The sequence below is a fragment of the Thalia democratica genome, chromosome 1 (assembly GCF_965202585.1).
Source record: "Thalia democratica chromosome 1, ktThaDemo2.hap1.1, whole genome shotgun sequence".
Lineage (NCBI taxonomy): Eukaryota > Metazoa > Chordata > Thaliacea > Salpida > Salpidae > Thalia > Thalia democratica.
This window is the reverse complement of record NC_139165.1, coordinates 43,564,152-43,636,240: the sequence shown is the minus strand read 5'-3', so window position 1 is coordinate 43,636,240 and position 72,089 is coordinate 43,564,152. Positions and strand designations below refer to the sequence as shown.

The following is a 72,089-nucleotide window of genomic DNA, read 5'->3' as shown; positions in this document are numbered from 1 at the left end:
GCCAGCTGTTTACTACCGTAGCGTAATAGGTTGACTTGACGGACATTTTCATCACAACCTCGAAAAAAAAGTAAATTGAAGCGCCTACTGTTGCAGTATCTGTGTGTGAAATGCTCGCTAGGCATTTTGCTAAAAGAACTGTTCTTGTCTTCTAGGGTACTGTTCATAAGATCACGACACTCATCAACTTCACGGAACGAAGATTTCATTTGTAATACGCTCTTCAGTGCCTTATCTGAAAACAGAGGGAGGCGAACTTTCAGGAAAAGATCTTTAGCGTATTTACTTCTCTCGTTTTTGTTAAAACTAATCCAAGATTCCGCCGCGTTGAACACCTCAATCTCGGATGTAACATGCAAGCCTGAACTTTTAAATATTTCTGCAACATATTTAAAGTCTGGTTCTAAAAAGGATTTAGTTTCTACCACTAGAACAAAAATCGCTCTATGTAATTAAATACGGATCTAGCCAAGCTACGGATGCCCAAAATATCAGAAACCATCAGGTATGTTGCAGCATTTTGGTAGTTTAATAACTTTTGAAGGCAGTTTTCTACTTCAATCAGTCTACTTTTGTCTTTTTTGAGAAAATTTTGGTTAGTTTTAAGAACCTCTATTTTTTTGTTTCTATTAGTTTTACTGATGAAGTTGGTTATATTTCTTTTACATAGCTTAACATAACATTTCTTTATATCGATCAAAAGTTTTAAAGAACTTTCATCATTTCTTTTATTTTTTCAATATTTTTTGAAAACCATTTTTCAAAATTAGTTGATTTTGCTCCACTACAAAATTATTCATTGTATATAATTTTTTAAACAAAGCTGAAATAAAAACAATCTTTTATTTATAAATAATTATCATTAATTTTTATTAACAAAATCTAAATAATATTTTTCAAACAGTTATTTTTTGAAATGAGGACGAAATAATTTCGTCGTGGACAAGACTAGACTGTATCCGTGGTAGACGACTCAAAAACCGAAAAGTTTTTGTACAAATTTTTTGATCGCTTCTTTTGCCGTTTAATAATAACAAATTAACAACAATAAACTAATAAATTAGAACTAATGCTATAGTACTATTTTCTAAAAAATTAAACTATAAATGTTAGTAGATTTTGCATTTTTGTATCTTTTATGTTTGTGAAATATTTTCTAGTACATGAGACAAATTAATTTATTATCCTTAAATGTTTTAGTATCCAAATGATCTTTATCACATTACCATCAACAACAGCAACCGACACAAACTACGGCCGATTTTGTCCTTATTAAACTAATCAGGCAGGCATAGTCGCGAGAAACCGTTGTTGAGATTTAATCAAGCGGGCTTAAGTTGCAGGGAAAGAAATAAAAACTTTCTGTCAGGTTTCTTTTTTATTTAGACTAGTAATTCTAGTTTCAAACTTTCTATCGAGTAGCTGCTATGTTCAGAATGTGTACTTCAGCGAAAGATAATTGTAAAAATAAGTTATTGGAGTGCAAAAATATATATTACAAACTTAATTGTATAAAATTTTGGATTGAACTAGGTATACTCAGGCTTGCCAAATGTTTTTAGCAAATTTTCTCGAGGTTTTCAAAATTTATTCAAGGTTTTTAAAATTAAACGTATTAGTATCTGTTTTTAGTTTAAATTTTAGTTTCACGTAAAAAATTGACTTTAATAGTATGACGAAATTGATAAGATATCTTAAAGCTTATTCAGTTGTGTTTTTACAGGGTTGCCGAATATTTTTAGCAAATTTTCTACAAATTTTCTTCCGGGTTTTTACAATTACACTTTTAGGATCTATTTTTAGTTTAAGATTAAGTTTAAGGTATAAAACTGTTTAAACGACACATATAGTATAACAACAATGAAAAATATCTTAAAGCGACTTATAATTTGTTTAAAAAAAATGTTGTGATAAAAACAAAGTTTTTATTTATACGATAGATTTTTTGTGTCAAATTGAATTTTTACTACTTATCATGTAAAAATTGTTTAAAATTCCAAGTTTTTTCCAGGTATTTTGGAAATCCTGTTTTTAATAAAGAAATTTTGAGGATGACAAAAAAAATCTATTGTATGGATAAATTTTTTTTGTCAAATTGAAATATTTTAACTTAATATGTAAAATTTTTTATAAATTCCAGTTTTCTATTTTAAATTTATCAGTTTCAGGTTTTTTAGCCTAAATTGTCAAATTCTAAGTTTTTCAAGGATTCCAGGTTTTTTGGCAACCCTGTACTTTTTTCTCACTGCTTACCTCTTTGCAAATTATCTCTAAGTGTCACAAGTTTGAAGTACAGTAACCTCTTGCATCTTTACGCACTCGTGACGTTACGCACTCTCGTTTACTTAAGCGTTTTAGAATTCTAAAAAATTTTAATATATTTTAATATTGCACAAATTAGGTTTATTGTATACTTTTTATTTTAAATATGTTTTTAAATGCTAACACACCTCTCTATATCTCTAGATTTTGTAAACTTATGTTCCTTGACTAATTGATAAACATCTAGTTATACCTCAGTAAATTTCATTCCTATTATAAAATCCATTAATATATCTTCAATACAATGCAAGAAAAGTTTATCCTCATGTGAGCAAAGGTCAAATAAAAAAAGGTGTAGTAACATTAAACATTTTTATTAAACATTTTTTTTATACATATTTTGTATATTTTTGTTCAAACGAAGAAATCCGTTACAGCACTAAATGCATATTTTTGTAAAAGCCTATATAAACAAATTTTAATGTAGACACCACACCATTTCTTAATTGTAAATAAACGTTTAATTATAAATTGAATTTGCTAAGCAGAATAGAATTTAATGTTAATTATCAAATAAGTCACATATATATTAAAATAAAGTTAAAATCTACATAGCATTTAAATTAGTAAAATTTTTCTACAAAATTTATTATTTTATATAATTTAAAATTCTTTTTTTTAATAAATGAATAGTTTTATCTTTTGTTTACCATATTTTTAAACAAAATAAACAAATAGTTAAAAGTGGGAAAGTCCCCAGCCTGCTTTTAATTAGAAGCAATATCAAAAAACAGCCATTATAGTTAGTATATTTTGTACCTCTCGTACCTTTACGCATTTTTTCTGTGGACACAATGTGCGTAAATAAGCGAGAGGTTACTGTACTGGCAAAGGAGTTTTAGTAAAAATTCTAACTAAATTATAATTAATTCTGCAAAACGGAAAATGGTATTAAAATTTAAACATTTGTAATTAACTTCGTTAAAACTAAAAAAAATATATATATTGATGTATACTAAAAAAATTAACGATGATCGTACATAAAATACTTAAACAAATCTTACAAAAATAAGCGAAATTAAAAAACAACACATGCTATGAAATAGTAACCATAACCAATAAACAAGCGTAAGAAACTTTTTAAATTTTTTTAAATAGTATAAAGTTTACATACAACAACTTCTTGTTCAAATAGGGTATTTTGTCAACACGCTTTTCAGAAAACTTTGTAATTTTTGTCTGACTTTATAAAGGTTTCTTTTATTTATTGAATTTTACTTTTTGAAAGCTTTAGAACTTAATGATTTTGTAAGTAAATTTATAGAAAAATTTTAAAATTTTAGTGTGATTTTAAAGGATTTTTCGCTATTTTTCATCATCATAATGACAAAAGCTTTGAAAATTAAGGAACTTTGTAAATAAGAACTGAAAAATTCTGACATTTTGCTATTTTGACCTAAAACAAAATGACTTTTTGCTATTCTAGTCCAGAAAATTTAACTTAGCCTGACCCTTGGCAATCCTGGTGTAGCACCCAACATTAAAAAAAAATTAAGAAAAATGAAAATGAACCTAGATCCTTTTAAAAACTTACTCAACACAATTTTTTACGCTGTGAGGTGTCACTCTTAGTTCTCCTAAACACATACACATCTGACTCTACTGAATGGCATAAGCTTTTATTTTTGAAATAATCATTAAAAATTTATTAGTTAGTTAGGACCATCCAGGAATGTAGCTTGGTACGTTTCTGCAAATCTGCAGAAACGTATACTTATGTGCTTAATTCAGCTTGAAAAGACTCTGCTTTCTTGCTTTTAGTATTGATCTATACTTAGTTATGCAGTTGTGATAGGATAGAATTTTGACATACATGCACTCTTTAGTATTTTTAGTGTCGTAAAAATTAAACGAATTAAATACATCCAAATTGTAACATTTAGCGCGTTAAAGCTTTCATTTGACAAAAATCTGCATTGCAAAATTGATTCTAATGGAAGCTGTAGCTTTAAAAATTAAATCATACAATTTTATGTAAAAAAAATTTGCATAACTTGTTGTTACTGTTGACTACGTTAAATGTTTTTGAGTTACATTGTGATTTTCTTATAAATATTTTTAATAAATGTTTTCTGGGTTTACACAAGTGGCAACACATAAAGAGTCATAGGGGCTGTGGAGCAAAATAGATTGCCTTGTATACAGTTATCACTCGTACTTCAACTTTCCATTTTTGATATATTAGCATAACTGCATATTTTTAGAATAAATTCAATAACATTAGAGGTAGTTTAAGTTGCTGTGTTCCCGCTAGGACGTTATCACGCGTCATTTCAGATGTTTTAATTTTTGTAGATTCGTAACTTTTTTGAGCTAGCTACGTCCTTGATACCAGCTAATAAGTAATTCAATATTACTTAACATTTCTAATATGGTTTTAAATACAAATCATCGAGATTTCCATTTTTCACAGCAAGAACCCGGAGTGACCGAAAACTTGTCTGAGTTGGGATAAGTTCAGTTTTAACCCGCGCACTATTCCCACCCGGTCAGTTCAAAGTGAAAAAGTAAAACAAAAGGAAAAAAAAAACAATTAAAAATCTAATAATAATGATAAATACCAACCAAGGGTAACAGTGATAGCACAAAATAATACTAAAAAAATAGTTTTGGATGGGATTTAATAAGGTGGGAATTGATTTGGGTGGGAGTTGTGCGCGGTTGGGAGTTAGAAGCATACAGTCTGAGTAACATCAAAATAGCCTGTGTTTTTTAAAATTTGTAATAAGACCAAATAAAAAAAAATGACAAAAACTAAAAAAAAAGTACTCTGAGTTTAACTTGAATACCTGAGAATTTTATAACAACAATAAAACAATAATTATAGTCATGATAATAATATTAATAATAATAAAATTTTTATTTAGTACAGGGTTTCCAAAATATATGTTCATAAAGTGACATGGTTACAAGGTTGCCAAATGTTGTTTTGCAAACTTTCTCCAGATTTTTAAAATTACACATTTTAGGGTCTATTTTTAGTTTAAAATTAAGTTTAAGGTAAAAACGGTGTTAAATAGTATAATAAAATTGGAAAGAGATCCTTAAGCTTCTTTAAACGTGTTTTTTAATTAAAAAAAAGTATGATGATGACAAAGAAATTATATCTATACGATAGACTTTTTGTGTCAAACCGTAATTTTTCTTCTTAACATGATTTTTTTTATTTTTAAGTTTTTTAGTGATTTTTGTGCAAAATTGCAAGGTTTTTAGGGATTTTTCTTAAAAATTTCTTTTTTTTTTATTTTCTCAAATTCCAGGTTTTTCCAGGTTTTTTTAGCCTAAATTGTCAAACTCCAGGCTTTTTGGCAACATTGTTGTTGTCAGTAGTTGGTGAAGTATAAAAATAAAACTGAAAAAATCTAACAACTAAATCTAATATTTTAATGAAAGTTTTTAAATAAAACACTTTGGGATCTACTATAGTAAAAATTTTTCTAAATGCTATATAATCAAAATTAATAAAAATTTGCTTCATATAAGTATATTTTCTACATACAACTAAGTTTAGCATTTACAATTAAAATTTAAATCAAATTTTAACAAATTTTAAAAATTCAACATTCAATGTTTCACAACTTTTCAAAAAACACGATCAAATCAAATATTTTTTTAGATAAAAAGATTCCGATTAAACAATGTTTTAGCAAATTAGTTTTTTTTTTGTTCATTTTCTTCTTTTTTAGGGGTGCACAGGAAACCAATGGAAACACGATTTTCTGTCAAAGAAATAAGATAAATATAATTAGATAAATTTCTGTCATAGCTTAAATTTCATGCTCAGTAATTTGTGACGATTTTTTATACAAAACCTGCCAAGTATGAAAGCACAGCTTGAAGATCACTTTATAAAACTTTGTTTTATAGTAGCTTAAGTCAAGCTGTGCTAGCCTAAATTCTAAGCTTTTGAGAAAACATACCAGTATGATTAATTTTGAAATGGAGCCTTAAAAGAGGAAATTAAAAAAAGTTTAGATAAATATAAAGTGAAACATTTCAAACAAAATCTTATGCACAAAATATTATCCCAACAAAATATGTTTAAAATTATGTACAGATTACTTATAAAAATGAGGTAATATAGGTTTACTAACACAGCTTTTATATTTTAAAGTTATTTTACTTTTTAACTTTATTTACATTGAGCAAAACTTTTATAAACTTTTCTTTCTTATGTATCACTTGCATTATTTGTTTTAGTCCTGGAAAAGACATTAAAAAGTATCCGTAATGTGCGACTCGATAACCGAAAGGTTATTTGTGCACAAGGTTCTAGAACTAAATATTTTGAGCGTCTTCTTTTTGTCGTTCAATAAACTAAATCTAACTAAAAAACTTTAAGATCATAAAAATTTTAAAAGTTTAACTAACAAAAAAAAACTTTTGTAAGTTTAAATTGTGCAAAATCAAACTTAAATAATACTACTAGTTTGTGCAAATTAGACTATTATTAATAAACCTTTAAATCTAAAAACAGTTTGACTTATTTTTTATGTACTACATTCACTGTGGTTTACTAACTAAAACTGAAACTTTATCGTGGCTTTATTAGATTAGCCAAGCTTGGATTTAATACTTTTTTTTTCACTTATAAATACAACATATAAGTATTAATCGTGACATGTACAATCTATGCGCAGTGTGCTTTATAAATTAAACTTAACGATTTAAGAAAGAAAACAATGTAAAATTCGTTTTGTAACAGCTTTTAAAAAATATTTTTTATTGTTCTCAATTTTGTAGTAAGGAGCTTATTTTTTTTATATCACAAAAACTAGGACTAATTATCTACATTTAAAACTAAAAGCACCTGAAAACTAAAAAATTCTATTATTTTTATCAATTATAGATGTACATGACTTTAGATTGTATCCTTGTGTAAACACGACAACCCAAAGATTTTTTCGTACACCAGGTCCTAGGACTAAATATTTGAGCGCTTTTTTTTCGTTCAATAAACAATATAGCTTTTAAATTTATAAAAATATTTTTTGAAATTTTCAGTGATTTTGAAAGTTGCATGGGCAGTTGTGATTATAATGTATTTTTTTTTGTTAAAAACATAGAAAAGTAAGCATATATCGGATTTCGTTTTTACTTCAATCATTTTTTTTTAATAGTTTTTAACGAGTTTCGACTTTCGACGTTTCTTTTCTGTTATATAACCATTAAAATATCTAAACAACCATAAAACAGCTTATAAAAACAAAAAATTAAACGGTTAATCTGGTATGCACAAAAGTTTTTCTTCAAAAACCTACTGTGTGCAAAGTGAAAAGTTTTAATCATCTTTCAACTAAACTTTACCAATAAAAAAAAATATGAACGCGTTACAAGTAACAAATATCCTGCTTTAACAAAGATTATCATTTTTCTTTTTTTGAAGGTTGTTTGTTACTACAAAAACCTTAATTTAATTATATCTAAACTTAAAACTTCAACTTGTTTTAGTTGTTTACAAACTTCTTTTAAAAAATAAATATAAGATTAATTTTACAAACTAAAGCAGTCGAGTAGTATGATAAAAAAACTATTGTAGACATAAAATTTATTAATAATATATTAAATTTTGAAGGTTTTAACAGGGTAGCTGAATTAAAAAAAATTTATTAGTAATTCTAAAAAGATACTAATGAACTTATTAAATTTTATATATAATACAATATTGAATTCAGTATGAGTTAATTAAAAAAGTAAACAAATGTCTTTGCTTCCTCCAGTGGTAAGTTTCAAACTAATCTAAAATGCTTGGCACCAAATTGAAGACTGATCCCATTTTAATTCACTTTATTAATCATTTCTACTGGTGTTTATTGGGGAAAGTCAAAGCTAGTTTTTTTTTAAATAAAATTTTCAGATTCAGCAGACTTTAAATCTACCATGTCCAATCTTTTCAATAGTCCACTAAGGACAATAATTGTGTTTAACATCTGTTTCAGTAATTCATTTTTAAAAACTAAACAGCTCATCAATTACTAGTGTTAAATTTTATTGATTAAAACTGAATAGTTTACAAATCAATAAAACACTTAAGCAAATACTTTAAATTTTTACCTACCTACAAGCACATACACCAAAAACCTATAGACACAATTTAATAATACATGGTGCTCTTACAGTATTATGATTATACTTAATTATTTTATTTATAGTGCGTAATGTATTCTCCCCTTTTATTTAATTTTGAGTTATTTGTTGCATTTTTGTGGTTGCTCTTATAGAAAGGGCATCAAGAAAAATGTGAGTGTAAGTGGTAAATTGCTTTCATTAAGGGCATAGGAGGGATTAAACACTTTTATCACTTTTTTTACATTGATCTTATTTTATATAGTTCTTACTAAGCTACAGGATGTTTTTTAAAGATTTAAAAAATTCTAATAACTTTTGAGATATAGCTGGTCAAAGTCGGAAGCAACAATAGGTTTCTTATGGGAGGCCAAACTAAAACAGCAAAAATGGACTATTTCACTAAAAATTTATCTTCTACGTTTTTTGAGATAACTTCTTTAAAATTTCAGGAAGTGTTTCTTGATGTATTTAGAAAATTTGGTCAGAAAAAAAAAAAAAAACTAGAAGTTATATATAAAAAATAAACAAAAAAAACAGTTTTTTTTTGTTATTTTGTTATAAAAATTTTGTTTAATCATGCAACCATATGTATTTTGCTACTTTCAAAAATTAATTTAACTTTTGATGAGATATATAGGGTTCATATGCATCAGTCTAAATTAATTTTTAATAACATTGTCAAAACAAAAGTTTTTGTCTGTTTAAACGCTCTTAATTTTTTGAATCTTTAAAAGTAAATTAAACTTTGTGTTTTTTGAGTATATTATTAAATTGTGGAATTCTTTCTAAATAAAATATTGGTTATTGTACTACAAAGTAATTTAAGTAAAATTAAGAGCCTAGAGAGAAGATAAAACACTTTTATTATTGTTTTTAATTAGTCTTATTTTGACATAATTAATAGCCAAGTAATTATTGTTACAACCTTTTACTTTTTACCCCTTGTTTAAATTTTAAATAGTTTTTAACAAACAAGAGATCTAAATGAGAGAGTTCAATGGTTTCTTGATCGGAGTTGCTAACTAAAAAGGCAAAAGTAGACTATTTCTTAAAAATTTATCTCCTCCATCAGTTTTTGAGCAATTGTTTTAAACTTTTCTCAGAGTAATCTTTGATAAATTTTGAGCAACTTGTATGAAACAGTTCTTTAATTTTTTAAATTGTTGTAAAATAATAAACATTTCTTTAGAAAAAATTTGTGCTTTACAAGTTGTTCGTAAAATTTAAAAGAACAATTCCTAAAATTTTAAAGAAAACTGCTTAAAAATTAAAGAGATAAAGTTGTAGTGGTTTTTTTCAAAACTTAGAGAAAACAAAACAAGCCTTGAATAATTTTTTAATTCTATTTAGTTGTATTGATTTTTTTTACAAAAGTGGTTGCATCTCAAAATTAAATAATATTTTTCTCCTATAAACAGCACCTTACAGTTTATGTGGGTACTGGTTAAAATTGCACGAAGACTAAATTGCACAAGGTTACTAAATTGCACAAAGATACTTTTGCACAAAAACACTTTTGCACAAAGGGAATAAATTGCAAGAGACACAATTGCACAAAGACAATTTTGCACCAAGAGTCAATTTTGCATGAGTTACAATCTTGCACTGAGGGTCATTTTTGCACAAGAGTAAAAAAAAAACACAAAAAGAACTAACAAACAGAAAAAAAAAACTAAAAGATAAATTTATTAAAAAACAAAAAGAAAAAGAAGTTACTGACTGAGGGTAAGGGTTAGGGGTAACAGTAATATTAAAAAAAAAATTGCTAATAAAAATTGTATAGAAAAAAATAATTAATAAAAAAAAAAGTTACTGACCCAGGGTAAGGGGTAGGGGTAAGAGTGATAGAAAAAATAAAGAAAAGTTACCGACCAAGGTTATGGGTTAGGGGTAACAGTAATAAAAAAAAAAGTAAACTAAAATTAATAGAAAAATAATAAAAACAAAATAAAAAAAAATTCAAACTTGCAAAGATATTTCCATGCAAAATTTTCTGCTTATGCAAAAGTGTCTTTGTGCACTTGTGCAATTTTGTCCCCTTGTGCAGTTTTGTACACTCATTCAAATTTGACAGCTACCCAGTTTATGTTTGCTGTAATCATTCAAATATTCAATATTAATTTTTGTAAAAAAATTGTACCCTCCTTAAGGAAATTTTAGCAAAGTATAAGAATTTGTCAGTACAAATATTTGAAAATTTCAAATTCAAATTTCTCAAAGTTAAAATTGATTCTATTTGAACGAAAGTTATCAGGCTTAGCATTGTAACTTTGTAAAATCTTTGTGCTTGATGCTTTAAAAAAAAATAGTTTCAAAGCATAAATAACAGCAGTTGATTCTTTCAAGCACAGCCTACAAACAAGGTTATTACCATTGGCTATAGGCTGTGCTCTTTTTATCACCTTATGTGTGCAGTAAACATCATCAAAATATTCCTGACCTTTAGCGCTAGAACAAAGACTTATGATGATATCATTAGCAGACTAGCTAAAAAGCTTAAGCTATTCTTACAAAATTAGTATAGCTAAAAATATTTAACTTAAGGTGAAACAGATACATAAGAAGATTAGCTTGTTAAGGTATTGAAAAATGAACCATTTTATTTATAAAAGTGTTAAAAACTGAGTACTACAGTATAAAAAACAAAAATATTTATTTATAATTCTTCCTATAACAGATTAAGTGCAATAGTTTGTTTTGTGAGCTACAGCCGTTTCAAAAGATAGTACTCGTTCTCTTCATGGCAAACTAGTGGCAAACACTTTTATTTAATTCTTTATATAAACTTTTTTAAAACTTTAATGCAGAGGTCAGCAAACTACTGTCTGTGGGTTGCTCTTAGATTTTGTTTTAGCAAGTTTTTTATAATTTTGTATTCAAAATTATTCTAAGATCTTTTTGTATTTTATAAAATCTATCTAGTACCTAAAAAAGCTGTTAAAATTAGGCTCAGGCTTGTTTTTGGACACTCAGGTTAGATATTTTCTCTAAACACCATCATTCTGTTTAAATAAATGCAAATGCTACTTCTTTTAAAATGGTTTACTTATAACTAATTCATATGTTTAAAGCTATGTTGTTCAACTTAAAAGTAAACATTTAATTAGAGTCAAGTAGTCCTTCATGCTTGTTATTTCTTTAAAGTTTTAATTACTAAATGTAAATTTCAAAACTTAAAACATATTTTGCTTTTAGTTAGATACATAACAAGTATATAGCAATCTCTAAAGTTTTGTGACAGTTTAATACCTTATTCTCTACTATTCTTCACAAACTCACAGTAGAACAAAACATAAAATTATGAATTGGTTTTAACTGAAAAAAAACAAACAAAGTGATTAATAAGCGCAATAAATAATAAGTGTAAAGTAATCAATTAAACTAAAATACTACTAAAGAAACAAAATGGTTAATTTAAGTTAATAAAGACATATTGTATCAACTTCTTTTAGTTTCCACATTTCTTGTTTGTTGAAAATATAGAGATAGCCTATAACTTAATGAGATCAAAAGCACTGTTACAATGATTAATTAATTATTACAATGATTAATTAACCAAAATCTAGATATGTTACATTTCCTACCACAACCTCTATTATTTATTAAATGTTCTGCTATTGAAAATATTTTGCTGTGTTTTTGGTTGCTGTTGTCTTAATTACAGTTCTTCTACAATTTTCAACACACAAACAGTTAAATGTTCTTTGATCCTGGTTTTTAGATGCCTTGAAGTTTGTCCGATATAGCTTTTTTCACAGAAGCAATTGAATTTGTATACTAACTAACTTTTGTTTAAATCTGGTATTGATCTTTCAACTGCACTTTTAATACTGGTTTTGAGACAAATATAATTTTTTGGATTAACTTGATTGTAAGTTGTTGAATTTTTTACTCTATTCTCAAACACATGTGATGTTTCTCCAATATATAGTAGTTTCAAAACTGCTGTGAACTTATCTGGTTCGTTTATCTTAGGTTTGTGTAGGTTGTTGTCATGCGATTTTATAACCTTCTTAATCAATTTGTTTATATTACAATATACAAATTCTTAATAATTAATCTTTATTATTAGAATGTCTTTTGTTCTCTCCACCTCAGAATAAAAGAGTTCTTTAGAACAGATCTAGTAGGCTTTATGGTTTAGTGTTTTTATTAAGTTTACTTTAAACTTCTTATTGCAAAAAAATTGATAGTGTAAATGCTGCCCTGTGAAAGTTGTTTTTCAGAAGACATTTTAGATTTATTTTAATACTTATTAGTTGCGCTTATTGTTTACTTTGTTTATTTTAACATTTTTTGTTTTTTTGTGAAAAACTATTCTTAATTTTATGTTCTGTTCTACTGTAAGTTTATGAATAAAAGTATAAAATTACGTAAACTGTCACAAAAACTTGCTATATACTTGTTATGTATGTTAATTTTATGTTATTAAATTTATCTTATAGTTTTCAAACTTATTTATTTTATTCATACATTAGTTCATCATATAATTTATGCCAATAATGTCATAAAAGTTATAAACATCATAACAAATTTTGAATATAAGTTTAATTATAAAGTTTTAATATATTATAAAGGTCTGATAATTAAATTATAAATCTACTATGTCGGACGTACAAAAACCATTATCAGAAACTGATAGAAACATAGAACAAAATAATCCAACTAAACCAAAAGTATTGATGTTGGAATGTGAAAAAAGTGCTGATTATTTTAGGTTAGTTCTTAATTTTATATGAATTGAAAAATAGTTAATAAGGTAATTAATGTAAGAGCTTAAAACCATTTCCTATATTCAAGGTTGCCAAAAAACCTAGAAAAACCTGTTTTGACAATTTAGGCTAAAAAAAATCTTGAAAAACATAATATTAAGTAGTAAAATTTTAATTTGACACAAAAAATTTATCGTAAAGATAAAATTTCTTTATCATCATCAAACATTTTTAAAAAAAATATATTTAAAAAACCTTTAAGGTATCTTTTCAATGTCATTATACTATTTAACACAGTTTTTTACCTTAAACTTAATTTTAAGCAAAACCTATACCCTAAACCCTGTGATTTTAAAAACCTGGAAGAAAATTTGAAAACCTGGATAAAATTTGCCAAAAACAATTGTCAACACTGTATATCATGACAGCAAATTTTTTGAATAAAATGTTGAGTTTAGACTGCTTTCATTTTTTTTGGAAACATAAGCATATTTCCATGAGTTTTAACTGATGATAGTCAAATTATTAATATAATTTGATTTCACATCTGATAAATAATATTAAGTGTCTTATTTGTTTAACATTATACACAAAACACTTAACTACAGTTTAAAATAGTTTATAAGAATTAACTTTATAATTGTTAAATTTTTCACAAAAATTTAATAAACGAACTTATATTAGAAATTATTTGATAGAATTTTGTTCTCAAAAAAAAAAACAACTATCTTTGAATTTGCTTACAATTGTTTTGCTGCTTAATGCATCAATTATTAATGCAAGATAAATACAAGTTTATTGAAACAAATTCTACAACATTATGACCTATTAAACTAAGTTAATTTGGTTAGTCAATTAAAAAAGTAGCTAATATAAAATACATTTATATATATTATTTTGTAATTGTAACTTAACATAATTTGATCACAAATTTTAAGTTTTTTTTAAATAATAATTACTATTGAAAACCAAAAGAAAAACTAGGTCAATTGATGTTTTCAGTATTAAAACAGTTTTTATTCTAAATTATATATTCCTTTAGAAATTTGCTGAAAGACACCAGAACACAGTTGTCAGCAAAATGTGAGGTTTGGAACAAGTTTCTAGAAGAAAATGATGAAAACATTGATGAAAATGTTAAGGTTCTTTTTGTCTTTATATTTTAAAACTTTTGCATAGTTTTAATCATAATTTAATGTATTTTAGTAAGCAAAAAGTATTTTGATCTATGTTCATCATACTAGCTTGAAAGCTAAAACACTTTCTTTTCTTTGTCCCACCAAAAGCTTTACCTTAATTTTATTGTGCTTTAGATTATTTTAAGCGAATAAACATTTGCAAAGCTAAACTGGTCTTATGTTTTTTAAGTCAAGGTAATGGCTAAACAACAATAATATTCAAAGGTTTTGCAAAAGTATATAAAAAAAAACAACTTTATGAGTTATTTATTAAGTTTTCAGAATTTGTTTGTCTAGATATATGCAAAATTGTTTAGCCAGCCAACTATATCTTAATTTGTGATCATTTAGTCCGAGTGTTTAAACTATAAAAATCAAAAATAAATATTTTGTTGTATCTTTTGATTTAAGTTTCAATAAGTTATACATAGTATTTAGGTGCTTTAAAAGTCTAAGATTAATTAATTCTTGTTAAACATGCATACCTAAGGTTTAAGTATTTCAATATAAATAGAATGTTTTAAGAGTGAAACTAGTTAAACTATTCAGCTAGAAATAAACTAAAGTTTTAAACTGCTAAAAATTTAATGATGTTTTTCAATTTGCAAAGCAACACAATGACATTAAGTTTTAAGTAGATTTTTTTGATTTTAATTTATTATATTTAACAAGGATTAAGGCTAAAACTCCTTAATTATATCACTTGTTTTAAAAATAAAATGTTTTATTAGTTTTCACTAAAATAGCTAATTAACTTTCACCTTTAGATTATAATAATTTGAATTGTATTGTATAGTTTTGTTTTTTCTCAATATTTAAACATGTTGCTTAAAACAACCCAATTTACATAACTTTCAATTGTATCTTTTTCATCATTTTTAGTTCATTATAAGCATTTACGAGCTCTTTTAGCAAAACTTAGTTTTCCAAATAGACTTAAAAAACTAGTATATTTGTTCTTCCTTTACAAAGTAGAGACTTTTATTTGTTTCTTCAAAAAAAAAAACATATAAAAAATTGAACTATATCTATTTTCTTAAACTAAAGCAACATTATTTATAAGTTAATGATTATTAAACGTGAAAGAATTGTCTTTAAAGTTGAAATAAAAAACAGGGAAGCATTAGGACAGTGGTGGGTCAAGCGAACCTGGTCATGAGGGAACGAGGCAAGCAGTTTGAATCGCTGATCCACAGTCACGAGTTTGGCACCAGCGAAAAAGTCATCAACTCTTCAGACCTGCAAGGATTCTGGGACATGATCTACTTCCAAGTTTGGAAAATTTATTTTTGAATAAAGTTACAAGTTTACTTCAACAAGTTTTATGCTTACATGATAGAGTAAGTAATTAAGTAAATGCATTAGTTTTTGCGGTCTGAAACTAAGTGAATATGATATTAAAAAAATTATATTTTAAAAGTTTTGTTCTAGATAATATAGATTTATATAGATCTCAGTCATTCAAAGTGTGTAATTTATACTACTATCTATATTTTTCTATATTATTACTTTATTAAGATACAGTGCACTAAAACGCCTTAAGTAAATTAAACTCATAAAAAATATGGAACAATATAAACGTTCTTACAAAATTATAGTTCATGCGCCTATAAAACAGGATTTCTTAAAAAGGAACAATATAACCTAATTTTAGGCCAGAATAAATGGTGCATTACCTACTTATTATCTTAAATTAACAGTTTACAAGTAGGCCATATTAACCCTTATAAGTCCTTAAAAGCTTAGGAAAAAATTTCTGTAAACAATGTTAAAAGTGTAATATTAGTAAAGAATTATTAAGGCCTTAGGGCGGCCCAACACTTTTTTAAAAACGCACACTTGTTTGAAAATTTAAAGTGTATACTGTGAGATAATTTTTACTAAAAAAAAGTTTCCGCTTTCTTCCTGATTTTCATTGATTTTTCTTGGTTTTTGTATTTTTTTTTTCAAAATTAGTACACTTGATTTCTCTTTATGAAATTGATAAACTCCTATAAAACACTTGAATCTTCCTTGATTTGACTTTTTTGCCTAGTGTTGGACTAAATATTTATTACATAAATGATTGTTTTAAAAAAAAATATAGTAAAGTATACTAGTTAATAAGATTTTGAATTTATGATAAAAAATTAGAGTTCAAAATTTAAATAATTTCAAAAATAGTGTACAACATAGTTTTTTTAAGATTAGTTGATATCAAGTTTTATAAAATCGCTCATCAGCTGATAAATTCAAATTTTAATAAAACTTCAAATTTTAAGCGTTAATTAACAGTATTTTTAAACTTAATCAATTTTATAATCCTTTTCTATTTTTTAAGTTTTATTAAATCATCATCATTAAAAATCTAAAACTTATTGTACTTTTAGTTATGTATAATACAACATAGACAGCATTGGTTTCATATAATTAGTTTAAACTTGAGGGTTAAAAAAACATAGGATTAAGAAATAAAAAAAAAATTTTAAGCTTAAGAAAAATTCCTTATTTTTCAAGTTGTAGTGTATAAAAATTCAAGAAATTATATTCAGTCTCTTTTGTATGAAGATTTTTTGATTTTTAATATATCATTTGCAATATAAAACGTACAAATTGATATTACACGTCTTAATTTTTATTTCAATTTTTATTTTCACAAATTAATTTAGATTATGTATTTATTGTTGCAAGAATTAGTTAGTATATTAATATATATTCCGTCAGTTTTAAAAAAAGTTTACAATACGAAAAAAGAAAAAAGACCAATTTTATTGGAATATCAAAAAACTACTAAAAAATTATCTACTACATTTGTTAAACAATTTACCTCAAAGGAGATATAGTTTACATCATTGAGAGCGTTAAGTTATAATGATTATGTTTTTAGAATAATTTTTTTTATTAGACCTTAAAAAGATATTAGGTAACAATCTTATGAAAAAAAACTATACTATAGTGGCTATATTTATTGACTATAGTATAGTCAATAAATCCATCTCAATAAATTGTTCAAGAAATATAGTATTATTTGCGCACAAGTCAGTTTTTTAACTTTAAACTTTGCATAGATGTTTAACAAGTAACTTGGACTAATCACGCTTAGGTCGAAGACGTCGAGCAAAAGTTCGTGGATTTGCAGAAGAGAAAGGAACGAAACTGGGCTGAAGAGAAGGTTGAAGCTCCGAAGCAGAAGCCAAGAAAGCCCAAAGCAGCAAAGAAAGTCAAAAAAGTCGATTCCAAACGTTCGTGTTTTGTTAATAGTTCTAGTGAAAGTTAAACATTTTTACTTAAGCTTGAATTAAAAATTAATTAATTCTTGTAATTTATTTTGAGCTAAATGCCCACAGCGTCGGCAATAAGTGAAATGGTGAAGCAAAAGAGGATAGAAGCTCGAAAAAGATTGCAAGCAGCAAAAATTGCCCTGAAAAAAGATGGTAACATGAAAGAGACTTTCAATGGCGGATTTTTCAAGGTAAGTTAATTAAATCTGGTTTTTGTAAACTTAAAAAAAATTGTACCTGGTCTAAAAAGGTTGGAGTTTAGAATAGAAGATAAGATATTTTGTATAAATTTAAATTTATTAGCTAAAAATATATTATTTTACTTAATAATATAACAATATAGTTAAATTTATATCAATGCTGATCAATAGACCAAATGCTGTGTTTAGGCTAAGGAATTTTAATTTTTTTATTGGTGATTATTAATTAAAAATAATAAATGATTAAGTAATGAACGCAGCACTCTGTATTTACAAGGTACGAAAAACTAGATTTAGTTGAAAATAACTACATAGAAGGAAACTCATTGAATTAGTAAGTGTTTTAGACTTATAAATAAAAATCTAAAAATTAAGTTAAAATGAAGTTGTTCAAGTAAAGTTGCAATTACTAAAAAAAGCTAAGTCTAGTCTTAAAACTTATTTATAGTGGAAAAAAACCCTGGTTAGAAAGTATTTTTTTATTTAAAGAGTAATGCATGCCAATGTTAACTACAAGTTTTAATTTGTTTTTGTTGTGCTCATATTTTGTCTAAAAATAAGTGATGTAAATTTTACTTAGTAATAAGCTTTTTGTCATCAAATAATAATGTAATGTCTAAGCCTTTTTGAATTTTATTTAATACTGGTGTTAATCAATCTTAGTAAAAACTTATAACTTTTTTTTAAGCAGAACATATATCTTAAGAACTATACCTTGTTACACCTGTAATATCATTACGTAGCAAAATAACCAGAACTAGCTCCTTTTTCATGATACTAAAATGAAAATAATGATAAAGTATGTATACATAAACAACGTCGAACAAGATTTTGTTAGATGATTTTTACTCTGATGATAGCTCTAGTAGCTGTTTGTTAGTACTGATTTAGAAAGTAAAATACTTCAGTTATTGTTTAACATTAAATGTAAAATAAAAGTATTTTTGTTTATTTAGTTTTGAGCTAAAAATCATCTAAAAAAATTTTGTTCAACCTTGTTTATGTATACATACTTTATCATTGTTTTCATTTTAGTATCATGAAAAAGGGAGCTAGTTCTGGTTATTTTGCTACGTAATGATATTATGTTTATTGTTAAATTGTGAACTGAGTTTGAAAAGTTATTCTCTTCTACAACAAAGTTTATTATTCCATTGTCAATTAAATAATATTCAAATTATATATTTCTAATTATTTAAAGGTAAATGTAGCAATACAATGCTGCGTAAAAAAGTTTATATTTAATACTGTAGTTTTAGTAATTTTGTTATTAATATAATTAAAAAAAAATATAACTTATCTACGACTTTTTAATTTAGACGTCTATTTACTAAAAATCACAACACTACTTACAGTTATTTTTAAAATCTTTAACTTATTAAGTTTACTTAAATTTTTCTGTAAAAAAAGCTACAAGTTTTCAGATTGCAATTTTTTTTCTATAATTAAAAATTTTTTTTAGTTAAATAAATGACACATACTTAAACATCATTTAGTAAATAAAAGATTTTTTTTTGTAAGTAAACCTATATAAAAACTCGAATTATATGTGTTATAAAATTTCCAATAAAAAGTTCAGTTTTAAGCTTTACAAATGTTCACTGTACTTCGTTTCAAATTATTTTTTATAAGTAACATTAAGAAGTTTGTACACTAAGTTTTACTAAACAGTATTAAACTCTACTTGTTTTAAAAATTCGTCATTGTCTATTCTGATAAGTTTGCAGTCTTAAATTGTTTGATTAAAGTTTTTATAAAGTTAAACTTCTTTTTGCAAGCTAGTAAAACTCATACGAGATAAACACTAATGATTTCCGCACCAAGCATTAATGCAGATAATAATGTATTATATCAATAATCAAGTTTGTGTCACATTCATAGTAGTGTTTATGGTCAATTTCAACTGCCTCACTGCAAAATCGAGCGAAAATAGCAAGTTATCGGTTTATCAGGCCAGTTGCGCGTCTCAATATTTACCATGAGAAGAAAGCGAATGCAAATAAGGGAATTTTTATATACATAATGCCGTGCATTCATTCGTGATGCTTGTAACTTGCTCCGCGCACACACAGGGGCATTAGTTGTTTGACATTGCGAAAAATTGTCATTTTTTTGATTTTTAGTATGTGATGGAAGCATAAAATTAAGAAAAGTTCGTTTCAGTCAAAGTTTGTTAGTAGAACTATTTGTTATGTTTTAAAGTTTTTCATTAGGAAACTAAATTTTGTGACATAGTATAATAACATATATAATTGTTAAATTAAATTTTTTTTTATTAGATCTTCATTTTTGTTGTTGATTGTTACAGCAATAAAGATTTTGATTGGTGTTTTAAGGTAACATTAGTGTTTGAAAAATATAAAAAAGCATTAAAATGATATTTTATTATGTTTATTTATGAAGACAATTCGCTTACTTTAATATATGTAAACTAATTTAATGAATTACTTCATGAAAACCGTTACACTCAAAACAAATTGATGAATTTTATTTAACTTTTGAGCGCAGGAAATTGATTTTTTTAAAGTTGTAAATCTAGTATATAACCATTATCCATAGCGATACTTTGTTGTTTTTTCATATTAAACTGATTGTAAATTATATCTTTCTGGAGCTCTATTTAGTATTTTAAAAACAAAAAAAAAACTGCCATGAAAATTACAAAAATTAAAGACACAATGAATATTTTTCCTTAAGTTGTTTATAAAGGTGTTTGCTTAAATTAAAAAGCTCTTTAGCAATGGAAAGGCTGGCAAATAAACCGTAAAGTCTGTTAGCACTACAAACAAACTTGTGTGAGAACTTTTTTATGGTTGATAAATTCTCTTAACTCTTTTCTTTTCTTAAATGTTTAATTTTGATATCCAGTTTTACCGCGTTGAAACACTAAATGTTGCTTTTTTTTCAATAATCAAAAAAGAGATTTAATTAAATAATTTTTTCAGATTGAAAGTCCCGTGAAGGAGAACGTCAGACCGCTGGGGTCCGCCACCAAGAAGCTCAACTCCTCCATCAAGCAGTCGCCCCTGGTAACTACTAGCAACCGTAAGAAGCCGGTAACCCCCTCCTCGAACAACTTTCTGCACGGTCGCGCCATCCGCAGTATGACGTCACAGTCGCCGGCGGACAAGGCCAGCAAGAAGAAGCTGCAGTTTCACGTCGGGGCCAACGAATGCAGCCAGGTGAGCGGCGCCAGCCAGAAAGATTTGTTCGAGCCGCAGAAAGAATCGGCCAACCACAGCAGGCGCTCGATGGGGGACGAAATCACCGAAGGGGGCGACAACAACCAAGCAGGGCTTTCCCCCAAAAAGAAAACGAAGAAGGAAGGCGACGCGGTTGTTGGGTCCGAAGGGGATGCCAAGAGCGCAGGTTTGGTTTTAAGCTGATTTTTTAATAATTAAAAAATATTGTTAATACTTTGGCTACTGGCAGCTAAGTTGTATTTTTTTTAAAATTTATTATACTGAATATACTTAGTTATCTTTTGTATTTAAAACTGTTATTGTTGTATATTTTAAATAATTTATTTTACTAAACGTTTATTTAGAGAAAAAAAAGCTGAACATAGTTTTTTAAAAAACACTTCATTACCTTGACTTACTTTAGTTAAGACTTTTTATTAGATCCAGAGTATGAATAGTGTTAATTTACCTTGTTTCAATTGTGTAAGGTCTTATTTAATATTTAAAATACATTTTAAAATATCTGTATATAAAGTTTCTAGCTTTATTAGTTTTTATTTTAAGTTTACTAGAATATACTACTTTAATCATTGTTTAGTTCTTGAACTTTGTTTTTTATATTGCTTAAAGACCTTGCGATATTTATAAATATTATATTTAAATGAATTTGGAAACTATTTACAAGATAGTTATAGTCAATAATGATAGTGCATGCATAGTATTTTTTGTTTTTAGTTAAACAAAACTAAAGTTAAATTATATTCACTTAAACAAAAGTATTGATTTATGGCATATGTAGCAGACATAAAAAATATTGGTTACAAAGCATTTTTGCCAAAATAAAGTCTATTTAGCATGTAGTGTAGAAATGTGTTAAATAAGAAGTAAAACTAAATAAATTTATTAATATTTAGTTGTATAGATGGTAAAAATAATACATTGTTTTGTTAAAAATACAAAACTGTTTCTTAAACTGCGCGATAAAAAGTAAAACTTGATAAAAGAATTTATTTTCTGGTGCTAGTTTAGGAATTTTATTTTTTTAACTACAAAACTATTTTAAGTGTTGAATTTGTTAATTTTAATAGATGTCGCCAAAGAAGGAGTGAAATTATCACCTCCCAAACTGCAGCAGGAAAGTACCAAGCAAGATGCAGGTAATTGATTCGATTGTTACGTCACAATCCCCACTCGACCACAATATGCATGCGCTTGATTCATATCTGATTGAAATCACCTTTTTTTCTCATTAGATTCATGCATTTTAGTTTTCTGTAAAACAATCACAAAAAGCTCACGATAAAGTCGTCATTAACAGTCGTTTAATTTATTTTTTAGTTCAAAAATGTTTATGAAATATGTTAATTTTAGTTTTCCATTTTATTTATTTTTTTAACTTTATTTTGTTTTCACTCAACATTAAAGTTTAAACAATAAACTATGCGAAATTGAAAAAGTTTGCTTTTATCCACTAAAGTAAAGTATGTTCACTTAAATATTTAATTACTCTCTGCATGATACTCGGATGTTTAGTTCTTTTTAGAAACATTTGCAACTTTTTCGAGCTTCTTTTAAGTTGGTTGGCACATTATGCTTACAGATTTAGTTAAACCAGTTTTGATTTATTTTTTATAAGTTTTAATTTAGTTGTATTGTAAGTTATTAAGATCATAACAACCAGTAAAAATATATCTTATTTACTTTCACTAAAAACTTTAACTTCGTTTAAAGATGACCGAGTTTTGTTAATAAAATAAAATTAATTATCATTAGTTTTAATTTGTTTTGTGTGAAATAGTTAAAGTGATAAAATAAAAATAAATAAAACTTTATTTAGACCGCTATAATACACTTAGTAGAAATTATCAACCTTTAAACTTAAATATATTAGAACCATACTAAAATGTGAAAATAGGAAATAAAATGCCATTTTGAATCTATTTGTAGTTACAAAACTCTGGTATTGATTGATACAATTTTAAGTGTTCTGAGTTTTTGTTTATAAAACTTAAGTCTACTAATAACTTAAGTAGTGTTGATAGAAGTTATTGCTTTACACTATTTTTTAGTAAAAACATTAATAATTTGAGAATAATTTAGTATAACAATTAATCGATTGGTTTATTATTGGTATTTTAGTTCAGCACATCACTTAAAAAGGTCATAAAAACAAATTAAATAGTTTGACAGAAACTGAGATATTTAAACAATGAGTATAAAACTTCTGAATAAAAAATACAGCTTAAATTAGTTAATGTTTATTAATTTAATAAACATTTGAAAATGCTGTTGTTTAAATTTTTGATAATTTTTCAGATAGGTTTTTATTACACTTGATATTTATTTATTCAAAAGTAAAAAAAGTCTAAAACTAATACTAAACCTGTCAAATGTCTGTTTAGAATTAATAAAAAATTTTATATATTAAGTTTAAGAAACAAAGACTGAATTATTAATGGTAGCTAAAACTTGAGTTTTTAAGTTAACTGCTTAATTTATTAACTAACGTCTTTGTTATATATAGTTTTAGATAACGTATAAAAATTTTGTTTGTGGAGAATACAAATTTTGTTTTCCAAAAAAAAAAACTAGTTATCGAAAATATTTTTAGTTTAACTAGCATTGCTAATTATTTAAAAAATAGTCACGTTTGTGAACACAAAATTTTTTAAAACTCGACAAATTGAAAATTCCATGAAAAAATTACATAAAACAATCAAATAATTATCTTTTACACTGTCTATATATGAACACTATTAAGTTGTAACAATTAAAAAAGTTGAATTGTTAGTAAATGTTTAAAAAAAGTTGCAAGAACACATTAAAAAAATAAAGGTTTGAACCAGTAAACTAAAAAAAAATATTTTGGTTATTAATGATTAAACATATTGCTAGTAAAAGTTATATTCTCTTAAATTATTTTGTTTCATCATTATTTTCTTAAATTATTTTAAAACATTATTTATATAGTTGGTTACAATTTAAAATCTTAAAATTAAAAGGTATTTTGAAGTATTATAAAAAAACGTGCTAAGAAAATTTTTGTAGGCAACCAATAAAAAATCTTAACAATAACTTAAACATTTTCATCTTAGTTATTACAAATCACTTAAATGCCAAAAAGTAAATACATGTTTTGATTAATTAAAAATTAGGTGACATTATAAGCAAGCTTGAAGAAATGCAAAAGTTTATGAGTATCGGCTTCGAAAACATGTCTCTTCAACTCAGCAAAATTCCCACTCCAACAACAGGCAAGTCTGTCAAGTTTCAACAAGATTCTTCCGTCGAATCAGCTAAAGTTGATGAAGTTTGTTCAAGTTTTACTAAGATTTTAATTTTATACATAATTTAATTTTTGAGTAATGTTTAAGGTGAACTTCTTCAGTGTTTTGTTAACATTTATTAAAGTTGTAGTTCTTGCTTTGGTAGAACAATCTAAAATTGTTATATAAATTAAATAATTAGGCGTTATTAATAATCATCAATAAAAACTCATACAACATTATAATTAATAATTATGTTTAAAATTTATAATGTTGTAAGAGTTTTTATTAATGATAGTTAATGATTAAAAGCAAAATTATAGTTAGAGGCTAAGTTCTATGCAATTAATTTTGTAAATGCTGATTTCAATTAAAAAAATAAAATTTATTCTTGTTTAAAGCTATGTTTATTTGAAACACTTTGTGTTCTTCCTTTTGTTTTAGTTGAAAGCATTATTGTAACAATTAATTTTTTAAACAGGGATTAATCGAAGAAAACAAAAGTCTAAAAGAAGAAGTAGAGAGCTTAAAAGCACAACTAAGCGCAGGTTCAATTATAAAATATTAACTTTAGAAATACTAAAAAGAATTAAAAATAATCTCATAGCAGTTTGTAGTTGTAAGTATATTAGAGTTAAGGAAGTTACAATTAAAATTTAACAGATTAAAAAAAAATTAAATAATTATTTTTCAATTTATTAATTATTCACCTACCCTTAATGCAACTTTTATTAAGCTGTGTAGACTAAAAAATCAATCAGTACAAACTTGAACTTCACTTAAGCACCATGCTAATCATAACCATCATCAAAAATGTAAATTTTTCATCCATTTTTAAAGCAAGTATAGTTCTGCTATTTGAAGTAATTCAAGCATAAATACAATACATACAGGATTAGGTAACAATGCTTTTTTTGCCATAGTTTTGATTATAATTTTAGTGTTTGTAAAAATTTTTAGATTTGTTTTTGCGGATGTTTTATCTAGTTTAATTTGTTTTTTATTAAGTAAAACTTATCATGTCTACACATTTGAATAAGATAGTAGGAAAAAATTAAAGTATATGTTTCTTAGAACTTATAACTCTTACTGTTCTGATTTTTAAATAATCATAGCAAAAAAAAAAAAAAACAAAACGGAAGAATATAAAGAAAACGCAATACTTGTTACATATTGAAGTTAAATTAACTTCATTAAGCTTGGTTGATCAATAGAAGGTAGAAACAAAAATATAAAATATAAATATCAATTAGCAGATTCAATGTTTAGTAGAAGTAAAGAAATTAAAAACAAGAATATTTAAATTTGGGTATCCAGTCTGTAATTTAGTTGAGAAAGAAGATATCCAACTTAACTTATTTTGAATAATAAATAAAATAACTAATGACTGAAATTAAGGGATGCTTGTTTTAACAAACAAACTTTTTTTTTAAAGTTTTGGTAGCTAAACTGTAAATTGGCTATGATACAGGAGTGCGAATGTTCAACTTAATATAAAGCTAGTAACAAAAAAAAATAGCCAAAATTAAAAATTACCTGTAGTTAACAAAAAATACAAGTTGTAGATTGTAAATTAGTTGAGAAAATAGATATTGAACTTAATTAATAAACAACAATAAACTAAAATGTCTGAGATTGAAAAAATCTAGTTACTAAGAAGCAAAATAAGTCGTATAAGGCTAATTTTAGTTTTAACACATGTTACAATCATCCGATACAATACTATTTCGTACTAGAATAAACTTAGAGGCGAAACCAACGAAAATTATGTTTTAGTAAATTATAATGTTCTAGTAAAAAAGTTACCAAAATCGAAAATTGCTCGTTACAAACAAAGATGTTACGAAAATCTTCATTTTTGAGGAGCAACAGATGCACCCCAATCTACATACTTGTTACCACACACGTAGATCGTATAGGGCTCTACTATAATTTTTAAATCTGTAATAATTATCCAAAACTTGTTTAATCTTCCTTATTTTCTAGTTTTGAAAATATCTAGCTTTATCTTTACCAAAGCTTTAAAAGCGACAAATTTCACTAAATGAACGTTTCGTTCAACAGCGCAAAAAGACCCGTACAAGGAGCACTACTTGCGGGTCGTCGACGAGTGCAAGGTGTACCAGGGGAGGCTGGACACTTACAAGAAGCTGTCCGACCACCTGCCCCGCCACCAGGCCAACGTGGACAGGGTGGCGAAGCTGATCGCGGAGAAGACGGAGGTGCTGCGGGCGAGGAGCGAGGAGCTGAAGAGGAGGGAGGAGGGCCTGGGCGAGAAGGAGCAGCTGGAAAACGAGGTTCGGTTGTTTTGTGTGCAGGACAACAACGATATGAGTTTTTGTTTGTTCTGAGAACTGATTGTCATAATTGGATTTTTGAACTTGAGTGATTGAAAACTGTTTTTGTTTGTCCTGAAAGTTAACAGTCATAATTGTTTTTTTTTTTTGAATAAAGTTGATATTACAAACTTAAACATTTCACCAAGGTTGTAAAATAATAGTTAGTAATTTGTGTGGAGGATGATTAAAAACTGTTTTTGTTTAGTCTTTGATTTAAGTTGAAAAATGAGGTTTGAGTTTTTTAAATTGGTGCGTCGGATGATTTATGGCTGTTATATTTAATTAATTAAATGGCTGCACAATTAAAAACACTATACGAGCTTTTTTGTTATGAGAACTAGTAGTCATAATTATTTTTTTTAACTCTTGTGGTTAAAACTGTGTTTGATAACTTCACAGTGGCTTTTGTTTGTCCTGAAAAGTAGCAGTCATTATTATTTTTTTAATAAAACTAACATTATAAAATTAAATATTTTCACTGAGGTAGTAATATAATAATTAGAGTTAATTTGAATGACTTGTTTATACAGTTAGAAGCTGTCGAGTATTCTTGCACATTAGTAAACAAATTTGTTTGTTGTATTTTTACAGTATAAATTGGTGGTGTTTGTATCAGTAATTTAATTATTTGATGTTTCAAGATAATTTTGTTTCAAAAAAATTTGAAATTACAACTGTACTAGTTGTTTCAAGATAGTGTTATTTCTAAAACTTTTGAAAAAATTTAAGACTAATAAAATTCTAAACTAAAGATTTTTTAAGTTTAAAAACTAAAAATACTTCAAAAATGTTTCATTGTAAACTTAAGATATTGTATTGCACTAACACTTTGTAATTGAAATATTTATTATAGGAACTGCTCATTCTACGAAACACAAATGAGCAGTACAAGGAAAAAATGCTCGAGTTCGACCACATCTCCGCAGAATATCACGACCTGAAAAAGGACAACGAAAATTTGAAGTTCAAAGTTCAAGAGCTTACCAACGGTTAATTATTTGTTACTTAGTCTGTAGCAGTGGCGTAGCGTGGTATTTTGGTCAGGGGTGCGCAAACTTTTTTCTCAAAAAATCCCCTAAATTAAAACTTTTGTAATTAGCTATAAAAAGATCTTTTTATAAGTAATATAATTAAAATAAATTCATTAAGTAAAAAAAGTTTGAAGTAACTGTTTGTTACTTTAAAGTTTTTAGGTTAAAAGTATACTTTTTAAATTTCATTTATCTGATTGTATTTGTTTGAAACAAAAATTACAAACAAAGTTTATTTCTCATAGGCCGACACGGTTTTTTTTTATGTTAACAAAAATAAAGATCAGAAAACTAGCAGTAGTCTAAACATTTATTGTACAATAGAAAAATAACTTGTAAAATTATTTAATTTTCCTTTAAGCGTGACGTATTTTTGTAAACTTTTTGTAGAAAAATCTGTCATAAGGTGCTCTTGCGGTGCACTACATTAATTGCGTGCTTTTGGAGTCTTAATTCTTATGAAGTTATAAAATGTTTCCTTATGGAGTTTTCATCAACATCAGTGCGCATTTTCGCTTGCGCATCGAATCAGTATATTGAGTAATTTCCTTAACTTGTCACTAATTGGTATTCAAAATTTCGTTCAACTTTTCGAGTACTAGATAAACATAGTTGAAAAAAGGCAAGTTAAGCATAAAAAATAAAGGATAAATATATTACATTCTTTTTTTTATTTCTTTCTTTTTTTGGGTGGCACGCATGCGCCAGTGTCCCTCCCCACGCTACGCCCCTGGTCTGTAGTATAAAATTTTTAGAGCATTTATTATTAATGATAGTAGTCATAAGTGTGCTTAAATAACTGTGAACTAAGATTACAATTTTAAAAAGCTCAACATTTTTTTGAACATTATTAAGTTGATTAAAACGACTAGTTTTTTAACTTTTAAACTTAATATTTTAAGAGATTTGGTAATACTAATTACAAAACCGTATATATTATTGTTCTAAGCTAAATATATCAAAACTAATTAAAGTAATTATTGAACTTAATTGACATAATGAGTTAAAGAAAGGTAATTTTACAAGTGATCACTTTTTATTGATTTATTTGTTTCTTATAACAACGCTGACGTCTGTACAGATCAATAATACAATTGTTTAAACGCTGAGTTAAATCTGATTTTTTCAAGTCAAATGAGTTTCTACACTTATGCAAAATAATAAATTTCCAAAATTTTGTTCTCAATGTAAAACATTTTCTGTGCATCAAAAATTTAATTAGTTAGTAGCTTGTTTGAATAAAATCAAGCTAAACTCTACTGATAAATTTTAGTTTTTGATAGTACAATTTTGACTTATCAATCATATAACTTTTCAAAACCTTAAAAAGTATTAAGGACTGTGTGTTTAAAAAAATATTTATTAAATAAAAGATCACTTCCGTAACAATAGTACCTTACACTCAATAAAGTAAATTCAAATAACTTGTTTTTGCATTTAAGTGATTAAAACTCGTGTAAACTTGTAAACTTTTTTCAAACAAGAAGTTAAAATTACATAATATATAGATTAAAATTCTCTATTGGAAAACTCTTGTTCTCAAAAATTAAAAAACTAGAAATACTGCAGAAGTTAAGTTCTAACGCGCTTGAATAAAAAGATAAAAATAATATTTTCCAGAATTGCCGTAAGTTAACAGTACGTTAAATTCATAACAAGTTTGGCTTCATGCTTGGAGCCATCATGGTAACAATGCTATGTAGCAGTGGTCTTCACGGTAACTGGAATATGTGCACACTAAGCTTGAATGAAAAAAAATCTGTGCACCCTAAAACTCTCGCGCACAATAGTTTGCATGGGTGCACCTCGTGGGGACCAATGCTATGTAGCATACCCATAAAAAATACCTTGCTTGCACATTGACTTGTTTGTTCGTAATAATATTACTCATGACGTCGTACAGAAATGAGCTAAATTTTAGCATTTGTCATATACAGTGCTTCCTCGCTAATCCGGTTCCTCGCTAATTCGGCCGGTTTTAGTCGAGAAGTCGACTTATTTACATTAGGGTTTTAGCGTTTAATTTCATTTTACTCCGAAAAACTATTCAATTTACGTTTTATAAGTATGCAATCAATATATTGTTACGTCATAATAGAGTATCATTTGTATAATCTTAAGTTTTTTTTCATACTTTTCCCGCTCAGTTGTAACAAACTTGTTTATTATTCATTTGCAATTTTCCTGTCTTTGCTAAGCAAGTTACACTTTAATATACTACAATCAACATATCTGGTTAAAAAATGGATAAGACAGCAAAGAAACGAAAACGCGTTCAACTAACAATTTAAAACAAGTTAAAAGTTTGTGAAATGGCAAACAATAATGTGCCTAAAGCTGTTATAATGAGCCAGTTTAACATTGGTAAGTCAACTTTAAATGACATTTTGAGAGGCGAAGAAAAGTTCAAAAAGTTTAAAGCCGAAAAGGAGGAGCTGGGACTAATTGGAGCTGCTAAAACGGCAAAAAAAGTAGAGGGAGGCGTCTTTGATAAGCTAGACAGCGCCCTTTACATTTGGTTTCGTCAGGAACGTGAAAAGGGTTGTCCAATAACTGGCCAATAATTGTCCAATAATTTGGTTATATACATTCATAATATAATTAAGGTAGATAATTTGTAAAAAAAACGATATTTTGTTCTTATCCGGCCAAAGGCAAATCCGGCCGTATTTTCAAAAAAATCTTGCCCAACTTGGCCGGATTAGCGAGGAAGCACTGTATATATAATTTATAGAAAGTTCGTCTTCAAGCTTAGTGCCATATTGTCATCTATGCTATGTAGTATATATATAAAAAAATTAACCAGCTTAAACATTGACTTTGTATATCAGAGTAGTAATATCACTCATTCAAAAGTTACAACTATTGATTTGTTTATCAAACTAATAATGAAACTTGTTATTCTGAGCAGAAATGGTAGCGGCGCAGAGCAGCATAGACGAGCTGACGGCGGACAGGGAGCAGGTTTGCATTCAGTTGCGCGACGAGAAGGAAACCAACTTGAAGCTGGCCAACGAGCTCGACAACCTCAACGCCCAGGTGGAGTTTGAACGGAACGAGGAAATTGTGGACAAGCAGGTTTGTGGAACTTTTGCATTAACAGATCTGAACTGTGAAAGTTCCGCATATTGAAAACTAACATAAATGCTTTAATGTTTTCAAAGCTTAAATTTTGAAACACAGACATAAGTAACTTGAATACAAAAAAAAACCTTACAAATAATTAAAAAAACAGCCAATTTATGGTAAAAAAACTTGAAAAAAAACTGAAATTATATGTTTCCTTTTTTTGTTGTTGTATTTAATAGTCAGCGAACGAACAGTTCCAAGAGAAGGAGATGGAAAATATGAAATCGATGGTGGAAGCTCACAGTTCGCTGCAGCAGTCCAAGCAGATGGAAGTTGATCGGCTGAACAGCGAGTTGCAGCTGCAGCTGAACGACAACAGGCAGCAAAAATCAACCATCGATGAAATGAGGTGAGTTATTGGTGTGAAGTCTAAAATGTACTGTTTTTTGCCTTTATGTTGTTGTTTGTGTGTGTGTGTGCTAAATTACTTAGCGTTCTGCTCTGAAATAAGAAAGTTAAGGCCATAGGGAGGGGGGTAAGCCATGTTTTTTACAAGTTGATCTTATTTTAAAGAGTTTATTCTAAGCTTCAAAATGCTTTTTATCGTTTTAAAAAGTTCAAATTATTTTTTGAGATATGACCAGCAAAGTCGAGCCGCATATAGGTTTCCTATGGGAAGGGAAAACTAAAACAGCGGAAAAAGACTATTTTATTTAAAATGTATTTCCTCCTACATTTTTTAAGCAATCTTCAAACTTTTACAGTCTAATCTTTATACAATTACAAAAAAATGTTACTTTGGAATTTAAAAAACTTCAATTAAAACTTTTTTTTGAAAAAAAAAAAGACTTTTTTTAATAATTGTTTTCATAAAATTTTTATTATTTAAATTTTAAAATTTATAAAGAAACATTTTTTCCTTTAAATATAAGAAAAATTTTCTGAAAATTTGAATAAGATTGCTTGAAAAATAAAGGAGGAGATAGATTTTTAGTGATTTTAAAAATTTCCGAGAAAATTGACCCCGAAAAATTTGCGGTCCATACGTTTGTATCGGAAACTTTTTACAAAAAATAAAGTATCTCAAAAGTTAAATGATATTATTGAATTCTATAAAAACTAGCTTGTAGTTTGTACTTGAATCTTTCATATAAAAGCCAAAGTTAATTTTTGGAAAAATAAGTGTTTTTACCCCCCATGTGGCCTTAATTTAAAATAGCAGTAATCAAAATCAACAAATACTAGATAAGGTAGCAGTTATAAAAAGTAGTTAACTTAAATACTAACTAAACTGCTTAAGTTTGTTTAAACTGCTTAAAAATAATAACAAAAAAACTAAAAAAAAACTGTTTTTTATGTTTATTTTTTATATAAAATTTTTATTTTTTTAAATTCTGTTCCGACAGAATTTTCTAAATATATCAAGGAACATTTCCTAAAAATTTGAGGTAGTTATCTCAAAAAATGTAGGAGAAGATAGATTTTTTGTGAAATAGTCTATTTTTGCCATTTTATTTCAAAAAAAAAAGTTTTTTTAAAACTATTTATCAGAAAGCAGTGAATGTTATGATCTTATAACTTCAAAAATCAAAATTAAATTTTTCATTTACAACTGAGGTTATTTCATTTGAGGCAAGTTCATTTAAAGAGTTTTTGCTCAAATGAAGTATGGCTAACAGTGAATTTGGATAAACACTACTAAAAAATTATTTATAAAAAACTTTAACATTACATTAATTGATTTTTTTTAATACTTATGAAAAACTTTTTATTTCACATCTACAGGGTTGCCACTTTACCTGGAGACCTGGAAAAACCTGGAATTTTAACAATTTTTACATGTTCAGTTGTGAAATTTTGATTTGACTCAAAAAATCTATCACATGAATAAAAAATTTTGGTCATCATCAAAATTTTTTTTTTATTAAAAACATATTTAAAGCAGCTTTACAGTATCTTTTTCATGTTTTTATACTATTTAACACAGTTTCTTACCTTAAACTTGATTTTAAATTTAAAAGAATTCGAAAATGTGTACCTTTTAAAAACCTGGAAAAATTAAAAAAAAAAGCAGGGCAAACCTTTTTCTAACAAATTAAGTTAAAATATACATTCATTTTTTATTTTTAATAGAAAAAGTACAAGAAAAGTATTTTTGCAATATTACTACTCATTGGTTAATAAACCTCCAGAGATTGTGAAATCATTGGTGACTATATACTCATTATGCGAATAAAAACCTATGAAGTAGTAGAAGCGTTAATTTATGAATTGAATGTTAGCTAATGACTTAAATTCGGTAATTAAAAATTACAGATATCCAAATTAAAAATTTTAATAAGTTGGTAAAAATGCCCTATGATACTTTTTTTTTAGTCAAGTTTTCAATAAATCAAAATTTAAAACTTTATATTTTAAATGTTAGCTACTTTATACTCACAACTACTAAGCATCTACAAGCTGTTACATACAATGCAATAATAATAAAAAAAAGGGTTTGATATACTTGTATTTTAAATTAAGAAACTATTTTATTAATTCAAAAATAACATGTATGCTAAAAAATTAAAAAAGTTATTAACTAGTTAAAGCTATAAGTTTTCAGCGCGTATTTAGTCCACTGTGAGAATTTGATTTTTGTGAAAGATAGTATTTCAGTTTACATGTATTATATTTGATATATTTAATCTTATTTTAATTTCAGTCCTACAGATGTTTAATTTTGTTATAGACTTCTGTGGAGTTGTATGTCGCTATAAAACTTATAAAAGTTTGGTATTTATAAGGTGTTTAATTTCATAACAGGTTATGTGTTCAATAGCTAAATTTCTGTTTGATGCAAGCTGCGCTTATAGCTTGAAACAGATCCCTTAAATAAAGTTTAAAAGAAAATAATAATCAAAATAAGTTCTAATTTATTTAAATTATTTTTCTTTAAATAAGGATAAGTGTTATTCTTACCTCTGTAAAAAAACTGTATTGTAAAAATCTATACAAAATTTCAAACACCTCTACTTAAAGTACAAGACTTTTATTTTTAAACGTATCAAATGCAACTGTAATAACTAATCAAAATGATCATCACAGCAAGCAGAATGAGGAGCTTTCGCTGAAGCTGGCTGATAAGAGCAGCGAGTTGACGCGATTGATTGGCGAACATTCGGCTGGCGACGAGAAAATGTTCGAACGGTCGCAAGGTGTCCTCAGCAAGCTCGAAGTTCTTCACAAGAACCTCATCAACAACAGAACTGGTTGGTAAATTTATTAAATAGTTTATAATAGTAATTTTTTTGTAAGTTTATTGTCTTACGATAGACTTAGGCGTCAAAACCTGGGCCATTACCTAGTGTGCCACTTTAACAAAAATACACATTAGGTAGAGACAAAAAAGCAAACAAGAAAACTACACTATTTAAAAACTTAACTAATGCGAAGTAGGTAGAATTGTAAATTGTATTAAACTGTATGTTTTACTTTAATTCATGGTGTTTCGAGTACAAGAAATAAGTTTATTTTAACCTAAAAATAAAATTGCATTGGTGTGATCGTTTATAAGCACTACAGTTTACTAAAAAACAAAATGATAGGAAATTTAGAAAATAATTGTTATCATAAAACTTAACTTTATTTAATTCACGTAAAATGTTTCAAACTAAAAATACTTCAACTTATCTACACTATAGTATTATAAAAAATATAATATATTCAAAATAACGTTTTATAAAAGAAATAAACTTTATAGTATATGTTTAAAATAAAAAGCTGATGGTAAATAATGCAATAGTTTACCTGATTTTTTTCATAAATTGATATCATTTGGTAGTAACATGTAAAAATTAATTAGCAGAATGCATCTTTTTTAAATAAGCTTTTGTGTTAAGAAAAGGTATTGTGTTGGCTCGTAATATTTTCTATTTAAGTTGCAAAAGTTGCAATAAGAAATAAAAAATTGTCAACTTTTATCAGAATGTTTAAGAATTCCTTTTAGCTTTTCAGCTGTAGTTAATATTCTTACTTTGTGAATGTAAGTATTTATGTTTAAACTTGTATTTTTTAATGTAGTTTTATATTAATGTAATCTTTCAAATATGATTTTTAGTTGTTTTTATGTCCGAATAGTTATTTAGAAAGTTTGTATTTTCGTTATGTAATAAATATTCTACTATGCTATAACTTTTTATTTTAAATAACACGGTGGTCGGTTTTTTAGATCTTTGTTACACCTCAAAAAATTAACATTTAGTCGTCTTTTACGTTTTTTATTAAGTTGGTTTTGTCAGTCTTAACTACGGTTCTATCGTTCTTTTTATGGATAACCAACTAGTTTTTAATTTACTTCTTTATTATATGATAATTTGTTTTGATTAAATGTTTTATATCTGTTTAACGAATCTTCTTAACTGAAACAAGTTTTGGTTGCAGATATTGAATATATGGAAACTTACGATTGTTTTGTTATAGACAAAGGTTTGCTATACACTCATGCTAGTTTAAAACTTTTGAAAAAATCAGGCTAGTTTGGACTATTTTTCTTAAAATTCAGGATAGTTTTAATATCTTTAGATTTTTTTTGTAGTTGTGTGTTAAAAACTCAATTTGTTTTTTTGTACTATTAGTTAATTATTTTTTCAGTTTTGGCAAATGTTATTAAAGTTTTTTAAATTTTTCGTTAGACCAACTCAGACTAGCTTGATGTAACTCAGGCTGGATTTTTGGTAAACCAGGCTGGATTTTTTTTTACCTTAATGAGTGGCAACTCTGTAATGAACTCAGTTATTTATTTTATTCATGTAAAAATGTACCAAATAAGAGTTTGTATAAAAGTTTGCATATCAAATATTTTCCACTAAAAAAGCATAAAAAACAGCTGCTAAAAAAGTTAAAGTATTCTTTATTATTTATTTATATTAAACAAAGTAATGAAATAATGAGTAACGTTATTATACATAAGATTTACCCGAATATTGATTCTTTAATAAAAATATATTTTCTACGCTGTTTCGTTATGAATTTTATAATATTGGTAATAATAGTGTTTTAAAAAATTATTATATTTTAAAGTGTTTAAAATTAAATGATAAAGATTTGAAATAGTCAATAACATTAATATTTAAAACGTTAGAAAGACTGCATATTATTTGCTGCTCATATGTCATTTATAGATTTTTTACAGTAAGATAATTGAAACTTTATTACCTTCTAAACAGAGCAAACCAGGAGAAGTTTGAATTTCCTCAATGATTCTGGAACTGACAATTCAATGAACGAGTCGAACACCGAACAAGTTTCCACCGCTGAAAATGTTAACTCTGATTCCAACAACAACAATCAGAAGTTCGTTTGAATATGGTTGATATCTAGTTCGAATTTATTTAAATTCAAGACTTTTGTATGTTTTTGAGCTTGAAGAACAGAGCTGTATTTTAATTTAATGCTAAGTAAATGTATTGTACTCTTAGTATATACGCTACTTTCTATTCCTTTTGTTGTTCTTAAATAACTTATTGTTTTTGTATAATAGATATTTACTAAATTTTAAAATTCAGGATTGCCACATGGTCAGGAAAAGTAAGGAAAAAAAAAAAAAGACAAAAGTCAAGAAAAGTCAGGAAAAGTGGGGGGTTTTGAAAAAAAGTCAAGAATTTTGATTAAAAAAAAAGTCAGACTTTGTCAGTTTAAATTTACAAAATTCCTTATTTTTCAAAGCCTTAAAATGGTAAAAATTAATTGAGAATCCTTTAAAGTCAGAAAATAATTCCAATGCCTTCACCTGATATAAATTAGTAAAATATCGTCTATAAAACTGCAAAATTTTTCTATTAACATATTGAACAAGTGCCCTACTTGAACAAGCAGATTTTGTAAGCTTTTAAGAATTAATGATCTGTGGCAAGGACACATCCATAGTGAAACTGTGATATAAATATACAAAAGTTTATCTAGCTTAATTTCAGAATCAAAGTGATTTTTTTAAGTAAACAATTGAGTTCTTTATTATTAGGCAGTTAGTTTAGAATTTTATGTAACAAACTGATGTGTATACTTTACCTCTTTATAATTTTTCAAAGTTGTTTAAATTTATAAAATAAGTTATAAGAGAGGTATATGCCAAAATTAAGTTTACTTATTATTTGTATTATTTGTAGAATAACTTAAGTTTTTAAAATAAATAAGAGTATATTTATTTGTTACAAATTTTATACCAAATGACAAAAGGAAATACTTTATACAACAGACATATAGTTTATAAATTTTAGTACATATATTTAAAAAAATATAGTTTGATTAGTTTCTTTATTGTTTTAAGGTTTTAATTGTAAAAGTTCGTTATTAATTTAAGGTTTTAATTGTAAAAGTTCCTTATATGTCGTTTCGTTTATTTAGATACATTTATGCTAGGAAATGCTAAAATAATTTGCTGATAGAGATGTTTATTGCAAATACATCAATCATACACAGATGATTCAAGTGATGTAATGGAAGTTAGATGATTGAATTCAGCAAAAAACTGTCGTTTTAACCTGTATTCAAATTAGATTGAAAGCTTTATATAGTTTCAAGTGTTAGATTATGTATTTTAGAATAAGTTCAAACAAAGAGTTTGATTTAGAAAAGTCAGGAAAACTTTGGTAAAAAGCCAGGAAATTTTTCTCAGCTTGATTTTTGGCAACCATGAAAATGGAACTTTTCAACAAGTAATTTATTTTATTGATATGTTTTTATAATATGTTTCGAGTAATAGTTTACAGCTTTCAATATAAGTTACAATTTCAAACGGTTACTATCATATTTTCTTTTACGAAAAACGTAAAAGCAATGACTTTCAGCTGTGCAGTTTTATCTAAAAAGAACACAATACACTAGTCTCAAGTACTTATTGTTTTACAATTTTAAGTTTTATGTTATATATGTTCAGTTTTAAGTGAAACTGTACACATAATAGTTATCTTTTTACTATGTATCTTCGTTTTAAAGTATTTTATGTTTAAATCATATTATAAAAGGTCAAAATAATTACAATGTTTGACATAATTGGTGAAGTTGGTGTTAGTCAAAAGAAGCTCACAGTTTCAAAAAATAATCGTTTACTTTAAAATTGAACATATCTGTATGCAGAAGTGTTTTTCTCAATTTGTAGAGTTTCATAATTTAGCAAGTAACGAAAAACAGACTGAAATAATTAGTACAAAACAGTTCCATATTTTAAAAAGGATGTATTTTGGCTGTAATAAAAAAAAAAAAAAATAACTTATACATAATTTACAGCACATCGATCATAGATGCAGTTTTATGTTTTTTGTACAAAAGTAAGTAAACATTAAAATTTTGTTTAATAGTTGTAACTTATGTTGTATGCTAACTGGTAAAACTATTACTTAAATTAAACTGTGAAAAAGGGATAAATAGAATAACTTATATGTTAACAATTGTAAGTTTCAATACTTAATATAAAAATTAATATGCAAAAATAGTGATAGCTAAATAATGCAAAAAAAAATATATATACACCAAGTTAATCTCAAAAAGTTTTAATACATTTGTACTTGCTAATACCTGAAACAACTTTGAAAACTGAGACAGCTTTTGTAGTTATAAAGACATGGAAAAAAATAGTTAAAAAATCGAAGAGATAGGAAAAATAACAAACAATGAAATAGTCTTAGTAACATACCAACTAAAGTTGTTCAATTACAGTTCGGTTGGTGACAATTTGTCGGGTAATCTGTTGAAGGCTAGTGAAATTGTCGACAAAATATCAGATGTTCACGCAAAAATTAAGAAGAAAAATGAAGATGATCACCTCATGCTACGTTGCAACTTGTTAGTAAATTGTTTTCATCTAATAAAGATCTTAAAATAGTAAAAATTGTAAAAATGTTTATAAACTTTTGAATTTGTATTGTTTCAAAAATATGTTTATACTAGCAGGTGTTATGTAAAAGAACCTCAATAGTTATAGGGGGGATTTAATATTTTATTTTTGAAAGTTAGTCTGTTTTATGAACAAAACTAAGCTACTAGCTGTTTTTTACTGTTTTTAAGAAAACTTAAGTTAGTTTTTGAGGTATAAGCGATCAAAGAAAGGAAGTCCATAGGTCCTTTGTAGGAAGGGCAAACTAAAAAGGTAAAAATAGACAATTTCACTAAGCATATATTTCCTCCTTCATTTTTTGAGCCATTGTTTTAAAATTTTTTAAAGTAATCTTTAGAAAATTTTGAACAATTTTTAGGAAACAGATAAAATAAAAAAGGACAAAAAAATATTAAAAAAATTTTCATTGTAATTTTCTAAACTTTCTTTTTTTCAAAATCCACTTCCTTCAAGTTGTTACTGATGTTGAAAACAATAATTTCTGAAAACTTGAGTAAATCGCTTTAAAAATGAAGATGAGATAAATTTTTAGTGAAACCTTCAAAGTTCTAACAAAATTAAAAAATGCACTCACGAATGTTCTTGTTATTTGATACAGTTTTATGTTTTTTTTTACAAAACTGATTTTATCTTAAAGCTTTAATAAGTTTTAAAACTAATTTAGTCTGTAAATAAGTTTATTTAAGAGTTCGAACAATTGGTACATTTTTCCACTTTACAGTCGAACAATGAAAGAAAAGCTGGACAGGCAGGAGAAGCTGAAAGAGCAGGAGATCAGAGAAAAGGAGGAGGAGATAGAAAGGTGTCATCAGAACGTGAAAGAAATGAAAAACAAGCTGAACTTAAAGCAGTGAAACGTCGATTTATCACAAGTTCCGTTTATCGCTTATTTGAAGGTACTAATTCCTATTAAGTTGTTTGCTCTGAGTTGGCACTGCCCGGATTGTTCATTACAAATGCTATTTCCGAATAGTTTGTTTTTTGTAACTAAAAAATTAGTTGTTTGATTTTTTTTTTGGATCAAAATTACATATCATTGTGCTTCGTAGCATTTGAAAAAAATTAAGTTATTTAGACCAATTTAAAGTAGTTTTTTGACAGCACAGATCGATATGTAATAATGTGTTTAAACTAATTAATTAAAATTGTTTTTTAATTATGTTATAGAATAAAAAATAATCTAATTATTTTTTGTAGAACTAATTTTCCTTTTTTTTTTGCTTACATTTCGTTTCTATATATTCCTTTCAAGCTCAGTTTTTTATAATTTTCATAAATATTCCATATATTTAATTTATGTTTATGGAAATTGTGACACTATTAGAATAAATTATAAAATTTGGAATTTTTTTAATGTTTGATAATAAAAAGTAACTGTACTTGTGGTTTAATTTTCAGATGGGTTACATTAAAAAGGTAACAAACTGTAGAGTATATTGCTATAAGAAACATAACTTATTAGCTCTCATTACTGCTTCAAAAGTATTTAAGTACCAAATTAAATATTATTGTGATTTTACAAGGACAACTAATATTAGTTAAAAATAGTTTTTTTTTCAAAAACAAAAGTTCAGTTAATCAGAAGTGTATTACAAAACAATATTTTTCCTTCTGGAATTTAGAATTACAATATTCAAGACAAGTAAAATAATTGTCTTATCTTTCGTAAGTATGAAAACAATTATTAAGTTATTAGTTTTTCCTTGAGATCAAGTTGTGGACCCTTGTAAGTATATTTTTGAAAATTAAAAGTAGACACTTAATAAGAACTTAAGACTTAATTACAGTATGTTACAAAAAATTAACAACTGATATACTGTTTTTTATCCTTTTAAAAAGTTAAACTTAAATTTAAATTAAAGAACTTACTTAATTTAAGAAAAAGTCCACGCGAAATCGAGCATGTGAAAATACATTAAGTCGATTAATTAAAGTGAGGGAATAGTTTTCATGATACATGTTTATAATGTTGTTTAAATAAAATTCAGGTGGTAACCTTGTTAATACTTTTCATGTTTTTTATTTCAAACAAATGTACCGTTAATTTAAAAAGTAAAAACTGCTAACTCAAGTGATGTATCAAAAAGAAACTTAAAAGTTAAATTGATAGTAAAGTGTAAACACATAAGTAAGTTGATATACATAAAATATATATCAAATGAATAGCGATTTTCGGCAAATAATTTTTCAAAACTTGTTAAATGAACCAAAGATAATTTGATTTGTTCAATCAATTTAACAATAACTGTGTACATTATGCTACATTCCTAAACAATAATGAGAAATAAGCCGTTCTATAATTTCTCAAGTAGTATTGCCAGTACAAAGTTTTCAAATATTTCTAATTTTGTTACCGCAAACTACTTCAAGTACATTTGTAAGTGTCTTTGTTTCCTTGAATTGACTGAACTTCAAATAGTTTTAATATTTTTAACTTAAATTAAAAGAGTATAATTTAAAGTAGTAGGAATTGTAAAAATATTCTTTTATGTGCCTCATTTTAACATAAATTTTCATTCGCTATCTGTGTAGCGTTAACATAAAACTACAAAATCGGTAGAATAAAATTCATATGAAGTAATAACATTGTTTGCGGAGTAGAATTTCTTTTTACGAAAAATTAAATAACTGTAATGTATTATTAAGTTGCAAAAAAAAAACAACGTGTTACTTATAAACATACATATAAAAGCTCCAATACCATATTAATATTAAAGTAAGTTCTAAGGATAAAGCATATGTCGTTATTCAGACCAAATGCAGCTAAAATAATAAATATATATGTTTATCTTATTATTGTGAGCAAATATTTAAATGAAAGTGCAAACTTATGTTTTCTTCCATATTTGCATCGACCAACTTTTTTGAATCTCGTTTAAAGCTAACATAACTATATATAAAAAAGTTTTGTTTGAAGCCAAATTTTTTAATTAGTATTCAAACTACTACTGATGTTCTTGGATATTTTTTGTTGACCTAAAAATGTTTTTTAAACCTCAAAGCAAAAAAATAATTTAAAAAATTCTAATATTAGTTTATTATATGATGCAAATTGTTGTTAAAGTAATGTGTTAAATTGTTTAGATTTAGTTCGTAGTAGTTTTTTAATATAAATGAGTCTTGCCGTGGACAAGACGTTAAAAGGTATCCAAGTGGTGTGCGACTCGATAACCGAAAGGTTTTTTCGTGCACCAGGTCATAGGACCAAATATTTTGAGCAATTTTATTTTTGTAGTTCAATAAACAATATTTATTATATTTTAAAGAATTTTCAAATGCATTTATAAATCTGCATCAAATTTCTATTTTTAAACGAGTTGTTATTAAACAGAGTCGCAAATTTAAACTTAATTATTATCAATTGTTTTAAATGCTTGTGAATATTAACTTTTGCTAAAAATAATATCTCTATCTGACTTTTATACTGAACAAAAATGCAAGTTCTTAAAATTTTTCAATGGATGAAACAAGTTGATCAGCTTAATTGCAAAACTCTGTGAATTAAAAACTTCTTCGTTAGTCACAAAACTCTCTAGAGTTAATGATTGTAAGCTGTTAGGGTTAAAAAATAATTTACCTTGTAATTAAAATTATTTATATATCCAAGACGAGTAATTATCTTAAAAAGTATAAGTGTTTTTTGTAGAGTTGTTAAAACAAATTATTGAGATTTAGTAAATTAGTAGAAAATGTCTTTTAATTTTAAAAACTAAAAGATACAATTGATCTTTTAGATGTAAAAACATCTTAAAAGTGATTAAAATTTAGTTTTAGTTAGTCAAGTATCACTAAAGTTAAACTGCTTTGCAATTGTAAAATCCCTAATAAAAAAAAAAAGAAATGTATACTTCGTATTGTTAATCAAAAAATATACTTCAAGTTCAGAATTTTTGTAAACAGAGTACATAAAAAATTTTTGCAACTTTTATTAAAAACTTATAGTTATCTTTATAAACATCAAGTTGATCTTTATATCTAAATATCTTATAAAGCTAGTAAAAATATTAAATTATGTGATAACAAGTAAGTAAAAAAAAATTAATTTATAACAAAAAATATGACTTAGTTCCATTCTTATAACACTTATTAGGTGTTATTTAACAAAATTAGTCTAGTTTTCAGATATAAATAAATACTTTTTTTAAATTAAAAAAATACATACATTCAAAATAATATTAAAAATGTATAAAAGTGATAAGGATGCTTATTCCAAACAACCTTTGTATTTCAAATCTTACTAATAATTTTATTAAAACAATCAAGACAAAAATTTTGCAATAGATCAAAATGTCAGACCCAAAATACTATAATTTTATTATAACAAATGTTTAAGTCGTTAAACAATTAAAAATTATCTTTAAGATTAACATTGTATATTTAACTAATAACTAACTTTAATTGAATGAAGATTTAAAATAGATATAACAGTAATAGTTAAAAAAAATTAAAATAATGAAAAAAATTATAAATAAAAAACAACAAGAAGAAGAAAAACTACCGACCAAGGGTAAGGGAAAAGGGTAACAGTGATATTAAAAATAAAAGTTAATTAGTTAACAAAAAAAATCGACCCGTGTAAAAATGTTTTTGTGGAAAAATGGCTCTGTAAAGTGTATTCTTTAAAAACAATAAAATCATTATGTTTTGAAATTTTTTCGTCAAGAAAATGACTTTAGTTTACCCTTGTTTTAGAATGATTGTCGTGTTTTAGATATATATGAGTACAGTAACCTCTCGCTTATTTACGCACATTGTGTTCATAGAAAAAATGCGTAAAGATACGAAAGATCGTAAAGATACGAGAGGTACCAAATATCCTTACTATAATGGCTGTTTTTTAATATTGCTTCTAGTAAAATTAGGCTGGGGATTTTCCCACTTTTAACAAATTGTTTACTTTATTTAAAAATATGAAAACAAAAGATAAAACTATACATGTATTGAATAAAAAGGACTTAAATTATATAAGATAATAATACGAGTAGAAAATTTTTACTAATTTTAATACAAAGTAGATTTTATCTTTATCTTTATTTATATGTGACTTACTTGATACTTAACATTTATGTTCTACTTAGCAAATTTAATTTAATTAACAATAACATAGATATGATAAACCATTATACAGGGCAAGAGAGCTGTATTATTTATTTGTGTATAAACTCTCATAATTTCATTATACTTTCATTATTTAACACAGTCGTATTTCTTTCATAAATTTAATTTAATCTCTTATTGTTAACAAAATTTCTGATATATTGAGGTATAAGTAAATGTTTATAAATTAGTCAAGAAACATAAGTTTACAAAGTCTCAAGATATAGAGAGGTGAGTTAGCATTTAAAAACATATTTTAAATTAAAAATATACAATAAACCTAAATTGTGCAATATTAAGAAAATTAAAATTCTCTTTTTTAGAATTCTAAAATGCGTAACTAAACGAGAGTGCGTAACGTCACGAGTGCGTAAAGATGCGAGAGGTTACTGTACTTTATTTTACATATAAAACTGTTACTCATAAATCAAAAACAATTACTTGTTTAAAATACTAGAGGTTTGTTTTTTAACAAAAACAACTAAAGGTCTCTACTTCATTGAAGGGGAACAAATACATTTTTATGTACTTTAGATAGCTGTTTAAGCGAGTCTTAGCTTATGGCTATCTTTTTTGACAAACTTGTAGATAAATTTTTGCTAATTTGTATATAATAGTAATAATAAATCATTATAATTAGCTATGGTATAGGAAGTGGTTATTAAATTTTAAAATATATATGATTCCCGTGATGTCTTACACTGACCTTGATAAAAATCTATATAATACTTACTTTTACAACTTTTTTTTTATATAAAATTTTAAGAACTGTTTTTTGTAGAAAATTTACAGTTACTTAGTTTCACCGTTAAATTTTTAAAACTGTGATTCTGTAATAAAAAAAACGATAAAATGACAAATTAGTAATAACAGATAAAATATTGGTAAAAATGTAGTAGAGTTTAAAAAATAACATGTTGTAAAAAATTATATACTATGTAATGGTTAATTAGGTTATTTTATAGAACTAAAAGTATATATAATAAAAGATAAATTTTATGAAAAATAATTAAAAAAATCCGTTTATAGGTGAAACTGAGTAACTGTAATTTTTTTTATAAATTTTATTTTCAATATATGAATCTTAAACTAGAATTTTATTTCTGTGTTTAACCTGTTATAAGCATTTTTTTAATATTATTTCTGTTTGATAGTACAAATTTGATTAGTTTGATAGTTTGAAATTAAATGCGCACAATTTTTCAAGTGTGTTCAGAGGCTTAAGTTAGTTTGATATAGTACAAAACTTCTTTAAAAACTAAGTCGCTAAAATTATGCAACTATAAAACTTTGAACTAAGTTATAATAATTGTTTTGTAGTTACAGTTAAAATCTAAAAGTGAAGTTATTCATGCCAAAAATTAAAAAAGCAAAATCGTACAATTGTTTTATACATGTTAATAACATACAATTAGCTTTGCAATAATCAAGAGTCGCATATTAATCAAAAAAAGTCTTCAGATAAAACCTTAGTTAGTTAACGTTTCAGGTCATAATTTAGGTTTAAACTATTTAAAGTATATCAAATATCAATAGTTTTGTTAAGTTTATGTGCTTATTTATATTTTATTTTATTAGAAGGATACTGGCTTAATACTGTTTTTATTTTTACATAAGTTTTTTCAATATACTGTCATACTAACCACTTAAATACTTAGAATACTTTATTTAAACAAATTAGTTTTATAATTTTGTGAACTTTTTAATTTTATTTTGAATTTTAAGTTTTGTTTTAATCTTTTTAAAGTTTATGTTTTTATATTTACTTGTGGTCTTAAAAATTTGAAATCATTCGAAGTTAATGAACTTTCATTGAAAATTTATTTCAACTATCAAGCCGTAGTTAAAAAGAGTAATTTACTAAGTTACTTATATATTAATTGCTGCATAAATTTAGCTTATGAGTTTACTACTTAACAATAATTAGTATAATGTGTTTAGTTTTTCTTTAAATTTATTTTAAACGACTTTTATTTAAGTACAACATTAAATATTTGATTTTTTGAAATCTCTCTTCTTACTTAAAATTAATACAATAAGTAAAAACTGATAAATATAATTTAAGCGAAGTTGTTTAAAACAAGGGAATGTGGTAATATTTACCTACTAAACTTAATAGCAGCTGCATCTTTTTTTTCTAAATTAAAAGCAGTTCATTCGAATCCAAAACTTATTTCAACAACACATAACATACAATAACCATACAAAGTCATTTTGTACAAAAAAGTTTTTGGTGTTTGACTACAGGTAAATATGACTAAGTTCGTCGAGGCGATTTATTTTTTAATAGAAAAATTAAAACTAGTAGTTACACATACACTCAGTTTATAATTAAAGATTGCGGTTACAACTGAGTTAAAAAATAATTGTTGACTAATGATGAGTAACTATGTACAAGGCAGCTTATGATGCTCTTACACACTAAGCTTAGTTTTAGCTGTTTGTTTTTTCTTAGTTGTTTTCAACAGCTTACTTTTAATGAAAACTTCAAATTGCAGGTTAATTAGTGTTTGATCATGGCGATTGACATCGAGTTCGAAGTCCTTATCTTGTGTTCGGATAGACACCCATCACTTTCAGCATGTAAGTAGGTCAATATAAACATGAGTCTTTTTGAATCTTAACATGGCACTTCAACAAGCATAAAACTGCTTTATTTCAACAAAACTTAAATCGGCTACAAAGCTAAATACGAATACAAGCACATTCTGTGTTTTAATCAGTTTACAAGTAAATTCGAGCTTGATTCAAAAGCTATTAACTTTTTTTCTTTAACAGCTTTTGAGCAGAAGCTACCTTTAAAACAAAGTCAATTCTACAGTTCACTGCTCTAACATTCTACTTTAACGCTAAAAAAAATAAATTCTTCAAACTAACAATTTGCTTTCAACAGGCGACCACTGGTCCTCGTACTATCACAGACACCAGATGGTGGGCAGCTGCTGCAGCAAACTGCTGGACCATTGCGAGTCGGCAGTCCAAATGTGCCCGAGCTCCCCCGAGTACAAACAGTGCGGGGAATTCCCCACCATGTACGTTGCGGATGCGGATCTTGATGGCAGGACGATCTTGCGAGCTGTCAACGAATTTCAGAGATTGACGTTCCTCGACGGGAACGCGACCGTCGGACAAATGCGCACTATTTCACGCCAAAAGTTCGAAAAGAAGAAGAAGAAGTCGCTGGTTGTGGTTACGCAGCAATATGAGATAAGTCGCGAGCACGTTTTTTATAATTATGTACATTAATAGATCTAAAGTTTCGAATTTTGCAACGGGCAGTCTTGTTTAATCCTTCTTAAGTCCGGATCATTCGTTGTTTTGTATATTTGTTTTGTATATTTGTTTTTTCTTAATATCTTATTATTTGGTGATTGTTGTCAGAAAATCAAGAATGCTTAGTTTATTTATGTTAATGCTTCAAATACTTTAATCTTTGAATGCGATTTTTCCAGACTCTGTTTACTTATTTGTTTAATAAATTGTTATCACTTAAAAAATGAATGTTTTTTTTAAACTTTGGAAGCAACCTTCATAGTTTTGAGAAGCATAGCTTCATATGTAATACTAATTCATGCAATAAAAAAATACTTTGATTCAACGACTTAGAGTTCTTACACTACAGTTAAGTAAGAAATATTCTAGGAAAAAGTTTGTTTTCAAAGCCCTTCAACTCTTATATTATAGACATTTACATTTCTTAAGCTAATTTTAAAATCTGGAATAGTTTTCAAGATGTTGGCTTATATGAAATAAATTTATTGACAAACTTATTAAAAAATGTCATTTTTGCAAAGTTATCTAGATTATTATTTTTTAAATATGAATAGTAGAAATCACTCCAAACAGTCAATTAATCATAGTTGCTTTACACAGTCTATACAATAAAAAGGATCTTAAGAAATTAAACTCCTACCTAAATATTCCAAAACAATTTAAATTTATCCATCTCCTACACTTATCGCAATAGATAGAATCCACGTTTACAGTTTTAAAGTTTTTATGACAAACTTTACAGACATTATCAACATCAACAAAAGTAATCTTTAAGCCTCCGATTAAGAACAAATCGTCTAATAAAAAATATTTTTATTTGAACACCAAAAGGTATACAGTTGTTTATTTTGCAATACTAGTTAACGTCTTGTATACAGTTTCATATTATAGCTGGTTAGTCATCAGATTTTTAGATACTTGTTGTAACCCAAGCCTAACAAACAACTGTAGCCTACAAGCTACTTTTTAAGGAAAGTTGGTGGTTAAAAATACGTGGAGAATATAAACTAAAAGGTGAGAATCCCTTCTCTTTGACGTAATTTATTACTTGATTTTAAAATAACAACTACAAAAAAACTTAAAAAATGTTTTCAAATTTATAATAATACGCTTATTAAAGTCAAGTTCTAGTGTAATAAAACATTTCAAAAAGGAACTAACGTCCATTTGAACTTATTCAAGCTTTAACTTATTCTAAACAACTATTCTAAACACAACCTTATAATAAAAGAGTAAGTATTTCAATTTGTATTATATTAATACATAAGTTCAAAAACTGTATGGATTTGAGTGCTAAATACGTAAGAGCTTTACTTATGTTGATTATACCACTATTAAGTTTTATTTATTATTACTATCATTATTATAACTTTATTTGACAATACTATTTTATTTTGAAGATTATTTTTGCTTGCTTTTTTATTGGGTATTGTTGTATATTTAAAAAAATATATTTTTTTTAATTAGTTGATATTCCTTAAATTTAAGTATATAACTATAATAACTAATTACTCTATTTAACTATATATATTTGTGTGGTTCGTGTTAATTTGTTGCCACTTAAAAACTCTGAAGATCATCTCAGGAAAAACAGTTTCAGTTATAGTAATAATCGTTGAATGATTTTTTCATATTAATTTAATAAGTATTTTATTATTTATTTTATAAATGGTTTATTTGTGTATAGTATGCCATAACACGCTAGTATCACTGCTTTGATAAAGCCTCAATATTGATACTTTAGACTGGTACTTTATTGTCTTTCAAAACAGCTGTTGTTTAGTAAAACTGATTTTTGCATTTCCGTCCTATTAATGGTTTTATATATAACAAAACATTTTATGCAGTAAACAGAATAAGGCTATTTTTCATTTAAACTTTAAAAACTACTTAAAATTTGCAGACTTAATAGAAATTAAAGAGGATACACTATAAAACAAAAACTTGTTTAAAAAATTAAGGTTGTTTTATTAACAAAGTTTTGATAGATAAAAAACGTAAATAACATATAGAAAAATTTTAACTTCAACTATAGAATTGTATATCTGGTAATCAAAATTTGCTCTTGGTATAAAACAACACATACTTTTACTATAGAAGTTAAATTAAGTACATAACTACAAAAAAAAAAACATTAATTAGGTAACGAAATTAGTTAAAACTTTCCTTTTCAATCATAATTTTTTTGAAAGTGTAAAATTGATATTATATATTTAATTAGGTAAGTTAAACCCTTATTTAGAATTACAATTTTTTTTTACATTTGAAAACTTTTAACTTATTCCTATGATTAATAAAAAACTGTACTAGTTAAGTACGTTGCAGCAGTATTGCTATTGTAGTTTTTATTGTACAAGAAACTGTTTTGACAGATTATTTAATTGGGAAAAAGTATATCATTTTATTAAGTTTCTTAAAGTAGTGATAAGTTTCATCCATTTAAAAAACTGTAATGTATTTCTATAATTCGATTAGACAATAGATTGACTTAAAAAAAAAAAACTTTACTAGGTTTAAAACTAAAAGATGCTTTTTGTACCACATTTATTTTAATAAAACATTTACGCTATACCTATATAAATACAATTCTTTATTTTAACAATAGAGCTTCAACAAAAGAATTACATCGTGTACAGTTAAAACATCAATACGTTTGTAAATTTTAAATATTAAGACAAGCTTTGTACCTTCTTTTAAAAACTTTAAGACAATTTAGTGTTAAAAGATCCAAGAAGCAATATATTAACTTCAGAAGTTGCTTTAAAGTTTAAACAAAATAGCTCACACTATTTTTTGACCTTAGTATCGAAGTAGTTCTAGCTTTCCACTATTATGGTTAGTCACTATTTTTTTTTGAATTTGAGCTTTAAAGAAAAATCATACTAAGTTTAAACTTTTACATAACACATCTTTTATTAGTTTGGATTTTCGAATATTACTATCGACAAGCCAGGTTCAATACTGTCTCTTTATATTAAGTTTTTAGTAAAGTATTTTATTGGACGGTTAGAAAAATAGTACTTTTGTGTAAGTTTTTTATACTTAAGTAGAAAGTTTTCTACCACTTATTTACTATTACTTATCATTCAAAGTTATTTTATTATGAATTACTGTTATAGTTATAAGTGTCGTGTTTTATAACTTTTTTAAGTGCATGCTTTTTTTTAAGTTTAAATTCTTCGTTGTCAAAGAGTTCTTTAAACCGCTCGAAATAGTAGAAATAAATTAAATATGCCATATTCAAGAGCATCCATTTTAAAATTCTTTGTTCACTAAATTAGTTGCAACTAGTTTTATTTTTATTCAAAATTATTTTAGTTTCTTTTCTTCTTATTGGTTTATATTTTTGTTAAAAATATTTTAATCATTAAGATTGATTACGTAACATACGGGAAAAATATTGTAAGAAATTTTTCTTTAAAAATCTTTTTTGCCTAGCAAACATTTTACCAGTAACACGTTTACTCGTAAAGCTTTAAGTAATATATTAAGTGATTAGTTACTTTAAGTTACTTTTTCCAAAACGCAGTTCAGTATGCCAAGCTATTCAAAATCTAAGAAGTCTTCAAGAGAAAACCAACGTTTGGTGAGTAGTTTTATTACTTTGGTATCTTCTTTGCTATTTAGAAATGTATTTGTTTAACCAAACACTAAAACTTACTACTAATAGGTTTACCATTTACTTTTTTTATAGTTTGTCATAGTCATTTTAAAAGGTTTTTTAACACTGTAACTCCTTAAAATTATAAATTGTTATTGAATGAGCAGTATTTTAAAATCAATGCTTTTTATAGGTAAGGAAGACCAAGAACTCAAAGAAAGGAGAATCTGCCAACAAGTACAGCAGAAAAGTGAGTTGGAATAACAAATAAAATAAAGTAACTTTAACTTTAAGTTTGTATTTTTTTAGTTGCGATCATCCAACACAAAGGCTCCCAAGTGCTCTTCTAGAGTGGCTAAGAACTTGGACTTGGCACTCATGAAGCCGAAAAAGCTGCAAAAGTTGCAGGTAAATGAATTTATTTGTTTTATATGTCAACTTTGCTATCAAATGTTGTTAACCAAGTTCTTAACTTACATTAACTAAAGTAAAGTATAGCAATGAGATTTGATAAATTGTTTTATAAACAAAAACTTAAAATAATTAAAAAATCTTAAAATATTAATAAAATTTCAGTCTTTTGTTATAAACGAAAAGTGTACACTTTAGTTACCTATTGCTAATAATTAATATAAATCTCTTAACGTACAAGCTTACTTGATCTTTAACTTAATATTTATTATAATAAGCTTATAAAATAATCTAAGTGTACGAAATTTATCTAATATATCTGAGAAATTCTTCATTAAGTTAAGAAAAATAAAAAAAGTAATATTTATATTAGCTCTCGATATTAGCTTAGCCAACAACTTCAACAATTGTACTTGAATAAAATCGAACAAACCAGACTATTGAAATTTTTAAGTATCAAAAAGTAATATAACTAGTAAAATAGTATAAGCTTGATAATAATACAAGAGAAAGATTACTTATCAGTATATGGATAACTTAAAAAGTAGATATATTTTTGTTTTATTTTTAAGAAAAATGTTTCATTAAAAAAAAAACAGTACACAAAGATGCTTGAAAAGCTTTTTAAATGAAAATAATTTAGCATTAATTTAACAATATAAAAAATGCTTTTTTTACAAAACAAAATTTACAGACTTTTTTCTTATTATTAATTTATATACTTATTACAAAAAATTAAATTTTAATTGGTTTTTTTAATAGTTTATGATGATAATTTAATTAACAATGCTTATAAACACCACTTATCCCTAGTTACAATAGATTTAATTCGTGAGTTTATACCAATCTTTTGTATTACACCTGATTTTTTATTTCTTTAACTTAAAAGTTTAACCTTAAAAGATATCAGTAATTAATACACTTTTTAAAGTGTTTATTTTCTTTGAAACCAATGTTAAACTTAGTTAAAGATTTTATGTATTTTTTACTTAAATTACTTTTTTTAAACTAGTCATTTAGATTACTTTGTAAAGCTTTCTGTATATATATATTATATATGTAGAACAGAAAAGAAAAAAAAAACTAGTTTTAAAGGATTAAATTATTAAAAGTTTATGCCATACCAAAGTTCTCTTATTTCTTAAGTTTTTCACTGCTTAAAAATATTTAAACGGCGTAGAAAGGTTTTTTTAAATTTGCCCAGGGAAACCTTCAATAAATCAATTTCTTTCAAAAAATTTTATTACTACATTTTAATAACTCTTTTTTTTTCGTTATTTTTAAATAAAATGTCTTTAATTACTAGCCCTTTAAAAACGTGTAAAGTATAGCTTTTTTGATACAATTTGTTAACTAATGACTTAAAAACACTTATATAAGTTTAATTTTAGATTTTTTTTTTCTTAAATGTTATATTAATTTTTCAAATCTCTATAGTGAATATACTTATAAACTACAATATACAAAAAACCTTATTTTTCACAGCAAACCTTTTTTCTAATTTATTTGTTTAAACAATGCGTATATGTTTAAGTTATTATTAACTTAACTTATATTGATTTGTGTAGTCTTCTAGTATTTCATACTAATCAAGGCAGTTTTATAATATAGTCACAGATAAGAAGTACATGTTAAACTTACACAATAGAACATACAGTTTGTTATTGAGCTATTAACATAACTTTAGTATAAAGTGGTTAGCTTATTTGCTGAATATAGTTTTATTTTGTTAAATTTTTAAAATAATTTCGTCAAGTATTTTATTTAAGGTTAAAAAAAAAAGTCAAGAATTTTAAAAATAAAAAAATCAAATTAATCTTTTTAAATATAATTGAAGCTTCATTTTTAAAGTTACAAATATTTAAGTAAAATGTTTTAATTATAATTTTAAAAATTCAAGTTGTTTATTAAGATCAAGGTTTCCAAAACTTTTTTCAAATATACCCCCTTTAAAAAAGTTAAAAAAAGCTATGGCCACCTTGTTCCAAGATTACTCAAAAACTACCATAAAAAACACCTAAGACCTTTTTTTATGCTCTTCATCAGCACCTCCTGAATATCTAGTGTAATTTTCAAAACTACCATAAAATTCACCTAAGACCTTTTTTGCTTTTCATCAGCAACTCCATAATATCTAGTGTAAGACCTCATGGCCACTTGTGGCTCCTTTACTTGGCCCACTTTGGGAAACCCTGATCTAGATCAACCCAGTGAAGAAATTAAAACGTTTTTACTTGATAAGTTGATCAATATATTAAAATAAAACATATATTCGAGCAATATTGTTTTACAATTCGTTAAAAACCGGGTTCACCCAAAGTGATGATAAGCTATCAAATTATTATTATATAAATAAGATATTCTATACTGCCCGAATTTGCAATGAATTGTAAAATATCATAAGAATAAATTATATCAAATAAAAGTAAAACTACTTAATACTATTTATTAAAGCGTGAAAAAAGAACATGCTAAACGTTTAAATTGGCTAAAAACATTCTTTAAAGTTCATACAGCTTCTTTGTAGGTTATGTTATAAAAAAGTAAAAAAAAGCAAGCCCTAAGCGCTGTTTTCTAAAACAAATTTTTTTTGTTTACCTTTTTTTCTTGAGCTTAACTGATGAAGAAAAAACATTATCAAACTAACTCTTATAACAGTTGGAGTGCCAGGAAAAAGCCTTATGCATTTTGCATAACCAAATTGTTGGATATGAAGTTTCTCTCCAGAGGGACTGGGCGAAACTGCAGCAGCAGTATTCACAAAAACTTTTCAAGCCGCTCATGGACTTGCGATCCACCCTGTTTGAGTGCATTGATGCGAAGAATAAAAAAAAGTGAGTTTGACAAGCTAAATTGTGATTTGAAAAATATTAAATTTTATAATAATAGTTATTTTTTTTTTAGAATATAATAACCGTATTCGTACTTTTTACTATCATGAAAATTTACAGTGTAACTGATTGATCAATGTATTAAAAAACTTTTTTAATTTTATATAAAAAAGATATATTTTAAATATTTAAAGGCCGTCAGTTGATGAAATAATGAAGAAAGTACAAAAGACTTCTCTTGCTGCATGTAACAGCAATGCCTACAAGAAACTAGCTAAGCATTGCCAATTGATTGTTGCTAGTAAGTGTTTCAAAAATATTCTTGAAAACGTACTGTATATTAATGTAACGTATGTTAAAAAAAAACTTTTTTGATAAACTGTTTTAGAACTTGAGTTTTTATAGACAAAAAATCTTGGTTTTAGTTTAACCATACTTTTTATTTTTAGTTGTTTAGGTAATATATTAATAGCTGTGCTTAGTTACAAAAATAAATTCTCGTTAATAAGAAATTCAATTACAAATAGGTTTATATTTACAAACTGCGATATAAAATATATGTAAATCTCTTAAAGTTTATTTTCTTTTGATGTTTTTTATGACTGTATTAATGTTTAACACTTATCAAGATATAGTTTTCGACAAAAAATATTGATAAAAAATATCTCCAATAGCTGGCAGTAGTGTTGAACCGAGCAACAGCTTTGTTGAGAACTTTTGGTTCAAAGTTCTTAAAAAATCGAGTGGTCCAGTGTCTAGCCTTTTATCAGACGAAGGCACAAAAATTCTCAAGTATCTCACTGATATAAAGTGTGAGGCCATTAATTCGGAAACTGACATAGAATGTAAGTTTATTTTAGACTATTAAACACTGTTTTATATTAAGAAACTGTTTTTAAGATTAAATCATTTAGTATAGCATAGTTATAAACCTAAACAGCCCAGACAAAAAGAAATTTTAGTCTTATTAAAAATAAACTAAAGTGTTTTTTCAATTTATTAGATTTTGAAACTAACTTAGTAATAAAACTTTTATTATTAGACGAACGTCACGGGTTTAAGTTGACGTTTAAGTTTTCCGATGAAAACCCTTTTTTCACCAACAAAACTTTGGTGAAAAAATACTTCATTGATCTCTTTCCAAAATCTATTGAACCTTGCTCCTCCAAAATCAGTAAGTTCTTATTTATTTACATAGAAGAATAAAATAGTAGAACAAGAAGAGTAAAACATAAGTTTCGTCGTATGATAACAATCGTTGTCGACATTTACAAACCTATTTTGAAGTTTTTTAAAGATTTATGTTTTCTGTCAAATAGTTTTGATAACTAGTATAGCATATTTTTATAGTTTGTATTTGGTCAATAAATATTTAAAAAGCAACAACAATCTGTTTTTAAGTTATTTTTATAGCGAATACTGTATAGTTAGTTTTCATCTAACATTATTTATAATATTTTGCTAGGTGTTGGAGTTGAGACCTCCTTGGAGAGAGCCAACAGTTTGCTATCCTACAAAGGGCCACGACTTAGCCAGATTGTAGGCTCTACTATTAAGTGGAGGCCCGCATTTAAAACAAAAAGTATTCTGCGTTCTTTACATTTTAGACTTAAAAAACTTAAACATATAATTAAACTTTTTGATTATTAGTTAAGAAATATACAAGTACAATATTTAAAAGCTCAACATGTTGTTTTAAAAAATACAGGTCATAACTAAGTCTATTTTGATGTACTATAAAGTATATTTTGGTTATTGCTTACATTTATTGTAATTAGTCTTTGTGAATGTACCACTTTTTAAATTTTTTATTTACATTTTTAAGTTTGAAAATTACCTCAGCGGTCAAAACGATAAGTATTTAAGCTTAAAGTAATGCTTTTGAATAATTCAAAGCTAAACTTACATACATTAAAACAAAATCAATTTATTTTAAATACTATCCCTTTAAAATCTTATATAGGAGAGTTAAAAACTACCTAAAGAATAAAAATATACATTACTTCAATTAAAATTCTATCTGTAAATTGTTAAAACTAAAAAAGCTAACTAAGAAAATTTAAATCTAGGTCAAACTGATTTGAACAAAAGTGCTGCAGTTTCGAACTCATTTGTTGATTTCATCTTATTTTCCTGGAGCGAATCTTCTTCAAGTGAATCTAGGCTAGCAGAGAGGTTTTTTAATAGCGCTTGCAATTGCTTTTATCTTTGTTTTAAAATGGACAATCATAACACAAGTTTATAACTCAACTAAACAAAATTTATTTCAATAAAAGAGAACAGTTTAAAATAGCACAAACGTCATATTGTGCTTGATAGATCTACAGCAATTTTTTTAATTTTTGTCTCTATTGTTTTCTGTTGCGGAAAAATATAAATAAAACAAATATAGCTCATTAACAACGTTTAATAGCTTGAAAATATTTTGTCAAAATCATTTTATCTACAGAGACTATGCTCTTGGATCTTACTTCAGAGATACTTTAATTCCTGGAGCGTACGGAATTTTTACAGAAACTAATAATTCAGAAGTTAGCCAACAAAGTGAGTAAGCATGTTTCTTAGTTATAGCTAGTTAAAACTTATAACAATCTTTTTAGAAACAAAGTAGTTAATTTTCATTTCATTGACGTCTTCATAAGTTAATTTCGAGCAATAACTTACTTTTTGTTTACTTTAAAAATTTATTTTCAATCTTTATCATCTTTTCAGTGCTAATTTTGACTATTTAATAATTACAAAATCTTGTGTTTATAGTGAAAATTTTAAACTAATTTCATGTAATATTATGTCAGTAAACAAGTATTAGGAGTACTCTTATATTATGCTTACTAGTTTTTGTTCGATTTTAAGACTAGGTATTTTTAGTTTAAAATTTTTAAAATACTTTGTTTTTTGTTATTGACTTATTAAGTCGTTACAATTATTATACTTGAGTTTTTTTACATTTTTTCAACTTATTTTACTTATATAATTTTGGCTCATACATAAGTAAGTTTATAAAGAAAGTAAAAATTAATGAGAAACTACTACAATTAACAATTTACAACTGTAATAATAAATAATGTTAGTTTTATTATTTGAAAGATACAGTGAAATGTATAAATGCCTGTATGTTTTCTTTTGAAACTATAAATAATAACAAATTAGACGTTATAAAATATATATTAAGTTAACTAGAAGGTTTGTAATAACAAATGATGAAAACAGTATACAACTGAGTATTTTTTATAGCTGGGCTAGCCTCTTCAAATGATTCAGAGGATGTGTGCAAACTGGTTTTACTAGATTTGATCAAAAAAGAGCAAAATTCCTCCATAGATAACAAAAATATAAACAGCAACGATTTAGAGGGCAACGTAGATATCAACGACCTGAAACAACTAATAACCTCATTAGGTAAAAGCCAAAGCGATAAAACAAAAGGCAGTTTGAGCACTTTTCCAAAACCGAGCTGTGGAAATCTATCAGATGACAGCGATGAAGAAAGTTCTTCGAAAAAAATTCAAGAAAAGATACCTCTTAAGAAAAAAACTAGTAAAAATAATAAAATTAAAAAACTAAAGAAGTTAATAAATAAAACTGCACACTCAATTCCAAGCCCCTCCTCTGCTTCAAAAGAGAGTCATTTTTATGGTATCCCTAATTTTATCAACAACTTAACATCTTATAAAAGTGTTAAAAAAAGTATTAAAGAGATTCTTAGTAAGCTAACAGAAAAAGTAAAACGCCCCCCTTCTAAACAAACTAACTGTCTAACACAAGCTTCACAGGATAAGAACTACCAAATCGTAAAGCGTGAAAATGACAAAGAAGAAGTAAAATCGTTAAAAAGGAAAATAACACATGATAGTACGTTAGCGGAACCCAACCAAGGAAAACCGAAAATTCAAAAATTAGACATTCAAGGCACTAATTTCTTCACCAAGTTACAAAACGAAGATATAAAACCAAAAATTGGGAATGACTCGAAAGTTTTTGGCCCGAACTTCAATCTAAATCCTTACAGATCGGTGTCACTCACCGTCTGCACCAACAATGAAAAAATTCCAAAAAATACCTATCAGTCAAAGTCGGAACCTGTGATAAAACAATTTAAAGAAAGTAATTCTTTCACAAATTGTCCTGACTTTGTTGAAAATTCCAAAAGAAAGAACACAAAAACTATCAGTGCAATCAATTCAAAATCCTCATTAAATCGTAATAAAGAAATTCTAGCAACGACAAGTAAAAAAGCTGATAAAAATGTTGCAGAATCCTTTGAACCAGAATTGAAGGTAGAAGAAAATCAAAAAACAGTCTGTAAATCTTCGGTAAAAAGTGTAGACACCGAAAGTAAAAGTTTACTGAAGAAAGCTGATCTACCTTTAAAATCTACTTCTCACCAGACTGACTTTGATTCTTCCAAAAAAGAGACTGAAACTTTTGAAACTCAGCACCCGTTCCATGATTTGCTTACGTTAATACGAAAGGAGGACAAAGAAACAGAGGAAAAAATTATTGAAAAAATTAATTTCAACCGTAAAAAAGTATTCAACATCTCTCAAAACGAAATTGCGTCAACAAATAAACTTTCTATTGATGAAGATTATCAGAATTGTAGCGAGAAAAATGAGAATTTTCTTAAAGTCAATTACACTGCCAACTTCAGCCCTGTAGAGCAGCCATTCCACGACCTTCTAACGCTGAAGAGAAAGTCAGAACACGCGGAAGAAACGACTGAGCTTGAGCTCAAAAAAAGCAACAAAAAATCATCTGACGACAAATTAGAGCTGCCAGAAAAACCTACTGACACAAAGGAAGTAAAGGAAACTAGTAAACAGTTTTCAGTCAAAAGAAAGTTCATATCAGGTGGAGAAACAACACCTGTAGTTATCAAAAAGAGGTTAAAGTTAAGTAAGTCTTTTACTGGATCAAGCTGCAAAACTTCACGTCAAAGTCTAAGGAGGTCGAAATCTTGTAGTTTTATCTTGTCTGAAACTAATAGAAGCAACATGACGGTAGACTTTCTAAAGAACTTAAAAACAGACAAAAAGTTTGAAAAAGATCTTGGCTCCTTAAAAGCATGCAAAAATATAAATACAGCTAATAATGCGCATTTTAAGAATAAAGAAAGTGCCTTTACTGATAAACTGAAAAATAATAGCCCAAAAACATCTAGTGACATTACTGACTTTCCGTCTTGTAGTTCTAGAGCAGTCGAATCAAAAACGAGCCAAGTTGAGTGTAAAAACGAAACTTCTCCAAACAAGCGTGAAGAACAATTATGTAAGTTCTTACCAGATGTTAAAAGTACATTTTTAATACTATCAGTAACATTAAAGAAACCTTATAGATTTTAAAATAACTAGCTGTATAAAACTTAATTCATAACAAAAAACAGCTGACAGTTTATATCTAATTCAAGCTGAGACAGAAAACTTTCAAACAAAAAGAAATGGATCAAAAAGAAAACAGTGAGTATTACAGTTTAAAAAAATGTTGTTTAAGAACTTTGATAAAAAAAAATAATTCAGTTCACAAGATTCTGAAATCGAAACAAAGGTGTTAAAGAAAGATGTAAGTCATCTTCAAAAAGAAAATATAACGACCGAAAAGTTAAACAATTCAGAAAACGACAGCAAAACATCTCATTCAGATGTATATATTGAAGACCAAGGTTTCAAAATCTTTATTTAAAAAAGCATAGATTATAAATAATTTAAATATATATTTTTTGCATAAACTTGGTAACTAAATAAGTTTTTACTTTGTAAATTTACAGAAGTTAAAAGCTTTGCTACAAAAATTATAGAAGGAATAGCTGACTTCTTCGCTTGGAGGTTTGTAGTAATTTTTTTAGAAAGTTTTTAAGCTTTAATTTCAAGTAAGAAAGATATTATAACATAATAGAAGAAGTTTATATAAATGCTGCTCATGTTTTTTAAATATTATATTAGAATGACTTTTGTAAAAAAAAAAGGCATCACTAAGTTTATGAGACCTTTTACGAATTTATTTTTTAATTTGCAGTGATGAAGAATAAAGGTATTCACTCAAATTGTTCGTCTGAATAAAAGCCCTGATGGTTCATGTTTTTCAAACTGACTGTATGCGTGATCAAGTAAAACGCCTTTGCATTTGCACAATATTTAATTTTATTGAATATTGTTGCATTTGTATTGTCTCATCATAATAAAACCAAACAAAAAAAAGTTGTGTTAATTTGTTTTGTTAATAATTAATATTACTTAGTCGACAGAGTGTACATTTTATAATTTATTTAGTAAATAAACAATGAACTTCACCGCACGATCAACAACAACAGCATCCGAGACAATCCTACGACAATAGAGTATTGATGTTAAAAAATCTTTAAAAAAAAATTCTAAAATGTTTCTTAACTAGTAAAAACTGAGCCAGTCTTATGTCATATACAAAATTAAAGTTTTTATGTGAATTAAATAAATTCAAAACTAAGTGTAGGTGTCAGAAATGCACGGAACGCCACTTTTTTACAAACAGATACTTTAGCAATAAAAAAATCCAGTTTAGAAAACAATCTCCAAACTACTATTTTGTTCATTGGAAAACAATGTTTTAAATAGATAATTAAAATTTTTTAATAAAAACATTTAAAACCCGTGACCAAGTGACGCTTCGTGCATTTCAGGCCAGTTCCCTGAAGCTAAAAACATCACGAAGCATTTTTATAAAAAACTTTGAACATATTTCTTGGATAATCTCAAAATCTAGGTCTCAGTCTACTGAAAACTTGTAATCTGATGATCAGAGTTGAGTGATCAATGTATAAGTATTTACCTAGCTTTCATTATGTTTTCTTGTACAGATTTTATCATTCTTTTAATTAGTTTGTAAATAAACTCAACAAAGAAAGATATATTTATTTATGATAAAATCTTGCTGAATTGAATCTACAATGCCTGTGATTAAATGCCCTCTTGAGTGTTGCACATATGAAACACCAGACGTTGATGCTTCTGTAGCTGCTTCTTTACTTATCATTCACAACAACGTTCACATTAATGCAAATTCTTCAAAACCAAAGCCTCCAAAAATGGACCGTCCTCGAATAGGGAAAGACTGCAATGAAGAGGGTTGGAACATATTTTTGCAAAAGTGGACTATTTTTAAAGATAGTATGGAAATGACAGAAGTAGAAAATCATCGTCAACTGTACCAGTGCTGTGAGGAAGATCTAGGCGATGCTATTTTGAAGGGACATAATGATGTAGTAAATTTAAGTGAGCAAGAGCTTTTAAGGATGATCAAGCAGCTTGCAGTTATTCCTGTTTCAGTTGTTGTACGACGATCAGACTTTCTTAGTACAAGACAGGATTTGACTGAAAACACGAGATCATTTGCTGCCCGTTTAAAGGGAAAAGCTAGTACATGCTCGTACTCATGTAAATGCCCAAAGGATGGCTGTAACCAAATGATAGATTTCACAGACATTATCCTTAAAGATGTCATGGTAACCGGTTTAGCTGATGAGGATATACGCAAAGAGGTGTTAGGATGGGGTAGTTTAGACGAGAAAGATGTCAATGAGACAATTGGTTTTATTGAAGCAAAAGAGATGGCACGTGATGCAATGACACAACCTGCTGTTACTGCCTCAGTTTCCTCGTACAAATCCTTTAGGAAAATTACAAAACGACCAAGTGGTAAAATAACTTGTAATATATGTAGTAAAACATCTACAAAATTTATTTGGAGCAGGAAAAATAACAAGTATATTGAGTGTTCTACATGTAAGCAATGCTGGATTAAATCCAGGAAAAAAGTTAATCATGGTGACAACAATTGTGCAGATGAGACGAATGCACTTCTAGTTGGTGGATCATATACACAAAATTTTGATCAGTCAGTTGATGTTAATGATAATGTAGTAAAACTTGATCATTACGTTATTGATTGTTTGAATGGATGGAAAGCATCAGTGTCACTGAAACATCCAACAATTCAATTAAAAGCTTCTATTGATGAACAAGCATACACTCAGATGAATATAAAATGCCCTAGAAAAAATTATTGCAAAATTAACGTCGTTACAGATACGGGTGCTCAGTCATGCTTATGGGACCTTAACAGTTACCTCAAACATGGTTTTAAGAAGTCAAGTCTTATACCAGTTAAAAGGAAAATGTTAGCGGCCAACAGAGAACAGATCAAAATAACTGGTGCTATATTTATGGAATTAATGGCTAAAGATGTACAAGGTAAAGTTCATGTTGCAAAAGAAATGGTATATATAAGCCCATGTACTGACAGGTTTTTCCTTTCAAGAAATGCCTGCATAACACTTGGCATAATAAATCATGATTTTCCTCGTATTGGTGCGACCATTGAATCCTGCACTGTCCATGAAGAACTGCAAACTTGTGATTGTATACCTAGAACTCCTCCCCCTGATAGGCCAAAGGAGTTGCCATTTGCTTGCATTCCTGCAAACAATCAAAAGATGAGAGAATGGCTTTTAGATAGGTACGCATCATCTACATTTAATAAATGTACTCATCAATTGCTTCCAGAAATGACAGGTCCACCTTTGAAAATTCATATTGACCCAGATGCCATTCCAAAAGCAATATCAACTGCTTCCCCAATTCCAAAACATTGGGAAAATGAAGTAAAAGAAACTTTGGATAGGGATACTCGATTAGGTGTGCTTGGTAAGACTCCAGTTGGTGTTCCGTCTACTTGGGTACATCGTATGGTTGTGGTTGCTAAAGCTGATGGTAGCTGTAGAAGAGTTGTTGACCTTTCACCTTTAAATAAGTATTGTGTACGAGAAACACATCATGTAAAGCCTCCATTCATTCAAGTATGTGAAATTCCTGCAAACACCTGGAAAAGTGTGACCGATGCATGGAATAGGTTTCATTCAGTACCACTTCGTCCAGAAGATCATCATCTCACAACATTTATCACTCCATGGGGGAGGTACTACTACAAAGTAGCACCACAAGGTTATTTGGAAAGTGGAGATGCATATACGCGCAGGTATGATGAAATCATAATAGATATACCTAGAAAGACAAAATGCGTTGATGACACTGTTTTATGGGATGAGAAGTTGGCTGATCATTGGTGGCGTATGATTGACTATTTAGATTTAATGGGAAAAAATGGAGTTGTACTCAATCCTGAAAAGTTTCAATTTGCACAAAAAGAAATAGACTTTGCTGGCTTTACTATTACGAAATCTGAAATTAAGCCACAAGAAAAGTTCATAAATGCTATTAGAGATTTTCCTATACTAAAGTCAATAACAGATGTGCGATCATGGTTTGGTTTAGTGCACCAAGTTTCACACTACAACCAATTGACTTCTTTGATGATTGTGTTTAAGCCATTATTAAGTCCAAAAACTAAATTTTACTGGAATGATGAGCTAGATGATACATTCTACAAATCAAGAGAAGCTATAGTTGCAGCCATAACAAAGGGAATACAAATTTTTGATTTGGGAAAGCCCACTTGTATACAGCCAGACTGGTCTACAACTGGTATTGGTTACTTTTTGTCGCAGAAACATTGCTCTTGTAAGTCTGCTGTGCCAGGATGTTGTCAAACCGGATGGCGTATTGTTTTAGCAGGCTCTCGCTTTCTTAGACCTTCTGAATCACGTTATGCTGCGGTAGAGGGAGAAAGCCTTGCAATTGTATGGGCACTTGAGCAATCACGGTATTTCACACAAGGATGTGATAATTTGTTGGTTCTGACTGATCACAAACCACTGGTTAAATTATTTGGAGACAGAACACTTGATGAAATTGCAAACCCCCGCCTTTTCCGGTTAAAGCAGAGAAGTCTTTTATGGCGATTCAAGATTCTACATAAACCTGGTAAACTACACCTTGCTCCAGATGCAATGTCACGTCATCCAGTGGTTACCGTACATAAAACAAAAGATGAAGTTGAGATAAGTGCTTCTGAAATTTTAGCTGGAATACGTTTGCCAGACAGTGAGTGTATCATTGCAAGTAATCAAGTAGGTGACAATTTTCAAGCTGTGAATTTTGACCGAGTTAAAGAAGAAACTTTAAAAGATAAACAAATGTTGAAGCTTATTCATTATGTTCAAGCTGGTTTTCCAGAGACCAAAGACCACCTACCATTAGAATTGCATGAGTTTTGGATAGTTCGCTATTCTTTGTTTATGATGGATGGGGTCATTATGTGTGGTGATCGTAAACGAGAACTTGATCATAATAAGTTTCTATCACCTAGCAGTATACTTAAGGATGATGTGTATAGAATTGTTATTCCTCCATCATTAAGAAAAGAGGTTTTAAGAGTGTTGCATTCTGCTCATCAAGGAGTCACTGCAATGAACGAGCGAGCAAAATCGATTGTTTATTGGCCGGGAATAACAAATGACATTCAAGGCTGTCGGGAAAATTGAATTGTTGCAACTTAATTGCACCAAGCAATCCTCGCCTACCTCCAATTGAAACATTGATTCCAAAGGTTCCTTTTGAGTCAATTGTTTGTGATTATTTTCAGTTCAAAGGTTGGTATTATTTTGTAGCTGCCGACAGACTTTCAGGATGGACAGAACAACAAAGAATCAAATTGGGTACAAATGATTCTGGTTCAAAAGGGCTGTATAAAGCTTTGCGTCGTATTTTTGTGACTTTTGGTGTTCCAGTTGAAATATCTTCTGATGGAGGTCCAGAGTTTTCTGCAAAAGTTACCAAAGATTTTCTGAAACGATGGGGTATACACCATCGTATGTCATCTGCATATCATCCAGTGTCAAACGGTAGGGCGGAATTAGCAGTAAAGGCTTCTAAGCGATTGTTAATGGAGAATGTTGGTTCAAATGGTGAACTAAATAATGACAAAATGGTACAAGCTTTACTTACGCAGAGAAACACGCCTGATCCAGGATGCAAACTATCACCTGCACAGATCCTTCTTGGAAGAAATTTAAAGGACTCCTTGCCTTACCTCAGGAAGAGTATTATGGCTTACAATAACCCGCAGATCTTAAACATTTGGCGTAACGCATGGAGTAAAAAGGAAGAAGCTCTTAGGTCTCGTTATGTTAAGTCTCTCGAGAATTTAAGTGAGCACACAAGATTGTTGCCACCATTGAATTGCGGTGATCATGTCATGATACAGAATCAAGCAGGTAACTTCCCTAACAAGTGGGGGAAAAGTGGTGTAATAGTAGAACTAAAAGACTATCATCAGTATGTTGTCAAGATTGATGGATCAGGTCGCTTAACTGTACGAAATCGAAAGTTTTTAAGAAAATTTAATCCTCCTGTTTGCAAATCTCAAAATAGTATCCCTTATCTTAGAAAAGCAAACATACCAACGCAGAAGTTGGTTTTTTCTGGCAACTATGAGAGAAAAGATTCCAAGGAAAGTTTTGATTGTGTGCGCTCCCATAAAGGAATACGTTTCAAAGCTGGAGATAACTTTGACAAAATTTGCAAAGCGAAACCAGCTACCTTCCTTTCACCTGAGGACTCAAATTGCACTGATGAAAGCCAATCCTCTACAAATCAGAAAAATGGTGTATTGTCTCGTTTGGACCCTAATGATAAATCTAGGGTATTTGAAAGAAATTTTAATGACGATGGAGTATTTCCAGAAAATGAACTGCGTCGTTCCGGTCGTGTAAAAACCCGGAGAAAGATTTATGATGCCGAAAGCGGTACATACAAACCTGTTTAAACTGTTGTTAAAATTAATGTTTTTGTACAAATTGTAACTATGTTTATTGTAACATTTTAGTGATTTACGTTCGTTTTGAGTGTTGTTTCGTTGATGTTAGCACAGAAAACGGTATTTAAGTTTGCAATTTTGTAAATAATTTGTTTTGTTAGCTAGACGTGTCGTTTCATCTCCTTGGCGATAAAATCTGGGGGGAGATGTATAAGTATTTACCTAGCTTTCATTATGTTTTCTTGTACAGATTTTATCATTCTTTTAATTAGTTTGTAAATAAACTCAACAAAGAAAGATATATTTATTTAATCAAAACTTGTTATAAACAGTTTTTGAGCTTGCCTAGTCTTCAAGAAATTAGAACACGAAATTTATTTTTGGGTGCACGAAAAGTTTTGGGTGCTTGAATCGTAACTTGAAAAATTAACTTAAATTTTGAAACTTATACTAGATTTTCTTAATTTTATGATGAAAAGTAAAGTCCTTGACGTTTTTTAAGAAATATTGTGGGAGGGGGCTATAGCTTTTTTGATTTGTTTAACGGAGGCCTTTTGAAAAAAAAGTTTGGGAAACACTTCACTATATTTTGGGCGAAATTTAAATTTTTTACTATATATTCGCACTTTTGGGTATACAGAGATTTAATTTTTCATTTTAGGATGCACAGATTTTGATTAGCTTAAAGACCACTGCTTTAGATCATATAGGTTGCTTAAAAAGGTATATAATGAAAACATTTAATTATTAAAAGCGTATTAGATTAAAACTAAATAAAATAACTTGGTTATATAAAATTTATCAAGCCTACTTATGAGACTGCTGTTATCTTAAAGATTAATTGAACAAAACAATATCTTATTTTTCGAAGTTTAAGTAGCAAATTAGTATTTGCTTAAATATGTTTTATGTTCATAAAGAATTAACATGAGCATTTTATTGAATCATTAATAATATATCACTTTATAACTTAGTTTTGAAACTGATTTGAAGAATGTTTAACTTTTTAGAAACAATCTAAATTAATTGCTTATAAAAATTCGCATAAATGAACAAAACCAAGTGAAGAATTAAAAACCATCTTACAGAACTAATATTAATTTACATTAATAAACTTTTTTACGCTGAACATAATAGAAACAAATTTTCACAGTACTGCTTTTTATTGAACTGACATTTGTTTTTGTGTGCGAACACACTTCAAAGGAATTATGCACATCCAAAAGTACTATCTTTTTGGAATTATTATTATAAAAAAAATACAGTTCAAAAAACGTTTTCAAATATTTAACAAAAGCTTATAAGTATATCTAATACAATTAAAAAAAAAATATCATAATGAAAGAGTTATATTTATAGTAAAACAATTGAAACTGAAGAAGTTTAATAATTTAAAGTAAAGACAAATATAGTTTATTTTGGTGGGTATCAATATTTTATTGCTGTGCATATTAGATCAGTGAAAAAAATCCCACTAAGTTATTAGGTACATACATACATTTTAGTTGTCAAAAACTACTTTTTTATGACTTAAATGTTTCTTTTGCTAAGCTTTTTACAGTGTTTAATTAATATCAACAATATGTTTAAATAATAAGATGATATATAAATCTTTTATATTATTTAGTTTAAGCGATAAGAAAACTTATGTACAGTAAATATTGATAACGTTTTTCTTGACGGGAGAAAAAATTAGGCTTAAAAAATTTACAAATTTTAAGAAAGTTAATTAGAAAAGTTCACAAAAGATTCCAAAAATCCGCTTCTGAATCTACACAATTAACGGCAATTTTTTTAGATGATAAAGAAAAATAAATGAGCAAGATAACAATCTAATAAAAATGTACAGAGTTTCCTTCATACTAAATCGAAAGTTACTATATAAATAGAAAATTCCACTAATGGGCCAGCTCAAATATTTTTAGGTAAACATAAAATACTGAGCAACAATTTAAATTAAAAGTGGAAAACACAAGGTAGTGTAAGTAGCACTGTTGATAACAACATCAAATCATTTAAAAATCAAAATACTAAAATGGACACCAAACAATTGACAAAATATTAAGTAATAACTTGACGTCCGTGATTCTTTTATGAATAATAATTAATTATTATCAATGGCGCGAAACATCTCAAACTCTGTTGATGATGGCCGTAATAACTACTGGTAAATAATAGTTAAAAAGTTTTGGCCTTTCAAATTAAATCTGTATACACACCATTGTAGTTAAATGTAAGTCTAAATAAAAAAATATTAGCGAATTCAGACAATTCCAATAAAATCGGAACATGGTTAAAGAACACTCCAATTAATTTTATTCATCATGTCCAGTAAAAGGTATATATTTGTCTTTGACTTATAAACCTTCTAGTACTAAAAGCTTCATACTGGAAAAAATTTTGAAAGCTATTGGTGTTCAACAGAATCAAGAACTTCTACTGGGCATTAAAAAAAAAGATTTTCTAAAGCATTAGTAAAAGAAGAACTAAAAAAGACTGCTGCGAAAACAATCATAAAAAACATATTTCATAAAAAAAACTGACATTGTTGTAAATGAAAACTCATAGATAATTCATCATACCTTAAAAATATTTTCTTAAAGTCAATTACACTGCCAACTTCAGCCCTGTAGAGCAGCCATTCCACGACCTGCTCACGCTGAAAAGAAAGTCAGAACACGCGGAAGAAACGACTGAAGTCGAGAATTATAAAACAAAAGTCAATAAAGAGTCATCTGACGACAAATTAGAGCTGAAAGAAAAATTTACTGACATAAAAGAAAAAGATGAGAGTTACGAAAGTTTCTCAGGAAAAAGGGCACTTTGTATCAAGTAGTTTACTAGAAGAAAAATGTGCTATTAACAGAAAAGGTTTAAAGTCAAGTAAGTCTTTTACTGGTTCAAGCTGCACAACGCCACGTTAAAGTCTAAAGAGGTCGAAATCCTGTAGCTTTATCTTGTCTGAAACTAGTAGAAGCAACATGAAGATAGACTTCTTAAAACACGTTAAAACAGACAAAATATTTGAACAAGATCTTTGTTTTAATTTAAATTTTCAGCTGCATTTTCAGGAAATTTAGAAAGTTGTTTAAATGATAATACACAGTCGTTTAGTAAAAATACGGACTTTCCATGTTGTAGTTCTGGAGTAGTAGAATCAAAAACAAGCAAAGTTGAATGTAAAAGCGAAGATTCTCTAAACAATTTTAAAGGTATATTTTTAATACTATCAATAGGTTTAGATAAACTCTATTGTTTTTAGGTAACTAATTGTGTAAAATTATACTAATAATAAAATATAGGTAAAACTTCAACTCAAAATGAAACTGAAGAGTTCGAAAGCTTTAAACAGACAAACGAGGGAATGAAAATAAAACCGTGAGTATTGTAGTTAGTTAATATATTTTAGAAAATTAAAAAAAAACTACAGTTCCCAAGACTCTGAAGTAGAAACAAAGTCCTCGAAGAAAGATATTGACCTTCAAGAAGAAAGTACAAATTTTTACAAAGATATTGAAGAATCTGAAATTGAGAGTAAAACATCTCAGTCAGATTCTAATGTTAAAGAGCAAGGTTTTAAATATTTATTTATAATCAGTTTGAATATACAGTCATCTCTTGCGAATCTACGAGATAACTTAACTCGAGTTATCTCGAGTTACTAAACGAGATAACGTAACTAAATGAAAGGTTTTTTTTTCTAGATTGTAGAGGTTTTTTGAGTAGGTTTTGTGTTTTTTGAGAATTCTAAATGCGTAAATAAACGAGATTGTGTAACCAAACAAGTGCGTAGATTCTTAAGAGTTGACTGTTCTTTAATTAAAAAACTGATAACTAAAAGCAAACTTTGATTTTGCATTGTATTATTTTATTTTTAAAACCATTAGTATTACTAAAATAAGCTTATTGAATTAAAAATATGTATAAAATTTAATTCAAAACAAAACAAAGGTGAAAGTTTATTTCAAGCTGAGGTGACCAAAAATTTGAAAAGAGAAAGGAAATTGAAAAGAAAATGGTAAGTATTTTAATTTAATAAGTTGTTTTTTAAACATTTTGAATTATAAATACTACAGCTCACAAGACTCTGAAGTCGAAGTAAAAATTTCAAGGAAAAATGTTAATCATCCTCAAAAAGAAAGTATAAACTCTGACCAAAACTATAAGAATTCTGAAACTGAGAGTAAAACATCTCACTCAGATGCCAATAACGAAGAGCAAGGTTTTAAATCATTTATTCATAAAAACATTAATCACAAAAAATTTAAAACTTAATTTGACTAGAAAAACTCTACTAGTTTTATATATTTTATTTAGTATAAAAACATAGGTGAATGTTTAGTTAAAAACCAAACTGAAGAGACTAAAAACATTAAAAGCAAGGGATTAAAGAGCAAATCGTGAGTGTTGCAGTTAGTAACAATATTTTGTAAAAATTCTTATTAATAAAAAATTACAGCTCACTAGACTCTGAAATCAAAACAAAGACATCAAGGAAAAATTTTGATCATATTCAAAAAGAAATTACAAACTCTGATAAAGAGTTTAAAGATCCTAAAACTGAGAGCGAAACTTCTAGTTCAGATGCTAATAACGAAGAGCAAGATTTAAAAACTTTTTTTTTATTAATACACAGGTTGAATATACTTTAGTCTTCAAAATTTGTTAACTAAAAGCAAGTTTTGACTTTACAGAAGTTAAAAGTTTTGCCACAAAGATAATAGAAGGAATAGCCGACTTCTTCGCTTGGAGGTTTGTTGGAATATTATTCTTTAAAAAAAAAGTAACTAAACACTTTTTCAAAGAAAAAATATTTAATTTCAAAAATACAACTATAAAACTTGTGCTTTTCTACTGCTGTAATAAATTTATTTTTCCAAGTAAAGTTGTGTAGTTATTTGACTTAACTAAAAAAGAATGCTCAATTTACTGGGATGTAAAGAGCTTATTTAAATAAATAATATTCTTACTGTAAAGTTTAACTCGTAATATTTTTTAACTTTTCAAAGAGAGTTATGCAAATTAAGTATTTAATTTGCATAACTCTCTTTGAAAAGTTAAAAAATATTACGAGTTAAACTTTACAGTAAGAATATTATAGTTTTAAGTATCTCAAATCTTCCCCTGGTTGTGTGTTGTTCTTCGTGATTTTTTGTCTTTATCAAAATTTTTTTAAATAAAAAGTCTTTTTTATTTTACAAAAATATCTACAAAATTATATGTACTCGTTACATTGCCTAAAGTATTTTCAAAAAAATTCGTCTTCAGTAGGCAATTATATTAGAACTGAATTAATTCAAAATTTTCTTGCATATAAAAAGTTAAAAAAAAGTATATTATGACGTAATTATAAATCAAGTTAAAAAGTTTTAAAGTAAATTTGTTATAAAATGCCTTTGATAATTTAAAAAGTTTTTCAAATAGTAAATCTTATTAGTATGTCTAGTTTAAACTCGCAAAAACTAAATGAAATTAAAAAAAAAAAAAAATTAAATAAAATAAAATCAAAGACAAGGGACTAAATGAAATTAAATTGCTAAACTTTGATGTGTTTGGTTTAATGTGTTATAATACTTCAAAATGTAAAAAGATAATAAAAATACTAATAAAAATAGAAATCGAGCTTATTGTTGGTTAAAGTTAAAAATCAAAAATAAATAGAGTAAATAATCATAAATAAACAATAAATATCAATAGAGTAAAAGTACTAGTGCGTATTACCTTAACCTGTTTTAGAAATGTATAATCAAAAACTTTATAAACATTAAAACATGTTAAATAGTAGTATTCTAGTCAATTATCTGTAAAGTGGTAATATGGTTTTGTTTATATTTATTGTTGCTTCGATTTTATTGATCCATTTACTTTTTAAAAAATCTAAGTCTGAATAATTATTAGTGGTGTCTACAAAGATAATTGAAAAAGCTTCTTTTAAATCTTTTTTTGATGTTTTGTGTTTTTTGGCGTAATGTAGTTTAAGTGCTGCTCTATCACTAACATCATCTGTGATTGTACTCTTCCAGATGTTTCTGTGAGAGCACCATCTTTGCGAAAAGGACGTGATTGTCTGGCCGACATAGAACTCTTCGCATTCACTACATTTCGCCGCATATATCCCAAAATTTCAAAAAATTCATACAAAAAATTATTTTTCAGATTCATATAATAAGCTCAAACTAGAACTAAAATCAGTTCGAAGCTTTTCGACCAATGATAACAATCCTCAGAACTTAAAGTTTTAAGTAGTTTTCAGATTTTGAAATATTTTTCGCTTAGCTACTTCTTCTCTTATTCGTCTTATAACAGTATAGTTGGTTGTAAAGTTAATGTTTTCATATAAATTGCCTAAAAAAATTTATTATAGGCTTTGTAAACTAAATATATCTTTAAATCTGTTTAGTTATAGTTTGAACTAAAATTTTAGTTGTAATGCTTTAAAAAAAATCAAAACCTACTAATTTATATTTTTAGTTTACATTCATTTTTATTTTTCGAAAAATAAAAAAAAACTTAAACTATCAATTCATTAATGTCAACTCCTATTAATTTATATCAGAAAATTAAGGAGTTTTTTTATTAAAAACAATTACTTGTCTAAAGGTATCTAGTGTGCATTGAGTTTTATCATAATTGCTCTACTTAAAGTAGGAAGTTTTAGGTTTGTAAAAAAAGTAAGCTTATAGCTAAAAT

General features: G+C 26.9%; 1 protein-coding gene across 1 annotated transcript; it reads left to right on the top strand.

Moving 5' to 3' along the window:
• Nucleotides 1–12,970: 12,970 nt before the first annotated feature.
• Nucleotides 12,971–39,607, top strand: LOC145832946 (uncharacterized). The gene is made up of 17 exons (XM_082940152.1): nt 12,971–13,108; nt 14,146–14,245; nt 15,398–15,553; nt 17,364–17,502; nt 17,608–17,732; nt 20,687–21,110; nt 22,012–22,080; nt 24,079–24,233; nt 24,671–24,737; nt 26,254–26,486; nt 27,382–27,517; nt 30,471–30,637; nt 30,883–31,037; nt 33,716–33,879; nt 35,836–35,962; nt 38,324–38,449; nt 39,223–39,607. The coding sequence occupies exons 1-17, from the start codon at nt 12,996–12,998 to the stop codon at nt 39,353–39,355; spliced, it is 2,589 nt and encodes an 862-aa protein (XP_082796278.1). The 5' UTR covers nt 12,971–12,995; the 3' UTR covers nt 39,356–39,607.
• The last annotated feature ends 32,482 nt before the right edge of the window (nt 39,608–72,089 follow it).

What these genes read in the sequence shown, in the direction of transcription:
- LOC145832946 (XM_082940152.1), top strand. Translation starts at nt 12,996, where the DNA reads ATGTCGGACGTACAAAAACCATTATCAGAAACTGATAGAAACATAGAA. An exon ending in ACATTGATGAAAATGTTAAG is followed by an intron (nt 14,246 to 15,397) that starts GTTCTTTTTGTC and finishes AATAAAAAACAG; the next exon opens with GGAAGCATTAGGACAGTGGT. An exon ending in AGGAGCAGCTGGAAAACGAG is followed by an intron (nt 26,487 to 27,381) that starts GTTCGGTTGTTT and finishes TATTTATTATAG; the next exon opens with GAACTGCTCATTCTACGAAA.